General features: G+C 39.8%; 2 protein-coding genes across 2 annotated transcripts; both read left to right on the top strand.

Annotated features, from left to right (window-relative positions):
- The first annotated feature begins 27,822 nt into the window (after positions 1 to 27,822).
- Positions 27,823 to 61,094, top strand: LOC127102836 (uncharacterized). Its single transcript, XM_051040164.1, has 4 exons — positions 27,823 to 27,981; positions 28,342 to 29,460; positions 60,910 to 60,962; positions 61,076 to 61,094. The coding sequence occupies exons 1-4, from the start codon at positions 27,823 to 27,825 to the stop codon at positions 61,092 to 61,094; spliced, it is 1,350 nt and encodes a 449-aa protein (XP_050896121.1).
- A 9,921-nt stretch (positions 61,095 to 71,015) lies between these two features.
- LOC127102835 (uncharacterized) lies at positions 71,016 to 71,600 on the top strand. Its single transcript, XM_051040163.1, has one exon. The coding sequence runs from the start codon at positions 71,016 to 71,018 to the stop codon at positions 71,598 to 71,600; it is 585 nt and encodes a 194-aa protein (XP_050896120.1).
- The last annotated feature ends 489 nt before the right edge of the window (positions 71,601 to 72,089 follow it).

Below are 72,089 nucleotides of genomic sequence, written 5' to 3'. Positions count from 1 at the left end.
ATGGTCCAGATGCATCCACGCGTGGGGGATGGTGGTGTACACCACCGTCTTCTCCGGCGAGCAAGCCAGCTCCGGCCAGAGTTGCAGGTTTTGAAAGCTTCATAAAAATCCACGATCCTCATATCATTGGAAAGATGGGGTGATGTACATCACCCCTGTGCCATTGGTTTCTACTCTAGACTCTCATAGAAGGAGAAATCTGAGATAGAAATTCATGGTGTTCAAGCTGAATTTGATCAATTCATGAAATTAAATGCACAGATCAATTGCCTCTCACATGAGGACTTCAGAGGAACCAACAAACACAAGAAATGAGCAAGATCCAGGGAGTTTCGAATCAAAAAAGTTTGAACAACAACCTTTGAAGTGAAGCTCTACAAGGCACGATCTCCTCCAATTCTTTGGTGCAGTATGTTCTTGAGATGGCAAAGTAGCTAGGCTTAGGAATTGAAGCTCAATGATCAACCAAGGAAGTTGAAAATTGAACTGAAAAATTGAAGAAGAAAACTCAAAATTCCTTTTAATGGAGGTTAGGATTTCAATTCTGCAAAATGTTAGGCGCCTTGAGGTTGTGATTGAATGAAGAATGACACTTCTATTTATAGCCAAGCATGCTGCATTACATGAAGAAACCGTGTGCATGTGAAATGAGGGCCTCCATGCATGGGCCTGTACAGGCGCATGTGAGGCCCAAGTGCAATTGGAAATGCAAGCTAAACATCATCAAAATGAATTTGGACGTGCAGATTTGATTGGATTAGCTTGTGCATGGAGATTCAACATGTTATGCATAAATGAACATAAATCTTCATCTCTTCGAAAATGTACTTTGACAAATTGGAATATGGCATATGGGTAATGGTTGGAAAGGTCTTGATATGAGGAACAAATTTTATGTTAAACAAAAATCCATTTGGAGTTAGGAAATTTAGGAAAACTGATCATGAAGTTCAAGGTGCAAAACATGTGTATGTGAATTTTGCCAAAATGGACCAACTTCAAGCCCTTCGTTTTCAATGATACATGCCTCAAATGACAAAACCTCCAACATAAAAGTTGTAGATATTTTCAATAAAATAAATTTGGAATTAAATTTTGCATCATTTGGATTTTCGATGAGAAAGTTATGGGCACTTGAAGTTGGACTTTTTCACATTTCAATGGCTTTGGTCCAAAGTGACCTATAATGTTTTGTATTATCACATGTGTTTCTTTTAGGATTATGAAATTTTGTCCAACATAACAATTGAATTAGACATCTTAAAATTTCCAATTAATTTTATCCCACCTCAAAATCATAAAAAATGAAGGAGTTAGGTCCTTGGGAAGTTGACCCAAAATTAGGGTTTCAGTCAAAATGACCTATAATGTTTTGAAATGGATGATGACCTTACAAGCTTGAAATAAATTTTTGATGAACATAAAAGTTGTTCATATGGTTCTTAAGAACATATTTTCTCTTGGGGTCATCTTCATTTGACAAACACATCAAAAGTTAGGTCTCAGTGGATTTCAAAATAGTCAGATGAATTGACTGATCAACTTTTCAAGTCCAAACTTCAAATCTTGATGAATTGATGATTGAGGATACTCACATAAGCTCAAATATGCATGAAATGATGAATTAAAGAACTTCCCTTGATTGTATTTGATCATGGGTTGAGGTTGCTTCATGAGCAAGGCACATTCAATGCACAGTTGAATTAGGGTTTCCTTGGGAAACAATCCTTAAGCCCTTTGGTTTATCTTGATCAAATTGACAAATTGAGATACTTGGGAGGCACATATGATGATTAAGAGCTTTGTGAACCATTGTCATGCTTGCTTTCTGTCATACCCCGATTTTGTCCCGGTTTTATATTTTTCTCACGGATACCACGACATATTTGTGTTTTAACCATCAAACCTTGATTTCCACATCTCTTTGTAATGGACTTGGGTTAAGCCATATATAGGAATCTAGAATCCTTTAAGGTTCTATGAGGAACATGGTACAAAGATTTAGTTGCTTATGGGACATCCTCTCCTGTCATGTTGTAGCCTCACCACATATCGTCACACACTCTATTCACAAAATACCCAGGAGAATTTACGCATCGTTGAGTTCAAATGGTGCATCGGTCCATAAGTACGAGTTGTAAATTAATTTGTCGAGTGTTTTGTTTGGTGTGAGAGCATCATTTTTTGGTCCTTCACAAATCTCATGTAAATTTATTCTCATGTTTATTACGATCCCTCTACGTACAATGGTTTATAATGTGACAAAGTTATCAAGATCCAAATAACAAAACCAGTACAACTTCATTCAAATAAACCAATATCGTTACAATCCATCCATTCATATAAACTAAACTCCATTAACTACAAATCATCAATACACACCAAAATTATGGAGAATTGGAAAAGTTCTATACAGGTTGGCCAAGGTCAACAAAACAATTTCAACCATTTCCTAAAAATAACTTAAGTCCCAATTGCCCATCTTTTTTTTTTCATTTATCGAAGTCCCTAATCATTTGTGTTCATCTCGTTCTTAAAAAGGGGGGGACTTCGAATAAGCCCGTCATGAGATGTTGAACTTGCAAAAATGCCAAGGATAAAATCATGTACCGTTACCCCTACAATCCAAGACAAACTATGGTATTAGAAATGTATAACTAAGCAAACCATGTTACAATGTGTCATCAATTTAGAAATAACTAATGTCATGCTACAAATCAACTCATGATGCCCGTTTTCCTTTTGACGCGCTGATAACATCGTATGACATGGCACTGATGGACAATGATTTTCTTTCTAAAAAAAAACCATGACGATATGCAATCATTGATGAGGCTCAACGGCTAACAAAGGGAGTTTTCTTGCTCGACTTAATGATTCTTCAAAGGTTAAGGAAAGGCTTCAAATCCTAAAAAGGATATTGGCTGTTGTTTTGCTTTGATGAACCAAATAAAGGCTTATGGAGCATGGAAATTTAAATGTGGCCACCTTGTACTAGGACAACTCTGTTGGTCGCGTATTTGCCTGTAAAAAAGGTCCACATGTCAATACTAAAGAAAGAACTTCCAAGGCTAGTTGCATTATCCTATGGAATCTCGAAACGTCAATCATTACAAAATACTACTAGTGAAGTTCCTGATTTTCTTTGGTCCATTTCTGAAAATTTCTAGTTCTGATGGTAGGGTGTCTAAGATAGTCAAACATGCCCTCAAAATTGGAAATATTAAAATATTGGTGACGAAGAATATAGGCGCAGTCTGTGCATGAGAATACCTGTAACAAGGGAGCCAACATATGCATGCCACAACATGAACCTGCATCAGGACCTGTACACCCCAAAATTACCAGGGTGAATTGTAAGGCGTAAACCATGACAAGACAGGGACATATTCATTAAGACGTCACGGTGATCCATAGTGCATGATCTCAAAGCATGGCCGCTATATGCTTCATAAGACCACCCGTAATACCTACAACAAGAACGACATTTGTCAAGTCCAATTACTGCAGACCAAATACCAAGTACAGATGGAGCACGTCCAAATTAAGCCAAACAAACAACAGAATTCGAGTTGTAGATCCTGCAGCATAAGAGCAATAGCATCCTGTCATAAACATGACCAAAAGAAATACCTCGCAAGACCAAGCATAGCATCACGTTACAAGTGCAATTCAGATCAGTAATAATTTCATATCCTGCTAAGCCAAGTAAACTGCTATAAATTGGTGCCATAAATGAATTTTGAGACTTAGCTTAAAGTGCAAGATAGTTACCCAACAGTCTGTAACGTTTGAAAGGGAAGCTTTAAAGTTGGCTCAGCCTACTTTCTCGCCTTCTTTTGAAATCATGACAGAGTTGTCCACAAGTTCTATCAATCGCCCTGTACCAAGAAGAGTAAGTTGCAAAAAGTAGATAACATACGAAACCGGCAGTATCTCACACAGTTTGTTTTCAAAAGAGTTAAAACTATGAGAAATGACAAGTGACATTCTGAGCATCCATTCAACCCCAAAAATTGATCAACACAACAGCCTTAACTTTGAAGCATCTTGCAGAAACCTTAACTTTGGGACTCCACCCAACTGTCAACTCACAGACATTCCAAGTCGTTTCATCCTGCATACAAAACGAAACAGAGCTAAATGCAAAACATACCAAGTTAGTGAAGTAAGAAGCCAATCAACCTGTGGTTTGGAAAATAACTGTGGTAAATGAAAGTTTACACTAGATATACACAATTTTTGCAGGACCACAGAAAGCGAAAAAACGGTCTATCACTCACTACAGACAAAAGACGAAGTTTTTCTTATAACAAACCTGATTGGAAATTGGTCCCCACAAATCTAAGAAGAATTTCCTCTCCAACGGAATGATTCTTCACGATTCTTGACAGCTCATGATTCGTACTACACAACTCACTCTATATAAGAAATGTTCGACCATTGAAGGAGGATCCAAAAATTTTGGCACCGTTATTCTGCAAAAATATTTCCTCATCACCCAACCCTAAAGCTCATTTCCCTGATAACCTCTCAAATTCATCATCAAGGTTTGAGTAAGGTTGAGCTATAAACCCCAACCTAAAGCGTTTACGGAGAAGAAAGAGGAGAAGATCTCAGAAAGTCATAAAAGATCATTTACCTCACCTCGTCGGAGTTCGAACGTCGGACTAGCTCCGATTTGGTATTTAACACTTCCCTTGGCATGATTTGATGTTACGATATTGTTCATATCGCCTCATAGAACGCAAACCCCATAATTATTGCATAAAATTGTTGTTGCCATGGTTTTGATTTTAAGCTGAAAACTTAGGTTTCTGGTTGTGGTTGTTTTCCAAATTTGGCTCTTTGGATTTTGCTGTTTTGCAAAAGCTACTTGTTTAGATTCGGGTTTACGAATGTTTGTTTGGTTAAGAGTTTGATATGATTTCTGAGTATTCACGACAGCGTCGCCATGGCTATACAGAGGTGCCGTCGTGGATTTATGTTGTTCCCACCATGTTTGATTCAATGTTGATGTTGGTGTTAGAAAAGAGGAAAAGAAAAATGAAATAATAGAGAACGAGAAAGTGAAAGGCGGGTAGAGGGAGTGTGAAGATTATAAGATTCATTTGTTCTATTTTTCTTTATATTCCATTTATTATAATAAATTCTTGTGGTTTTCTATATTGGTAGGGGTACTAAAGGGACATGATTGTTAATATTTCTATGCATTAGCTGTTGAACCTAGGGAAGAAGCAACGTTCCATTTTCCATTTTTTATTGTTTTTATTTTAATAAAGGATGCTATCATGGTTGCTTAAATGTGTTTGTACTGACTTCCCATTGCCCTATGCATGCTTCTAACTACGCTGTATTTCTGCTAGTTTTTTTTATTATTTATTTTCTCTTTTGAACAAATTTATGTTATATTGGTTCCACTTCAGAGTTTTTAGGGCTTTGAGTTCACTTAGCTTGAAGGACTGTTTTGACATAAGCCCATTTCGGATTTAAATTTATTTCTAGTTTTTTTCCTCTCCAAACTTAGTTGTATTAATAAATAGATACCAATAGTGAAAACAATAAAAAATAATACAAACATAAATAATATTATTAAGAAGATAATTTGTATTTTATTATATTGTCATCTCAAAATTATTTAACTCGATAAAGTCTAATAAGTTCAAATTCAACATGTTTAATTAACATACTCTCCCAAATTATTTAAATTAATCTTTAAATGAAAAGGAGAATAGTAAGCCTCCGCTTCACTATCTCTCGACTATTCGAATAATTGACGTATGCCATATTGCTCGGATTTTCGTCATTCAATTAAAACCCTAAAAACTCTATAAAATTAAAATCACTCCCCCAATTAATAATAAATTCTAAAAGCTTTATTTTAATAATTAATCTTTGAATGAAAAGGAGAATAGTGAGCATTCGCTTCATTATCTCTCGATTATTCTAACAATTGGCGTACGCCATATTACTCGGATTTTCGTCATTCAATTAAAACCCTAATAATCATACAAAATACAAATCATCTTTCTAAATTAAGGTAATACTCAAAATATATCTTTTTTATAAACTTGGGATGAAAAAGATATAGGAAGCGTTCGCTTCACTATTTCTCAAGCACTTGAATAATTGGCGTACGCCATATTGCTCGAGTTCTTGTCACCCGATTAAACCTTAATCATACAATTTCAAATCACTTTTTCAAATCAAATATAAGTATTAAATTCAAATTATTTTAAGACCATGATTATACATATTCAAATCACATCTTCTAAATCAATTATAAATCCTAAGTCCTAAGTCCTAAATTCTAAATTTTAGATAATAAGAGGATGGGAGGCGTTCGCCTCGCCATCTTTCGATTATTCGAATAATTGGCGTACGCCTGTAGCACCTCAAATTTGCCCTCCTCATTCATGCATTCATTTTTTAGGTCATTTAACATTTCATATTGCATTTCATCATGTCAATAAGAATTAGCTCCAAGAGGATGTTATCCAAGTCACTTTGTGGGTTCTATCTGAAGGATCAAGCTTAATGGGCTCAATACAGTTCAAAATTCAACTATGAAGCCAAAAGTCAATTGTTGGTCAACTGAAGGTGAAATGGCCAGGGAATGACTTGAGTTACTTCCAACATGTTCAAATAGGGTCTATTCATCATTCAAAACGTTAATCTTGAAGGAGCAAAAGTTTGTTCATGAGCTGTCATGCTCGCTAGGCGAGCAGAATTGGTCGCCTAGCGAGTCCCAAGAAAAGCCACCAGAATCACCTGCGTTCAGAGGAATTTCCTGAACTGTCATGCTCGCTAGGCGAAGACCACGCGTTTTGAAAATAATAAAAAAAATATAACAGAAAAATCTTGGACTTGGACCTCTCTCATTTGAGCCCACAAAGCCACGAAAATCAGGTTATAAATTCTAAAAAAATTCAGTGGAAAAACCCTAGAGAGATTCTAACTAATTCAGAGCAACCTCCAGAGACTGAAGGGAACTCATCTGCAAAGAACCAATTCCCTCTCATATAAACCCTAAGATTGTTCTGCAAAGCCAACGGTGCAACTCAATTTCAATCGATCTCTCCAATCAGTAGGTATGTCATGTCTCGGTGTGTGGATCCTTGCCCCCGACTTTGAGTTTTGACACCCTTTTGATGCATTTGTTTGACAAGGGGTTTAGGCCTCCTGTCCTTGGTTGCTCTTTGTGAGCTTTTTTGTGAATTTTAATGGCATGATTCATGTGGTTATATTTTGATTCTGGTTTGGTGTAACTCTTGATTGCATCCCGTCTTGTTATTCTAACCTGTTTGTTGAGTTTTTTTATAAGGGCTCACATGACTCTTGAAGAGATAGCTTGCTTGGTATTCCACTTTATTTGTGGGATACCATTTGGAGATTTATTCTGATTGCTTTGCTGACTTGTTTTCTTTGATGGTGCTAGCCTGAGAGATCTCTGGGTTTCTTATTTCTTTAGTTGCTGTTACTTTTGATCTTTATCCGTGTGGTAGATCTCTTGATCCCTTTTACATCTTTCCCATATTTTACCGCTTTCTTAGCTGGAAGACCTCGATAGGAGGCAATGTTTTTGTGTGTTTACTTTTGTGCCCAAAGACCTCTAAGAAGAGGCACCAGTGCTAAAGACCTCCATGAAGAGGCAATTGACGGATAAAAGGGATTAGTAGTCAATCCCCCGTTATTCAGTGTGTCGTTCTTTATGCTCGCACTACGTGTCGATGCTTTAGAACAAAAGCCCAAGATCTTTTGTCCGGTCAGTCAGTGGAGAGGGTTCCACCTTTCTGAATCCCCACTTTTTGTCATGAGCTCACCCTGTCCAGGGTTAAGAGCTATGAGGTCTTATCCTCATTACCCGTTTGATCTACTCACCCTGACGTTAAATGTCAGTGGTTAAGAGCCCATTTGATTACCTTTCCATGGCTTGTTTGTCGAGGTTGATATGACCCCTCTTGACTAAAGCCCTACCCACGTATGTTTGAGCCCCCTTGTTGGCGTGTTTACTTTATGCATGTTTGTTTTGTATGGTGTGATTGTCTCCCCATAGGATTGCTAGGCTTCGTATAGTCTCTCGTTTGCATGTCAATTAAGGTAGCACGGTTCCTTCGTCTAGGACTTCCTTTTGCATGAGCATTCCTAAAACACAAACAAACTCATTGATTTTTCTTCTCCTAAGAACACGTTAACTCCTTCTACTACAGGCGAGTAAGTCTCCAAAGGTCGAGCATCCGGTAGATTGTGTAGTAACGTCGTTCATCTAAAAAACACAAAACAAACAAAAATAGGTTAGCCGAGCTACGGTGCTCTGATTCTCAATCCTTCTTGAGATACGTATGCAGCAGGGTAGGGCCTGTGCGAGCAATAACTCTTTCTTTTCCCTACTTTGATTTTCTCTCTTTCGCATCGCATATAGGACTTTTTATACACACACTTTAGACATAAATAGCAATCGTGGATCCTGTGGAGTACCACAGACGTGAAGGGGTGCGATAACCTTCCCTTCACGTAACCGGCCCCCTTACTCAGTTTTCTTTGGTTCGAGACTTTGTTTTATCCGTTCCCTCTTGGTTATGCAGTACTACCTTTCCCTCCTCTTGGGATAAAAGTACATAGCTGACGACTCTACTCTTTTTTCCTCGCCACTCTTTTCGCGTTTGTACTTGGATTCGGGAAATCCGGGGAGCGACAACTGGCAACTCTGCTGGGGACTTATTTTCCCTAATGGGCCTTTCCTAGCATTGTTTGTCTATTGTCTATTGTGTGTTATTTATTTATTGCTTTGCATACTTATCTGCTTGCATTGGATCCTATGTGCGCTTTACTGTTTCATGCATATTGTGCTGGCTGTGTATCTATTTCGTTGTTGGGTGGGAGTCACAAGAGGTAAAAGGCCCAATACACAGGCTATGAGTGAACTTTAGGACACCTAGGAATAGAGTGATTCATGGGAAGCGGGTGGTATGGCGCCACTTAGCAGAACATGGTATCACGAGCAGTTCAGATTCTGATGGGGTATTATCGCTGCATACACCTGGTGTGCATATGGTGATATTCTTGAAAGGATTGTTTATCCTGCGTTTCTCTTGACCTTACCCTAGCCTAGACTACACCCGTGAGTGGGGCGGGAATGAATCATTTACAGGTACTGATGGTGACTTGTTCTGTTGGTGACCGTGTCCTGTTGGTGACTTTTGTTTGGTTCTTGTTGGTGACCGTTGGTTCTGAAGTCTGGGTTCTAAGTTGATGACCATGTTTTATGGTTCCCGGTTTCGAATTCATGCTGAAGTTCTGATCCTTGAGATACACAACCAACCATCCATTGTTTCATCATTTTGCATCATAGCATGTTTACTTTCAAAAAAAAATAATGCATAAAAAAGAAAAAAAGTTAACCCGCATATGCATATCATTTTTTAGGTTTATTCAGGAGTCTGTTCACACCGAGAGATGGTTGCCATTCCAGAGTTGAAGAGGAAGACTTGCACCTACAGCTTCTACCGTGAGTCGTTGACATCTTTGGAAGAATTGGGTAATCTCGTTACCGACCGTAATCAGAAAGTTTTTGATGATCAGTATGGGGATATCTTGGCATTGTTGAAGATGGTGGTTGATCCGGTACCTCTGCAGACTCTCTTACAGTTCTATGATCCGGAGCTTCGTTGCTTTACTTTTCAAGACTACCAGTTAGCACCCACTCTTGAAGAGTATTCCATCCTTATGAATGTCCGAATCAAAAACCGAGTACCTTTCCTGGATGTGCCAAAGGAGGTGGATTTCAAAGTTGTCGCTAAGGCTCTTTATTTGAGCATCAAGGAAGTGAGTGATAATTGGAAACCCAGCGGTGATGTTGTGGGCTTATCCTTGAAGTTCTTGGTAAGAATGGCTAAGGAAGAAGCGAAGAAAGGAAATTGGGTAGCTTTCAACGCTCAGTTGGCTGTCATGATTTATGGAGTTATTTTGTTCCCTAGTATACCTAGTTTCATGGACCTGGCAGCAATCACTATTTTCATTGGAGGAAACCCGGTGCCTACCTTGTTAGTTGACACCTATTATGCGATACACAGCAGGCATGGTAAGTGTGGAGCTATCAGGTGTTGTCTCCCATTGCTACTCAAGTGGTTCTTGTCTTTTCTACCAACCAATGGACCGTTTGTGGATACTCAGAATACTCATAAATGGACTCAGAGGATCATGTCGCTTACATCTTATGATATCAAGTGGCAAGCTTATAGGATTAATGTGCGCAACGTCATTATGAGTTGTGGAGAGTTTCGCAATGTTCCACTCATAGGAACTAGGGGTTGCATCAACTACAACCCGGTTCTTTCTCTTCGTCAGTTGGGTTTTGTCATGAATGAAAGGCCGCAAGATGTCGAGATAGCTGAAAGTGTGTACTTTGAGAAACGGAGCGATCCAGCAAGATTGGAGCAAGTGGGAAAAGCTTGGGAGAATATTGGTATAAAATATGGATCTATTTTAGGGAGAAAGTTTGCAATTGCTATGCCTGCTTACACTGAGTGGGTCAAAGAAAGAGTTGGGACTTTGTTGCTACCATATGACCGGATGGAACCATTACAGGAGCAACCGCCTTTGATCCTTTCTGAGAATGTACCTACTGAGTATTACAAACAAACCTTAATGGAGAATCTCCAGTTGAAAGAAAATGAACAAGAGATCCAAATGGAGCTTTACAAAGCAAAAGCTGATAGGCTGAATTTGGCTCATAAACTCAAAGGAGTGCAAGGTGAAAGTGCTAGTAGATCAGGAAACAAAAAGAGGTCCTATGATGAGATAGAAACAATGTTGGATGAAGAACACCTTGAACGCTTGAGATTACAAAAAGCGGAAGCCAATTACAAAAAGAAGATACGAGACTTGGAAAAACAGCTTAAGGACAAAGATACTAAGTTGAAGAAAGAGGTAGATCTGAGGCATGCAGCAGAGAGCCAGCTCCGAGGAAGTGACATCCGTGCATCTCATTTCCTAGAGGAAGTTGTTGAACTCAGGGTGCAACTGAAAGAGAAGCTCACCCCTCTACCTGAGTGTTCAGAGTGTGACTGATTGATGGATCAGTGCCAGTATTTGAAGACTCTCATTCCTGAAGGACGACTTCCCTAGTTTGTCTTGTTGTTTATTTTGAAGATCACCTCCAAGATTGTTGGATGGGATTCCTTGTTCTACACTGATGAACTGAATCTTTGCTTGAACTATATTTGTATGAATCTTATTTCTTATGCCTATGGATGAGATTACTGATGTCTCACTTTTGCTTGCCGTCTAGTGTATGTTACTTCTTTGTTGTTTATGTTCCGCTTACGAGTACAGGTTGCCATTTTTCAAAGGTGGACGAGAATCTTGAATACCTGAGAAATGATAAAAACATAGCATACGCATCATACGCATCATACACATATCATTCTTGCATCATTACAGGTGTTCTGGAAGAGGATTTCTCATTCTGGTTCCCGTTTCAGGCAGGATTGTTGAGCATCGTCCGCACCGTTACGCAACAAGGCAGAATCAACAGAAGATCATGGATCAAGTTCAAGCAGAACTAGCAGAGATGAGGACCAACATGGCCCAATTCATGAATATGATGCAAGGGGTAGTGCAAGGGCAAGAGGAACTCCGAGCCTTGGCCCAGAGACAAGAAACTGTGATTCCCCCTGTCGGTCAGAATCCTCCAGAAGGAGCCCCTGTCGATGACGCTGCTGTTACCAACCCTGTCAACAACCATGCTACTGGTGATGACTTGCATGGTATTAGAATCAATGGACAACCCATCATTACAGAGGCTGCTAATGCTCGAGCGGCACGTACCCCAGTTCACCATCCCTCTCATTTGGTTGACAAGCAAGAAGATATGTTCACTATTCCCAGTGATGATGATGAATTTGGAAAGACGGAAGAGAGAGATAGAAAAGGTCGACGCCCTTGCTGAAAAGATTCGTGCCATGGAGTGCCAGAATTCTTTGGGTTTTGATGTTTCTAATATGGGTTTAGTTGATGGGTTGAGGATCCCGTACAAGTTCAAGGCGCCATCTTTCGACAAGTACAATGGCACTTCTTGTCCCCGAACTCATGTGCAAGCTTACTACCGGAAGATATCCCCTTATACTGATGATGAAAAAATGTGGATGTACTTTTTCCAAGACAACTTGTTTGGAGCATATTTGGATTGGTACATGGACTTGAGAAAAGAATCTATCAGAAGCTGGAGAGAGTTAGGTGAAGCTTTTCTGAGGCAGTACGAGCATAACATGGACATGGCTCCGAGCAGAACCCAGTTGCAGAGTTTGTTTCAAGAGACTGGTGAGAGTTTCAAGGAATACGCCCAGAGGTGGCGCGAGCTAGCTGCGAGAGTACAACCTCCGATGTTGGAGAGAGAATTGACAGATATGTTCATTGGAACCCTGCAAGGTGTATTCATGGATCGTATGGGAAGTTGCCCATTTGGTAGTTTTTCGGATGTTGTGATTTACGGAGAAAGAACTGAAAGTCTTATCAAAGCGGGAAAAATCCAAGACCCTGGTTCTTCAAGTTCTTCAAGTGCTACGAAACCATTTTCGGGGGCACCCAGAAGGAGAGAGGGTGAGACAAATGCTATATATAATCAGAGAAATGGAAACAGAGGACAACAATACCGTTAAGTTGCTGCTGTGACTATTCCAGCAACCCAACCTCAACAACAACAAAGAGGACAGCCACAACAACAACAACAACGCCCATTCCAACCAAGACAAAGAATGCCAGATCGTCATTTTGATCCGTTGCCAATGACTTATGCTTAATTACTCCCTGAACTGCTCAGGTTAAAGTTTGTTGAACTTCGCATTATGGCTCCATTAACAAGGATTCCCGCTGGTTATGATGCTAATGTCCGTTGTGATTTTCATTCTGGTGCGCCAAGGCACCACATCGAGAATTGTCGGGCTTTTCACCATAAAGTTCAGGATTTGATTGATGCCAAGATGATTAACTTTGCTCCTACTCCGAATGTGGTGAATAATCCTATGCCACAGCATGGAGGGCCCAAAGTAAATAGTGTGGAAGATGGGGAAAAGTTGAACTTGGTAGTCGATGTTAATAACGTTCAGACTTTGTTGTTTGTGGTGAAGGAACGTCTGCTTAGAGGGGGAGTATTCCCGGGATGTGACAAGAATTGTTCAGATTGTGGTAATCATGAAAACGGCTGTGTGAAATTGAAAGAAGGTATCCAGGAATTGATGAATGAAGATTGTTTACAGTTTGATCGAGTAGTGAAAGATCGTGAAGAGGTATCGACTGTTACCATTTACTTTACACCGTCAGAAGGTCCTGTACGTGCTCCAAGAACTACTAGTGCGCCTGTGACTATTGGTACTCCTGTGACCGTAGTTGCGCCTGTGACCATATCTACTCCGGTGACTGTTGGTGTTCCCGCGATTATTAATGCTCCAGTAACTATCAGTACTCCTATCACCATTGCTGCTTCTAGTGGAAGACTTTTTTAGAATAATAGAGCAATTCCGTGGCAATATGACAATGCTTCTTGCAGAAATAGAAGACCTGAGAATCAGACCAGATCAGTAAATCAGACTCCAGTAACAGTTGGTTCGGCAGTGGGTAATGTGGGAGGACCCGGAGGATTTACGAGGAGTGGTCGTTTGTTTGCACCACAGGTTTCGAAGGATAACAATGCTGAGGCTCTTGCTAGAACAAAAGGAAAACAAGTTGTGGTTGAAGAAGAACCAGTGCGAAAGGAAGTGCCCGAGAATTCTTTTGAGAAGGACGTGGAGGAATTTATGAGAATTATCAAGAAAAGTAATTACAAGATCGTGGATCAGCTGAACCAGACACCGTCAAAAATCTCTATTCTCTCTCTGTTAATGTGTTCCGAAGCACATCGTAACGCCCTGTTGAAAATGTTGAATATGGCTTATGTTCCTCAAGAGATTTCTGTTAACCAGCTCAAAGGTGTTATTGCAAATGTTAACACGAGACATGGTTTGGGATTCACGGATCTAGACTTGACACCTGAGGGTCGCAATCACAATAGAGCTCTGCATATCACGATGGAATGCAAAGGCGCGGTTTTGTCGCATGTTTTGGTTGATACCGGTTCTTCTTTGAATGTGTTGTCCAAAAAGGCTCTGAGTAAGCTTGATGTCGAAGGGGTTATTCTCATACCAAGTAATCTTGTTGTCCGTGCTTTTGATGGATCCAAGCGATCGGTTTGTGGTGAAGTCACGTTGCCTGTGAAGATCGGCCCGGAAGTGTTTAATATTGTCTTCTATGTGATGGATATTCAACCAACATATAGTTGTCTGTTGGGGCGTCCCTGGATACATGGAGCCGGAGCAGTTTCTTCGACTCTCCACCAAAAGCTTAAATATGTGTGGGATGGTCAAGTTGTGACCGTGTGTGGCGAAGAGGACATCTTTGTGAGCCATTTATCCTCCTTCAAATATGTGGAGATGGATGGCGAAATTCATGAAACTCTATGTCAAGCTTTTGAGACTGTCAGTATTGAGAAGGTGGCTTTTGTTGAACAGAAGAAACCAGGTACCTCAATTGTGTCCTATAAACAAGCTTTAGAGGTCATTCATTCAGGTAACGCGGAAGGCTGGGGCAAGGTGATTAATGTGCCCGTAAAAGAAGACTTATTTGGCATTGGTTATCATAGCAGGGTGTCCAGAACCAGAAAGGGCCGTGTACTTTCACTAGTGCTGGATTGATGAATCACAAAGATGTCTTTGCAACAAGCAATGAAGACGGTGACAGTGATTGTGATATGGATAATTGGGTGTGCCCGTGTGCTCCAGGGGAGAAGATCAACAACTGGACTGCTGAAGAAATAGTCCAAGTTACTCTTCAGACAGAGTAATTTTCTTTGGTTTTTCATTTTGCATGAAAGCCCTACGCTCTGCCCAAGGCGTAGTGGTTCATTGTAGGGCCACATCATGTTTTGAATTTTCAATGATTATCATCAATAAAGGACATTTTGCAATCAAATTTGTGCTCACTGTCTTTCTGTTTTTACTTTCATTTTCAAAATAATAAAAATGGCAATGTTTTTTTTGTTTTTTGTGACTTTCTTGAACTCTTTTCTAAAATAAAGCATGAAACATCGTTCGTGCAGAATTGATCTTGTGGATTCCATTAAAAACAGTTTTGTTATGGCTCAGTATGACTTTGATATTCCCATTTACCAAGCCGAAGAGGAGAGTGAAGAAGATTGTGAACTCCCCGAAGAATTGGCCAGACTATTGAAACAGGAGGAAAGGGTCATTCAACCTCATCAGGAAGAGTTGGAAGTCATTAACCTTGGTATTGAGGACGCAAAGAAAGAGATCAAGATAGGGGTTGCTTTAGAGGAAAAGGTCAAGAGAGGGCTGATTGAAATGCTGCGAGAATACGTCGATGTCTTTGCATGGTCGTATCAAGATATGTCTGGTTTGGATACAGATATTGTGGTGCACAGGCTACCTCTCAGAGAAGATTGTCCTTCGGTAAAGCAGAAGCTTCGCAGAACTAGTCCTGATATGGCTGTCAAGATCAAAGAGGAGGTTCAGAAACAATTGGATGCAGGTTTTCTAGCAGTTATCAATTATCCCCCTTGGGTGGCCAACATCGTACCCGTGCCGAAGAAGGATGGTAAAGTCAGGATGTGTGTCGATTACCGAGATTTAAACAAAGCCAGTCCGAAAGATGACTTCCCATTACCTCACATTGATGTATTGGTCGATAACACTGCTCAGTCCTCGGTTTTCTCTTTCATGGATGGATTTTCTAGCTATAATCAGATCAAGATGGCGCCAGAAGACATGGAGAAGACGACATTCATTACACCTTGGGGCACGTTCTGTTATAAGGTAATGCCATTTGGGTTGAAGAACACCGGTGCTACCTACCAAAGAGCTATGACGACTCTCTTTCATGACATGATGCACAAAGAAATTGAAGTGTACGTGGATGATATGATTGTGAAGTCTCAAACAGAAGAGGAGCACTTGGTAAACTTGCAAAAGTTGTTTGAAAGATTGAGAAAGTTCAAACTGAGGCTGAATCCAAACAAGTGTACGTTTGGAGTGAGATCTGGAAAGCTGTTAGGTTTCATTGTCAGTAAGAAAGGGATTGAGGTTGATCCAGCGAAAGTAAAAGATATTCAAGAAATGCCTGAACCAAGAACAGAAAAGCAGGTTCGTGGGTTTTTAGGGAGGCTGAACTACATTGCGCGGTTCATATCCCATCTAACAGCTACGTGCGAACCGATATTTAAATTGCTAAGAAAAGATCAAGCAATCAGGTGGAACGATGATTGTCAAAAAGCTTTTGATAAGATAAAAGAATATTTGCAGAAACCTCCAATTCTTATACCTCTAGTTCCTGGGAGGCCCCTGATAATGTACCTTTCAGTAACAGAGAATTCGATGGGGTGTGTATTGGGACAGCATGACGAGTCTGGTCGAAAAGAGCATGCAATATACTACCTTAGCAAAAAGTTTACCGACTGTGAAACAAGATATTCGCTGCTCGAGAAAACTTGTTGCGCTTTGGCATGGGCTGCTCGCCGACTAAGACAGTATATGTTGAACCATACTACCTTGTTGATTTCTAAGATGGACCCAGGAAAGTATATCTTTGAAAAGCCGGCTCTTACCGGACGAGTGGCTCGTTGGCAGATGATTTTGACAGATTATGATATCCAGTACACGTCGCAGAAGGCCATCAAGGGTAGTATTCTGTCTGATTACCTTGCCGAGCAACCAATTGATGACTATCAGCCGATGATGTTTGAATTCCTCGATGAAGATATCATGTACTTAAAGATGAAAGATTGTGAAGAGCCTCTTGTTGAGGAAGGACCGGATCCCGATGACAAGTGGACACTGATGTTTGATGGGGCGGTAAATGTGAATGGAAATGGTGTTGGGGCAGTACTCATTAATCCTAAAGGCGCACACATACCTTTTTCCGCCAGATTGACTTTTGAAGTAACCAACAACGAAGCTGAGTACGAGGCCTGTATCATGGGGATCGAGGAAGCCATCGATCTAAGGATCAAAACAATGGACATTTATGGAGATTCTGCTCTAGTGATTAACCAAGTCAATGGAGACTGGAATACTCATCAGCCGCATTTGATTCCTTATAGAGATTACACCAGAAGGATCCTGACTTTCTTCAAGGCAGTAAAGTTGTATCATGTACCCCGAGATGAAAATCAAATGGTTGATGCCTTAGCCACATTGTCTTTCATGATTAAGGTTCATTGGCAGAATCATGTGCCACACGTTGCTGTGAATCGACTCTAGAGGCCTGCGTATGTGTTCGCAGCCGAGTCTGTTATTGATGAGAAGACGTGGTTTTATGATATTAAGAATTTCCTCAAAAGCCAAGAGTATCCTGAAGGAGCGTCAAAGAATGACAAGAAGACACTGATAAGGCTAGATGGAAGCTTTTACTTGAACAAGGATGGTGTGTTGTACAAGAGGAACTTTGACATGGTTCTACTCAGATGTGTGGTTAGACACGAAGCAGACATGTTAATGCAGGAAGTACACGAGGGATCTTTCGGTACACATGCTGGTGGTTATGCAATGGCCAAGAAGTTGTTAAGAGCCGGTTATTACTGGATAACCATGGAATCTGATTGTTTCAAATACGCCCGGAAGTGCCACAAATGTCAAATCTATGCAGATAAAGTGCATGTACCACCAAACCATATGAATATTATGAATTCTCCTTGGCCATTCGCGATGTGGGGCATCGATATGATTGGAAAGATTGAACCTACTGCTTCTAATGGACATCGTTTCATCCTAGTCGCGATTGATTACTTTACCAAGTGGGTGGAAGCAGCTTCCTATGCCAATGTTACCAGACAAGTGGTTGCTCGATTCATTAAGAAAGAAATTATCTGTCGTTATGGGGTTCCTGAGAGAATCATCACTGATAATGGTTCGAACCTCAATAACAAGATGATGAAAGAGCTTTGCAAAGACTTTAAGATTGAGCACCACAATTCTTCTCCTTACAGACCAAAGATGAATGGTGCTGTAGAGGCGGCAAACAAGAACATTAAGAAGATTGTGCAAAAGATGGTTGTGACGTACAAGGATTGGCATGAGATGTTGCCTTTCGCTTTGCATGGGTATTGTACCTCAGTACATACGTCAACCGGGGCAACTCCATTTTCACTTGTGTATGGCATGGAGGCAGTCTTGCCAGTAGAAGTTGAAATCCCTTCTTTGAGGGTGATGATGGATGTAAAACTTGACGAGGCTGAGTGGGTTCAAGCCAGGTTTGATGAGTTAAATTTAATTGAGGAAAAGCGATTAGCAGCTGTGTGCTATGGACAACTATATCAGATAAGGATGAAGAAAGCCTTTGATCAGAAAGTGCGTCCTCGAAGCTATCAGATAGGTGATTTGGTTTTGAAGAGGATCCTTCCTCCCGGTACAGATAACAGGGGCAAGTGGACTCCGAATTATGAAGGTCCATATGTTGTTAAAAAGGTCTTTTCTGGTGGAGCCTTGATGCTTACAACTATGGATGGTGAAGATTTTCTGTCCCCTGTGAATTCAGATGTAGTCAAAAAATACTTCGCATAAACTGACCCGCTGGACAAAAAAAAAAGTCCAGGCAAAAAAGGGCATCCCGGCGAACCAAGAGAAAAAGAAAAGAAAAAGGTTCGGGTAAAAGTTAGGGATAAAGAATAAAAATAATATGTACACCCGGTAAGTCGAAAACCTGCAAAGGCGGCTTAGGCAAAAATGGGTATCCCGGTGGATTGAAAACCTGAAAAGGAGGTCCAGGCAAAAGAGGGATTAAAGCGAAGACTACAGTCTGAGTTATCTGTACTTCATCGTGTTTCAGTGTCTACCATCTAGAAGGATATGATCGGTCCAATCACTCTTCTCAGAAAGCAAGGAATTTGGGGAAAAGTGAAGATCTATGAGTCATAACAAAATTGGAAAATAGTGGAATGCCGTGTTCATATTGCTAATAGGATAGTTTATTTTCTCTTTTGGCGCAATTACCTCTTCCTAGGAATTGCTTCCTGATGTATTTGCCTTTATAGGCCATTTTCAATCAATAAAAGTCGTTATTCAGTCAAATTGCTCTCTTATTTTTTATTTTTACTGTTTTGTTTGCAAAAAACGTCCTAATTTTGGATAAACATTGCATCTAAAAACATGAAGGCTAGACAATGACGTGCGGAAAGATAAAACATCTGAAAATCATTTTGAATGTTGAGTACACTTGAGTATATTTTGTCCATACGATCCCCTGGGGCATGTATGTACTGCCGTTTTGCAGGTTACTATCTTTGATTGATGGCTACAGCAGATGAGCCAAAGTTTGTTCGAAGGAAGACCTTGTCGTTTCAACATTGTCCAGTCGTGTAAGAAGTTAGGTCGTCTAAGTCGAGTTCGAAATTTGTTTCCCCAGCATGGTCGAGAGGTTGGTGTTTTCCCAACAAGTGACTCCCCAGTTGAGTTGGTTTCTCTACCGTTCCGAGAATGTTATCCTCAGCAGAATTATTGTATGTCCCTACAGAGTTGGAAGATCGTATCAGAAATTGTGTGCTCAGTAAAGTGATCATTTGCTTTCCCAGCAAGAGTTTTCCTCCCTTTGCATCCTGCATATAGTAATCATCATTTGCATTTGCATTCTCAAACCGCGTAGCATTTCCATTCAGTGTGGAGCATTACGCCATAGAAAACTCAAACATATGCATACATGTATTAAACCAGATTGGATCATATCTCTAGAAGAGACGGATCATTTTTCAACATCAGTGTAGCACATTTGCAGCAATTGCTCTTGGCAACATTCAGAATCGATGATCCCAGTGAGATTTATTTTCTCACCAGTCCGTGAAAGGAAAGTTTGGTTCTCTTCCGATCTAGTCACCAGTAAGTGTCTGCCTTACTTTGACATATGTAAATATCATCCTTGCGATACCGGTAAGTGTCGTGTTGATCCCCGTAAATGTCTGTGCTTTACTTTGATGTCGGTAAACGTCGAATTCCAATCGTTGGCCATCAGTAAATGGCATGTCTCTCACGGTGTCTACAAAAAATCGTTCTGTCAACACTCGTGTGTGTCGTTTCCCTTTTTGGTGTCGGTAAACATCATTGATTCGATGTCAGTAAACATCAGCCGCTTGTTAACCATCGGTAAATGGTTTGGTCGTTTAAGATTCCCCAGCAGATTCGCTATCCGTAAATATCGAGTGTTTCATTTTCGCCATTGGTAAATGGTTTCGTTTCATAAGTGTATTCTTTCTTTGACATCGGTAAATGTCTGGTCTTTTTTCACTTATAAACATCCTTGTTCGATATCGGTAAACATCGAGTTCCATCCCAGTCATCGGTAAATGTCTGGTCTTGTTTCACTTATAAACATCCTTGTTCGATGTCGGTAAACATCGAGTTCCATCCCAGTCATCGGTAAATGTCTGGTCTTGTTTCACTTATAAACATCCTTGTTCGATGTCGGTAAACATCGAGTTCCATCCCAGTCATCGGTAAATGTCTGGTCTTGTTTCACTTGCTCCTCCCCAGTGAAGCCACCATCGGTAAATGGCCTCGCTTTCTTTGATATCGGTAAATATCAAATTTTGTTTTGAAGCCGCCATTGGTAAATGTCCTCGCTTTCCTTGATATCGGTAAATATCAAATTTTGTTTTGAAGCCGCCATCAGTAAATGGCCTCGCTTTCCTTGATATCGGTAAATATCAAATTTTGTTTTGAAGCCGCCATCGGTAAATGGCCTCACTTTCCTCGCTTCGTCACCTACAGAGTGCAAATTCTCCGGTTCTTTTGGTATTCAATCCCTGTTTACCTTGAAAGTCTGATAGTCGCTGCTTTCATCCGTTCAGGTTCACAGTTGATTGAATAGGGGCAGCTGTAGCACCTCAAATTTGCCCTCCTCATTCATGCATTCATTTTTTAGGTCATTTAACATTTCATATTGCATTTCATCATGTCAATCAGAATTAGCTCCAAGAGGATGTCATCCAAGTCACTTTGTGGGTTCTATCTGAAGGATCAAGCTTAATGGGCTCAGTACAGTTCAAAATTCAACTATGAATCCAAAAGTCAATTGTTGGTCAACTGAAGGTGAAATGGCCAGGAAATGACTTGAGTTACTTGCAACATGTTCAAATAGGGTCTATTCATCATTCAAAACGTTAATCTTGAAGGAGAAAAAGTTTGTTCATGAGCTGTCATGCTCGCTAGGCGAGCAGAATGGGTCGCCTAGCGAGTCCCAAGAAAAGCCACTAGAATCACCTGCGCTCAGAGGAATTTCCTGAACTGTCATGCTCGCTAGGCGAAGCCCACGCGTTTTGAATATATATATATATATATATATATATATATATATATTATATATATATATATATATATATATATATATATATATATATATATATATATATATATATATATAATATATATATATATATATATATATATATATATAATATATATATATATATATATATATATATATATATATATATATAAAATAAAAAAAATAAAAATAAAAATAAAAAAAATATAACAGAAAAATCTTGGACTTGGACCTCTCTCATTTAAGCCCACAAAGCCACGAAAATCAGGTTATAAATTCTAAAAAAATTCAGTGGAAAAACCCTAGAGAGATTCTAACTAATTCAGAGCAACCTCCAGAGACTGAAGGGAACTCATCTGCAAAGAACCAATTCCCTCTCATATAAACCCTAAGATTGTTCTGCAAAGCCAACGGTGCAATTCAATTTCAATCGATCTCTCCAATCAGTAGGTATGTCATATCTCGATGTGTGGATCCTTGCCCCTGACTTTGAGTTTTGATACCCTTTTGATGCATTTGTTTGACAAGGGGTTTAGGCCTCATGTCCTTGGTTGCTCTTTGTGAGTTTTTTTGTGAATTTTAATGGCATGATTCATATGGTTATATTTTGATTCTGGTTTGGTGTAACTCTTGATTGCACCCCGTCTTGTTATTCTAACCTGTTTGTTGAGTTTTTTTGTGAGGGCTCACATGACTCTTGAAGAGATAGCTTGCTTGGTATTCCACTTTATTTGTGGGATACCATTTGGAGATTTATTCTGATTGCTTTGCTGACTTGTTTTCTTTGATGGTGCTAGCCTGAGAGATCTCTGGGTTTCTTATTTCGTGTGGTAGATCTCTTGATCCCTTTTACATCTTTTCCGTATTTTACCGCTTTCTTAGCTGGAAGACCTCGATAAGAGGCAATGTTTTTGTGTGTTTACTTTTGTGCCCAAAGACCTCCAAGAAGAGGCACCAGTGCTAAAGACCTCCATGAAGAGGCAATTGACGGATAAAAGGGATTAGTAGTCAATCCCCCGTTATTCAGTGTGTCGTTCTTTATGCTCGCACTACGTGTCGATGCTTCAGAACAAAAGCCCAAGATCTTTTGTCCGGTCAGTCAGTGGAGAGGGTTCCACCTTTCTGAATCCCCACTTTTTGTCATGAGCTCACCCTGTCCAGGGTTAAGAGCTATGAGGTCTTATCCTCATTACCCGTTTGATCTACTCACCCTGACGTTAAATGTCAGTGGTTAAGAGCCCATTTGATTACCTTTCCATGGCTTGTTTGTCGAGGTTGATATGACCCCTCTTGACTAAAGCCCTACCCACGTATGTTTGAGCCCCCTTGTTGGCGTGTTTACTTTATGCATGTTTGTTTTGTATGGTGTGATCGTCTCCCCATAGGATTGCTAGGATTCGTATAGTCTCTCGTTTGCATGTCAATTAAGGTAGCACGGTTCCTTCGTCTAGGACTTCCTTTTGCATGAGCATTCCTAAAACACAAACAAACTCATTGATTTTTCTTCTCCTAAGAACACGTTAACTCCTTCTACTACAGGCGAGTAAGTCTCCAAAGGTCGAGCATCCGGTAGATTGCGTAGTAACGTCGTTCATCTAAAAAACATAAAACAAACAAAAATAGGTTAGCCGAGCTACGGTGCTCTGATTCTCAATCCTTCTTGAGATACGTATGCAGCAGGGTAGGGCCTGTGCGAGCAATAACTCTTTCTTTTCCCTACTTTGATTTTCTCTCTTTCGCATCGCATATAGGACTTTTTATACACACACTTTAGACATAAATAGAAATCGTGGATCCTATGGAGTACCACAGACGTGAAGGGGTGCGATAACCTTCCCTTCACGTAACCGGCCCCCTTACTCAGTTTTCTTTGGTTCGAGACTTTGTTTTATCCGTTCCCTCTTGGTTATGGAGTACTACCTTTCCCTCCTCTTGGGATAAAAGTACATAGCTGGCGACTCTACTCTTTTTTCCTCGCCACTCTTTTCGCGTTTGTACTTGGATTCGGGAAATCCGGGGAGCGACAACGCCACATTGCTCGAGTTTTCGTCATCTAATCAAAACCACAATCGAATAAATTCAAATCATCTTTTATATTAAATACGATATCTAAAAACATATCTTTTATAAATTAAACTTCGGATGATAAAAGATGGAAGGCGTTCGCCTCACCATCACTCGATTGTTTGAATAATTGGCGCTCGCCATATTTCACGAATCATCGACTTCCGATTAATACATTTTAAATAAACTTGGATAAAGGAATAAGTGGCGTACGCCTCATTATTCTCTGAATAAGCAAGTAGGCGGCGTACGCCTCACTACCGTGCATATTCAACATCCACAAACAAAACTTTCAAAATAATCGAACGAAAAAGGAGTATAAGGCGTTCGCCTTATTATTCCTCGAAAGAATTGGACGATTGGTGTGCACCACATTGCTCAATCTTTCGTCGTTCTTCAAAATACCGAACATATTAAACTTAATTCCTTGCCCCCGTGCGACCAACAACTTAAAAAATTCTTTTCAAAAGAACACTGTTAATTCTTTCTAATGCGCCCCACAAACCAATGCTTAAGCCTCCGCCGAGAGTAGACAGGCCAGTGTTTAGCCTTTAGAACGCGATCTACACAGTCGTTCATTAAAAGACACCCACAAAAACCGTAGTACCCCGAACTACGAATGCTCTGATTTCCTTATTGCACCATAAGGATACGTAGGTACGAGATTACGAGATCTTGGCAAGCACACTAATAAAAAACCTCCCTTTTCCCTCCTGAGGTCTTCATCCATATCTACCATCAATTCTAATTACTCGAAGCAAGCAAATAACAGTTAACTAACATTCAAATAGCAAATTAGACTAAAAGGTTCCCGTTGAGTACAACGGACGTGAGGGGTGCTAATACCTTCCCCTCGCGTAATCGACTCCCGAACCCGAATATGGTTGCGACGACCATTATTCCATTTTTTAAAAGGTTTTATCGATATTTTCCTATTCCTTCGTTGGGATAAATAAAGTTCGGTGGCGACTTTGTTCGAACATTAAATTTTTCCGCGACTATCACGAGGAATCGTATTTTTCGAGATGCGACAGATGGCGACTCTGCTAGGGACAACAATTGCTCCAAGCAAGAGAGAGTCAAGCCTAACTTAGTCAATTTGCTATAGACGTTAAAATACCGCTTTTATTTGCGTCTGTATATCTTGATGTATTATTTATGCTATGTAATTTATTTTGTTATTGTGTTGGGTGATCTATGGTGTTTGGCATATGTTGTGAGATAGGCTCTGTACCCGAGCTTCGAGAAGAACTTAGAACCCAGAGTTGTGTAGTATTGAACCGAGGGGTGTACACCTCATTGGGACAATACGAGAACTCCACCTAGAGTAGATCTGTTCAGAATTTCCATCCTAATATGGCTAGCCCATTATTATGAGGAAACGTTGAACGTGGTCCATGACTCTGGGAACCTCATCTTAAACTGAAGTCCATCTTCATGATTGGCGATCGTGTAGTATTGAACCGAAGGGTCTACACCCTGTTCGAACAATACGAGGATCCCACTTAGAGTAGACTGATTCAGAACTTCCATGTCAATGTGGCTAGCCCATTATTGCGATGGAAGACTGAACTTGGTCCATGACTCTAAGTTCTTATCATGAAAATGGATAACCTTAGGAGCAATCCTTGATGTGTGGGGTAAAAGACATAGAACTGCTGTTAAGTTGAACCTTGTGATATATGTGAAACCTGGATCCCTGTCATTGCATAAACATCATGTTGCATTCATTATGAGCATAGCAAAATCATTTACACACTTTTTATTTTCAAGGAATTTCAAAATTTTCAGTTAATTAAGCATTCAAGAACAAATGGAGTCAGAAAAGAAAAAAACATTCCAAATCAAAGCTAAGGTGCCATGTGTGAAGGGGTTCATTGCATTCAGAGATGGGTTGACTAATATCCGTCGAGACGCATTCACACTCAAATATGGGAAGATTCTACACTTGTTGTCTGTACCGGTATAGAAGGATGTTATTACCGCATTAGCCCAGTTTTATGATCCACCACTCAGAAGTTTCCTCTTTAGAGATTTCCAGTTGGCCCCGACTTTGGAAGAATTTGGAAGAATATTGGACTCTCCTAAGCAGAAGAAGGGACCATACAAGGGGTTAGGTCAAATCCCTAAACCCGAAGAGTTGGCAGAAGTATTAGGCATCCCAGTCAAAGATCTAACCCCTAACATCAAAATTTGGGGGAAGGTACAAGGAATTCCACAAGAGTACCTGGAGAAAACTGCTCAAAGTTTTGCTGAAGCCCAGAAGTGGGAAGCCCATGATACTATTATGGCTTTACTTATTTTTGGATTGGTGTTATTCCCTAATATGGAGAAGTTAATTGATGCAGCAGCTATCAGCGTGTTTTGGGCCGTCAAGGTTAAGAATGAAGATCCAGTGCCCGCACTCCTAGCAGATGTTTATCACACCTTGCACTTACGCTTTGAGAAGAAGGGAGGACTGATGTTATGTTGCATACCACTCCTTTACCAATGGTTTGTCTCTCATGTGTTCAAAGAGGTTGATGCAATTGAAAGTATGGATGGATATGAGTGGTCTCAAAAGCTAGTAGGACTCACTGAAAATACCATTATTTGGTATCCCCATGGTTTGAATGTGGAAGATATAATTACTAGTTGTGGAGAATTTCCGAATGTACCATTAATAGGGTCAAAAGGGTGCATTACCTACAACCCTATTTTAGCAATGAGGCAGTTGGGTTATCCTATCACATACAAGTCGGATGACCAGTTGTTAGAAGGTTTTGTGTTCCATGATATGGAGGATCTCGTTATGCTGAGAAGGGTTATCCGAGCCTGGGCAAAAGTTTGCTTCAGAGGACAAGACAAAGGAAAGGGTGTCATAGGGGATAGAGAACCCTATTATCAATGGGTCACCAGAAGAAGTCAAGAGATCAAGCTGCCATTCATCCTCGATCCTCCAACTCAACCTCCACCACCAGAACCCATCCCTGTCTCCATGGAAGAAGTGGAAGCGTTGAGAGCTACTATAGCAAGACTTGGACGAGAAAATGAAGAGCTACAGACCAGCTTCCAGCAAGTTTCAAATGAAAGAAATGAAATAAAGTGGGAACTAGAGAGGAAGAAGGCTCAGTTAGAAGCGACTGAGGAAAAGGTCGACAAGGAAGAACATAAGAGAAAGAAAGTGAAGGTAGGCATGGAACAAGCTGATCACTGCCTAGAAACCATTAAAGAGCAGTTGAGACAAGTTGAGAAAGAATTCCAAAATAATAAGCGATGGTGGCTACGAGCTATAGAAGAGAAAAAAGAAGTTAGAGAGATATTGGAGGCTAAGATACACGATCTCACTATCTCCCTCCATAATGCTGAGACTCAAGCCGAGCACGAGCGCCGACTTAAGGAAAGAGCCCTTGAAGCTTCTCGAGTCACACCTATGACTTGGGCCGAGAAATGTCAAGAAGCAAAAGATGCTAGAGAAGTTGCTCAACATTGGAAAGATAAATTCGAGGCATTCCACCAAGACAGTGTGATATGGTTAAGGGAAAGAGAGCAAGTCATTGAGGATTACGATACCTTTAGGAGAACTATCAATTTCATGCAAGCGGACAAAGATGGGTACCGTACAAAGCTCAATAGTTTGGTATAATTCTGCAACTGGACGACCCAAGAAATGTCTTGGAGGTTGAGAGAGGCAGTGGAAGGATTGGACCAAGATGACACGCATCCCGCTGTAATCCGTTTTGTTATGATGTGTGAGAGGATGGTGAAGAGGTTCAAGTTTGAATTAGAAGAACTCATAACTCGAAAGACTACTGTGTGATTCTTTTGTTTTTCTTATATTCAGTTTAGTATTTTAGCTGTATCGATTTGGGCGGTTATGCCTTTGTACTTCGTACTTTAAACATTTGAATAGAGGAGGATGATCCTCATTTTTATTTCCTGACTTTATGTTTTCTTCAAATGCTTAATATAACTACAACCGTAATGAAAATTCCCTGAAAATAAAATATGCATAACATTCGCATCCTCATTATGCATCATGCTTCATAAAAACTCAAAAACTTACCCAACTTTTTGACCTCTATCCAGTAACGCTGACTAATCAACACCAATACGAGACGCGAAGAAACTACAAGATGACGTTAGAGCAAGTGGAGGCTAACCAAGTTACCATGAGGTCAGACATCAATACGATCCAAGAGAAGATGGATCAACTGTTGGAAACAATGCTCGCCATCGCCCAGAGAGAGAGTTACGGATGCAGAAGCTGGGGCTAGGAGGAATGATAGCACATCGGGTTTGGTCCACCAAGACGAGAGCTTCGTCCATGCCAAGAAGAGTTTGGTTCATATACCAGTAGGAAGCAAAGGAGATGGGGATCGTGCAGAGCCTTCTGAGGCGCCTGCTCATTATGGGTCCGAAATGGGAGATGACCCTTACGACGCTTTCTATATTCCTGATCAACCGAAGCCTAAGATACTTCCAGACCCTGCTGCAGATAGGCTTCGTGCCTTAGAAAAGAAGATTAAAGCTATCGAAGGGAATAATATCTTCGGCGCCTCTGCCATGAACATGCGCTTGGTATCAAATTTGGTCATCCCGGCTAAATTTAAAACTCCTGATTTGGAGAAATACAAAGGCCAGACTTGCCCAAGAAGTCACCTAGTGATGTACTTCAGGAAAATGGCTGCTCATACCGAAAATGACAAACTGCTTATACACTGTTTCCAAGACAGTTTGAGTGGGGCGTCTCTAAGATGGTACATGAGTTTATAGCAAGGGAGGATTCAAAACTGGGAAGATTTGGCTGACACGTTTCTCCGTCAATACAAATATAATCTGGATATGGCACCTGACCGAATGCAATTGCAAGGGATGACAATGAAAGAAAAGGAGTCCTTTAAAGAATACGCCCAACGGTGGAGAGAGTTGGCTGCTCAGGTAGAGCCACAATTGTCTGAGAAGGAAATGACTGGAATATTTGTGGACACGCTGAAGGACCCATTCTTTGATAGATTGGTGAGTAGTGCAGCATCCGATTTTGCGCATCTAGTCACAATCGGAGATCGCATAGAAAAGGGTTTGAGGGATGGAAAGATTTCAGGAGCCGTGGTAACCCCTAGCGCATCGAAAAAGTATTCTGGAGGCTTCCAGAAGAAAAGAGAAGGTGAAACGAACGCTGTATCTAGAGGCTATAAGGGGAAGCAACAGGCTTCATATGGCCAAGTTGCCGCCGTGGTACCCATACCTTATCAACAACCCATACAACAACAACCAATGTATCAACCACAGCATCAACAACATCGTCAACAGCAAAACACCGCACCACCAAGACAATTCAGGCCAAGGCCTCCAAGAAGGCAACTTGACCCTCTACCAGTACCTTATAGCCAAATATTCCCATATTTGCAAAAGGAGGGCCTTCTGACATTAAGGGAGCTAAAATCGGCTGTCTTTCCATATCCACCAGGATATGATGCTAACACCCATTGTGAATTTCACATGGGAGCGCCCGACCATACCCTGGAGAATTGTTTTGCATTTCAGAATAGGGTACAAGACCTGATTGAAACAAAGGCTGTCACCTTCACTCCAAGACGCCCGAACGTGAACACTAATCCCATGCCAACACATGGAGATGCTTCCGTCAGTGCCATTGAGGAGAGTGATCAGGGAGAACTGATTCTTAAGGTTGAAGAGATTCAAACCCCTATCGCCAGGATAGGGGCACAGTTGCTAAAAAGTGGTCTAGTCCCGGAGGAGCTGGTCAATGATGAGAATGATAAAGGGTTGATGAATTTTATACAACAAAAGTTGGATCAAGGCGAGTTACAGATAAATCGTCGTGTCAAGATCAAGGGAGAGGAAGAGATAGCCGTGTTGGAAATCCTTTATGATGAAGTTAATGTGGACATCCCGTATGACGAGGTCAAGGTGGAAATCCCTATAAACCCATTGGTGATAGAGTTTCCAACACCGTTCGCGTATAAAGATGAGAAGGCGGTACCGTGGATATATCAGCCCAGAGCTTTTAAGCAAGGGCAGGAAGACCGACCTGTGGTAATCAATGAACCAAACGTCACCTCAATTGTGGGGCCATGTCATACCCCAAAATTTGCCCATTAATATTTCAAGACATTTTTTCAGGGCACTCCGACTCATTTTTATGACACTGATCTCAAAGGAACAAAGGCCCAGCTCACGAATGGCCCAATCCAGAAAATGGCCCAAACTGGCCTGTTCGCTACGCGTTCGCTACACGCTCGCCTAGCGAACGTTCGCTACACGCTCGCCTAGCGAACGTTCGCTACACGCTCGCCTAGCGAAGCTGACAGACAACAGAAAATTTCGGGCTTCATTCTGAGCCCATTAGGTCATGAAAAAGAGCATTATAAATACCACTTTAGTAATGAAAAGAGGAGAACGAAAAAGGACGAAAGGAGAACCCTAGCAAGCAAACCCTCGCGCTCACAGACGGAAAACCCTGGAGGCTAACCCTGAGAATTCCGAGAAACCCTGAAGGAAAAGCGGGCGGCAGCAAGGTCACTTCCGCTCAATTCGATCCGGTCGGCCAATTCAAGGTTACAATTGCTATTACTACCTTATGTTCTTAATTTGCGTATGGCATTATGATTAAATTTATGAAAATATCTTAAGTTTGTCATGTGAATTGTAGTGTGCACTTGAATACCTTAAATGATTAACCATATAATTGCTGTAATGAAAGCCATAAGGCATAAAATTGGTTGAAATTGTACTGATATCAAAACCAGAATCCGCAGTCGCTCGCTAGCACGTCGCTAAGCGAGCATGAAGCGAGTATTCGCTAAGCCTTCGCTAGGCGAGGCAGGCGCGAACCTGACAGTAGCCGACTTTTCTATTCTGATTTTTCACTCATGTTTTATCATAGCCAGGCATTGTTTATCTGATCATATTACTGTTGTGATTTCTTTTGCGGTGTAATCCTCGATTGCACCCTGATTTGGTATTCTAACCCGTTTGCTGAATGTTGCAAAGGTTCACACACCCCAGGAAAAGATTGTTGTTTAGGTCTTCCACTTTATTTGTGGGATACCCTTGTGAAGAGCTGCCCTAAATTGCTTAATTAATTTTAATGTATTAATTTTAATGTATTATTTTTAATGTATTGATTTTAATGTGGAGATTCACCCTAATTACCTAATTAACTTTAAAACATGGCCTCTAAATATGTGATCTTGGACCTCTCTTTTGCCCTACGGTATTACGGTATAACGGTCATGTCCCGCGAATGTAGGGATACACTTAGCAACGGCCCTTCGGTTAAATCATCATAAAATAAATCATAGTCCCTCGAATGTTGCCTTTGTCCCTCGATGACCCTTCGGTGTAGCCTACGGTTAAATGATGATCGTCCCTTCGAATGCTAAGGTATCCTTACAACTGTTGCCTTCAATGACCTATCGATGACCCTACGATGACCCTTAAACATCCAAAGGGTAAAATTACTTACTTCTCAATAGTAAGGACAGTTTTACCCTCATAAGGATAGGAAACGTTCATAACGACCTTAGGAAGGTATAACTCTCAATTGCTGGATCATAACCTAAAACATTTCCCACCCCTCACACTTTGCAAAATCCTAGAAAATCACCATTTGGTATACATTCATACTAGAATCATTACCAAGTTACACTTTTCTAAACCGTTTTCAAAATCAAACGAGATAAATACTTTGTATACATTCATACGAGAATCATTATAAAGTTAAACTCTCTTTTCGAAACATTTTTTAAACAATTCACGAACACTTTTCAGACAAAAATATAAGTGATCCAGCAATTAAGAGCCCATGGATAACCATGGATACAAAGGGTGCTAATACCTTCCCTTTGTATAATGTACCTCCCGAACCCAAAATCTATTGAGGTCTTTCCTGTTCTTTTCCACCTTTCCTTATTGGATAAAAGAAAAGTCGGTGGCGACTCTTGCTATCCGCGACATTGCGATAAAAAGCAAAATACCCCAAGTCAGTTCACCGTATGACAGAACTGGCGACTCTACTGGGGACTATTACAAGAGAGGTTACCTTAAAAAACAAGATCACTTATTTAAAATTGTCTGATTTACTTTTAAGGGATTGCTTGGGTATTCTTGAGTGAAAGATCCTACACCCGGATCTAGTGTACCTTAGGTAAGTAGCAATAGATCATCGCGACTATCCGACGTATACTGGAATGGTTAAAATGATGGCTACGGTTAATGTGACACTTTGGATGTCCTGATGTTCCTCATGTTTACTTGAGGAAAAATTTGGCATCTGCGTGGTGTCATTAAAGCATTAACCAGACTTTTAGAACCCTAATTGACTCATCCTGGCCATTAGAAAGTAGTGAGATAACTGACTTCGGTTCCGACTGGGGTTGGTTGAGACTCGATACTACACTCCTTGAGATTGGACTTTAGGGAAGCTTCGGTCAACCACTTGGTGTTGCACTGAAGTGGACTTGAGGGAAGGTCAATGATTGGAGATCCTTTTAGAACCGGTTACTATTCTAGGACAGGTTGAACCAACTAAACTTCAGTGGGGAGGGTACTTACCTATGGAACTCATGCAAGCCTTAAAACCTAGGAATGATGGTTGTGTGACTTGCTTGCGCTTGTTATTTATTTAACCTCATAACATCATAACATCATAACATCATGACATCATAACATTGTACTAACCATTTCAAGGACTTAGGGATTTAACTTTGCTCTGTTTTGTAAAGCTATGGCTCCCAGGAAGACCATCCGGATTAATCTTGTAGCAATCTCTCCTCAACTCAAGAACTTAGTGTCAGAACTTTCCGATCATGCCCAGTTCATCAAGAAACACGGTTCTCTCCTCAATTTGGTTACCACTGGTTTCAAAGAAGATATGATGAGAGTTTTATTCCAGTTCTTCGACCCTAAACATCATTGCTTCACATTCCCAGATTATCAGTTGGTACCTACACTGGAAGAATTCTCCAGACTGCTTGGGATACCTATCCTTGATCAAATACCTTTCAGTGGTTTAGAAAAGGTTCCGAAGGCTGAAGAAGTTGCCGCAGCTTTACACATGACGAAGTCCGACATTGAAGCTAATTGGGTAACAAGGAGTGGAGTTAAGGGTTTACTTGCCAAATTCCTGACAAATAAGGCCCGAGAATTCTTAAAAGTTATGAATGTCCGTGCTTTCGAAGACATCCTGGCATTGCTAATCTATGGCTTGGTGTTATTCCCTAATCCAGACCAATTCATAGACATGAATGCTATTAAGATATTTCTCACTCATAACCCTGTACCTACCTTGCTGGGAGACATTTTGCATTCCCTCCACACTCGTACCATGAAGAAGCAAGGGACTCTCATGTGCTGCATACCTTTGTTGTCTAGGTGGTTTATTTCGCACCTTCCTCAATCAGTCTTGAAGAACGAGCAGAATTTGAAATGGTCTCAAAGGATAATGTCGCTCTCCCACCCAGACATCTGTTGGTGTCCTCAGTTCAAGGAAAATGTTACCATCATTGACCGTTGTGGCGAGTTCCCTAATGTACCACTCCTAGGAATAAGAGGAGGTATTACTTATAATCCTGCTTTAGCTCTGCGACAGTTTGGTTGTGCTCGAAGAGATGGTCCACATGAAATGATCATCGAAGGCATTGTGTTCGACTATGACAACGATTCCCAAGGCCTCCGTCAAAGATTTGTACGAGCTTGGGGCATGGTGAAGAGAGGTACGTTAGGACAGAAAATTTTTATTCCTATGGAACCTTATCTCAGATGGGTACGCGCCAGAGCTCGTGAACTTGTCATGCCATATCTTGCAATCGGACCTCAGATTGTCGAACCTGAAGCTGAAGGAGGTGCTCCTCAGATCATTCCTTATCCAGATATGCCTACCAATGTTGAGGAACTAAAGAGATCCTGGATCCAGTTGAGAGAAGAAAGGGATACTTTCGAGACTCAGTTCGTCGCAGAAAGGAAGAAAGTGTTAGAACTTACCAGTCAGCTTAATGAGGAACGAAGACTCAATGCGTATCTTCGCCCAAAAAGAAGTCGCCCCTGGGAGACTTGAGCTTTCATTGTATTTTTATTATTATTCCTTTTGTAATGAACATTGATCAAAGAAATTAGCAATAAACATTTCTCTCTCGTTGGTGATTTACGCAAAGTTAAATTCCAAAAGTCCTTGAAAACATTTCATGCATTGCATAACATAACATAACACTGCATAACAGGTATTTACAAGTTCAATGTTCTCACAATTCGATTACAAACAGAAAAATGGATCTCGAACAAACTGTCAAAGATCTCCAGACTCAGAATGCTCAATTCAAGGAGATGATGCTAAGCTTATCCAAGGGGCAGGAGGAACTGAAGGCTCTTTTGCTCGAAAAGAAGAAAGACAAGAAAGCTGTGAGTTTCATTAACCCGGGAAGAAGGCGTAAAGGACAGGCCGCAGGAGTCAAGTTTGGAATCCCGAATGGTCCAGAAGAGGGGGCGGAGAATGATTCAGAGGAAGAGAATGCTGATTTCTCCAACCCTGAGGATGACGATGAAGATTATGAAAATGAACAGTACTCTCCAAGAGATGATAAGTACAAGTTGCTGGAAGAACGTATGCTAGCTATGGAGGGTCAGAAGGCGCCCGGTCTGGATTTCGAAAGTTTGGGTCTGGTCTCCGATGTGACCATTCCTCGCAAATTCAAAATCCCCACTTTCACTAAGTACGATGGTGCGTCTTGTCCTCAGATGCATCTGAGAGCTTATGTGAGAAAGATTCAGCCGCATACCACTGACAGGAAGCTATGGATCCATTTCTTCCAAGAGAGCCTGTCTGGCACACAGTTGGAATGGTATTATCAGCTCGAGAGCTCTGACATCCGCACCTGGACTGATTTAGCAACAGCTTTCTATAAACAGTACCAGTATAACTCTGAACTAGCACCTACCCGGCTACAGTTGCAGAATATGACTATGGGATCTAAAGAAAGCTTTAAAGAATATGCTCAAAAGTGGAGAGATTTGGCTGGCAGAGTCAAACCCCCTATGACTGACAGAGAATTGGTGGACATGTTCATGGGCACACTGACCGGCCCATTCTACAGCCATCTACTGGGAAGTTCTTCATCAGGTTTCACTGAACTTATATTAACAGGTGAACGTGTTGAAAGCGGCATCCGAAGTGGAAAGATACAGGCGGCTACCTCTGCAAGCACCAAAGGTCCTATCAGGGGAGGAACGAATCAAATGCTGTGTACGGTCAAAAGGGTCGTAACAAGAAAAACCGTGACCACGACATTGGAGCAGTTACGATTGCAGCACCACCATCTCAAAACTTCCAGCCCAAACAAGACAGGCCAAGAAGGCAGTTTACCAGGATCAATATGACCTTGGCACAGGCACTGCAGGGAATGCTAAAGGCAAATTTGATCACCCTCAGAGATCCTCCTACGAATCCCAACACTACTCTCTTCTCGTTATAACCTAATGCCAGGTGTGCATATCACTCCGATAGCCCCGGCATGATACAAACGATTGCTGGTCATTGAAGAATAAGATTCAGGATATGATCGAAGCTGGAGAAATTGAGTTTGAGCCTCCGGAGACCCTAATGTCATCACTGCCCTATGCCTAATCATGACAAGACGGTTAATGCCGTGGATGATGACGATCACGTTTCCAATGTGGCGGACTTAACATCTCCTCTCCCGATCATAAAGAGGAATTATTGCAAGCTGGTTTATTTCCAGGTTGTGCTGAAGATTGCAATCTCTGCATACTCCGGCCCGAGGACTGTTTGAAATTGAAGAATGGTATTCAACGGCTGATGGACGATCGTACAGTTCTCTTCGAAAGGATTCCTAAGGCGGAAAACCCTATTGAAGAAATATCTGTGATTGCTAGGTCCAAAGTTCCAGTGAAGATTACCGCTACCAGGGCGCCTGTGAAGATTACTGCTGAGCCCAGGGTTGCTCCCCTAATCATCACTGCACCTGGCCCGATCCCGTATTCCTCAAGCAAAGCTATTCCGTGGAATTATGGCGGTGATGTTTACGTCCATGGCGTGAAGCAAGTGGATAATGCTGCTAATACTAGTGGCATTGTTGGGACTAGTAAAATTACTCGAAGCGGAAGGATCTTCTCTCCAGAAATCTCACCTCCTGTCCTTGAAACTCGAGGAAAGGAACCAGTCAATCCTTCTCAGTCAGAGACACCGGTCGAAGTTACTCCCGAAGATGTTGCCAAACAAGAAATGGAAGAAGTGCTGAAAATCATTCGCAAGAGTGATTTTGATGTTGTAGAACAGTTGGGGCATACCCCGTCTAAGATCTCAATGTTATCCTTGCTGTTATCTTCTGAATCTCATGCCAATGCATTGGTAAAATTCTTGAAGACTGCTCACGTGCCTCAGGAAACATCTGTCGATCAGTTCGAAAATTATGTTGCTCACTTGGCTGTTGACAATGGCCTAGGCTTTTCCGATGCTGATCTGACACCAGCAGGAAAGAATCACAATAAAGCCCTGCATATCTCCATTGAGTGTAGGGGAATCACTTTGTCTCATGTGTTGATCGATAATGGCTCTTCCTTGAATGTGCTGCCGACAGCTGTGCTGGATAAGCTGGATTGTAAAAGCATTGAACTGAAACCTAGTGACATTGTGGTACGTGCTTACGATGGTGCGAAGAGTGTTGTCCATGGAGAAGTAGTCCTTCCTATCAAGATAGGACCTCAAGTCTTCAACACTACCTTCCATGTAATGAACATTCGTCCTGCCTATTCCTGCTTACTGGGACGCCCTTGGATTCATGGGGCAGGCGCTGTAGCCTCGTCTCTCCATCAAAAGTTGAGGTATCCCACAAAGGGCAAAATTGTCACCGTGTGTGGAGAAGAAGAGTACATTGTCAGTAGTGTGCATACCTTCAGATACGTCGAGATGGATGGTGAATTCATTGAGACTCCTTGTCAGTCATTTGAAGTAGTTCCTCCGACCAATCCTGTCCTTAAGCCAACTTCCTGTGTACCCAAGGTTATTCGTGCTCCTCCTGCTATGATTTCTCTGAAGGACGCTCAAGCCGTGGTTGAAGATGGTGGTCGTACTGGCTGGGGTCAATTGATCGACGTACCGTACAAGTCTGACAAATTTGGCCTGGGGTTCAGCTCTGACAAGAGTCAAATTAATGCTGTAAAAGATGCTGACAGCGATTGCGACCTGGATAGCTGGATTTTCCCAACAATTGGTGACGGACTCAATAATTGGAAGGCTGAAGACACTATCCCGATTTCCTTTAGTCAGGAGTAATTGTTATTGTCTATTTTAGTGTTGCAAATTTTTGTTTTTTTTACAATTGAACTTCTCCAAGCGTTGTGTCTATGCCCGGGGCACAATAGCTAATTTGTTAAGGGTTTTGTCATCTTCATAAGCATATTCATATTCAATAAATCAATGGACTTTTTGCATTCAAATATTGCGCTCTTTATCTTTTCTGTCATCTTCCAAACGAGCTATGTTTTCTTACACACACTCACGTAACGAATTGCAGATCCATACCCACTCTGGATCCTGTTGACAATAGTTCTACTACTGTTCATTATGACTTTGAAAATCCGATCTACCAAGCCGAGGATGGAAGTGAGGAAGATTGTGAAGTACCTGGAGAACTTGCCAGACTGTTACTGCAGGAAGAAAGGACTATACAGCCACACGAGGAGTCAGTTGAGACTGTAAATCTGGGCACTGAAGTAAACAAGAAAGAAGTCAAAATAGGAGCAGGCTTGGAAAACAGTGTCAAGAGAAGGTTGATTCAGATGTTGCATGACTATGTAGAGATTTTTGCTTGGTCTTATGAAGACATGCCAGGACTGGATACCGATATAGTAGTGCATCGACTGCCAACGAGGGAAGAATGTCGTCCTGTTAAGCAAAAGGTTCGTCGCATGCGTCCTGAAATGTCTGAGAAAATCAAAGCCGAGGTGATGAAACAATTTGATGCAGATTTTATGGCTGTTACTTCTTATCCTCAATGGGTTGCTAATGTGGTACCAGTGCCAAAGAAGGATGGTAAGGTGCGAATGTGTGTAGATTACCGAGACCTGAATAAAGCGAGTCCCAAGGATGACTTTCCACTCCCGCACATTGATGTTCTGGTAGATAACACCGCTCAACACAAGGTGTTCTCATTCATGGATGGATTCTCAGGTTACAACCAGATTAAGATGGCGCCTGAGGACATGGAGAAAACTACGTTTGTGACGCAATGGGGCACGTTCTGTTATAAAGTAATGCCATTTGGTTTAAAGAATGCAGGGGCAACGTACCAGCGTGCTATGGTGGTTTTGTTCCATGATATGATCCATCATGAAATAGAAGTATATGTGGATGACATGATAGCCAGATCTCATACTGAGGAGGAACATCTCGATCATTTATACAAACTGTTCGAGAGGTTGAAGAAATACAAGTTGAGGTTGAACCCGAACAAATGCACCTTTGGGGTAAGGTCCGGCAAACTCCTGGGCTTTATTGTCAGTGGTAAAGGGATTGAGGTTGACCCGGCCAAGGTGAGAGCTATTCAAGAAATGCCAGTTCCAGTACAGATAAAGAAGTCAGAGGTTTCTTGGGACGCTTGAATTACATTGCCCGATTTATCTCCCATTTGACCGCCACCTGCAAACCCATCTTCAAACTACTGAGGAAGAATCAAGAGATGATATGGAATGACGAATGTCAAGAAGCTTTTGACAAAATCAAGAATATCTCCAGGAACCTCCAATTCTGATGCCACCAGTTGAAGGAAGACCTTTAATCATGTATTTGACCGTGTTAGAAAATTCAATGGGGTGTGTGTTGGGACAACATGACGAGTCTGGCCGAAAAGAGCATGCCATATACTACCTTAGCAAAAAGTTTACCGACTGTGAAACAAGATACTCACTGCTCGAGAAAACTTGTTGTGCTTTGGCCTGGGCTGCTCGCCGACTAAGACAATACATGTTGAATCATACCACTTTATTGATTTCTAAGATGGATCCTATCAAATACATATTTGAGAAACCCGCTCTCTCCGGAAGAATAGCAAGATGGCAGATGATCTTAACAGAGTATGACATCCAGTATACTACTCAGAAAGCAATCAAAGGAAGCGTGATAGCTGATCATTTGGCTCATCAAGCGGTGGATGATTACCAATCTATGAATTTTGAGTTTCCAGATGAAGATGTCATGTTTGTTACCAATCATGAAGAACATGGACCGGATGAAGGACCCGCACTAGGATCCCGATGGACTATGGTTTTCGATGGGTCTTCTAATGCATTGGGCAATGGGGTTGGTGTGGTAATCATTTCTCCCGAGGGTTACCATACGCCTTTCACTGCTAGACTATGTTTTCATTGTACCAATAATATGGCTGAGTATGAAGCATGTATTTTGGGACTCAAGGCTGCTATAGACCGGCGGGTCAAGTTTTTGAGTGTGTACGGAGACTCAGCATTAGTAATCAGTCAGATCAAAGGAGAATGAGACACTAAGCATCCGAATCTCATCCCTTACCGAGAACGGGTGATGACATTAATCCCATACTTTGAAGAGATAACATTCGAACATATCCCACGAGAAGAGAATCAGTTGGCAGACGCATTAGCTACCATGTCATCTATGTTCAGAGTCAGATGGGACAATGAAGCTCCCAGGATCACCATTGAGCGACTAGATGAACCGGCATACTGTTATGAACTTAACACCGAGGGAGTACGGGAAAAACCTTGGTTCCACGAAGTAAAAAGATATTTAGAAACTCAGGAGTACCCTGAGGGGGCATCTATCAATGATAGAAAATTCCTGAGGAAGTTCTCTGCTAAATTCTTTTTGAGTAATGGAGTATTATACAAACGTAATCATGACTCAACTTTGCTTCGCTGTGTGGATAAAAAGGAAGCAGAAGAGATTATGGAAGATATGCACGACGGTATTTTCGGGACTCATTCTAGTGGACATACGATGGCCAAGAAGATTCTGAGATCAGGGTATTATTGGTCTACCATGGAAGCTGATTCCCATCATCACTCCAGAACTTGTCACAAGTGCCAGATATATGCGGATAAAGTACACGCACCTCCTGCTCCATTGAACGTGTTGACCACACCTTGGCCCTTTGCAATGTGGGGCATTGATATGATTGGGGAGATTAAACCTACTGCTTCTAATGGACATCGCTTCATCCTTGTTGCTATTGATTACTTTACAAAGTGGGTAGAGGCCGCCTCATTTGCTTCTGTCACCAAGAATGTGGTGGCACGATTCATCAGGAATAATCTCATTTGTCGGTATGGCATCCCTGAAAGAATTATCACTGACAATGGTACTAATTTGAACAATAAGATGATTACTGAACTCTGCACGCAGTTCAAAATAAAACACCATAACTCTTCTCCGTACCGGCCAAAGATGAACGGTGCCGTAGAGGCTGCTAATAAGAATATCAAGAAGATCATACAAAAGATGACGGTGACGTACAAAGACTGGCATGAGATGTTACCGTTTGCTCTTCACGGTTATCGCACTTCAGTACGCACTTCGACAGGAGCAACTCCTTTCTCTTTAGTCTACGGAATGGAAGTCGTTTTACCAGTGGAAGTCCAGATTCCCTCTCTAAGAATCATGAAAGAGGCGGGCTTAGATGAAGATGAATGGATTCAGACTCGACTCGATCAGATAAACTTGATTGATGAGAAGAGACTTGCGGCTGTTTGTCATGGACAGATATATCAGAAGCGCATGACCCAGGCATTTAACAAAAGAGTCAAGAGACAGGTGTATCAAATTGGCGACTTGGTGGTAAAGCGCATCACTCTACCACAAGGTGATCCCAGAGGCAAATGGATTCCCACGTACGAAGGGCCGTTTGTAGTTAAGAAGGTATTCTCTGGTGGAGCCATGATACTAGCCACAATGGACGGCGAAGACTTCCCACATCCCGTGAACGCAGACATAGTCAAAAAATACTACGCATAAAAGAGACCTGCTAGGTCGACGTACCTAGGCAAAAGTAAGGGCATCCCGGCGAACCAAAAGGTTCGGGCAAAAATTAGGGATAAACATAAAAAATGTGCACCCGACAAGTCGAAAACCTGAAAAGGCGGCTTGGGCAAAAAGGGGTATCCTGGTGGATTGAAAACCTGAAAAGGCGGTCCAGGCAAAAATTAGGGATTAAAGCGTATGACTATGTCCCGTTCTCAGACAGCTTCATCCAAGTTCAAAGGACTGAACAAGCTAATCACTTCTATCCGACAGCAGGAGATGAGAGGCTTGAAGACATAATGGCAGTAGTGGAATTAAAGTCAATAGGACGTTTTCGGCATAGCTTTCTCTTTGTTTTCTTGACAATTTCCTCTTACTAGGATTTTTGTCTCCTTGTACACAAATTGCCTGTTTATAGGCCCTCTTTCGAAATCAATATAATTTTAGTTTCAAAAAAAAATGCTCTTGTTTTACTTTCTCTGTTTTGTTTGCATAAACGTCCATTGATTTAATTCGAATTAATATATGCATTTGGATATGATCGATGTTTACCAAAAATGTGAAATAGCGATTACTACTAGGCTTCAGGATCGAGGAGAAGGTCTAACCATGCTTTCCAATGAATCCGTTGCTAATTCTATTCCCCAGCAAAGCCAGTTATTCCCCAAAAGCAATTGGCATTACTAGACAAATTGGTCATCTCTTCCACCCCCAGCCAGGCTTCTGTTAAATATTTCTACCCTCAGACAGAATCAAGTATCCCCAGCTAAGAAAGGATCACCGATACCAGTATCTCCAACCAGAAGATTGAGATTTGTTTTCCCCAGTAGAGTCCTCTGGAAGAACTTTTCAGATGCATAATTCATTCATTACATCATTTCACAGCATACGCATGCATACAGCGTTTGCAGTTATTTTCGAAAGCATAAAGCATCTCATGCATCATGACATGGCATGAAGCTGACTTTATTTTTCAGGTTAATTATCTTCCTGATACAGTCAAAATAGAGAGTCATTCAGACGGACATCTTCATCGATTACGTTCAGATTCAAATACATCTTTCAGATACACTCCATGACAACATTCATCCTGACGTCCTCCTAGTGACGACATCTATAAGCCCATCCCAGACATTTATTGCAAATACAACGTATACAAATACTATCAGATATAGCCTAGCGTACGGTTCATTCTGATTCAGCTCAACATATGACTCTTTCAACTCAGATGCGATCTAACGTACGATCCATTCCGACCTTCAACAACTCCAATACGGTCCAGCATACGACCCATTTGGACCTTCAAGGCCTCGGATGCTACCTAGCGTACGGTGCATTCTGAAGTGTAGTCTGGCGTATGACTACCCCTTTATTATCAGATGCAGCCTAACGGACGGCTCGTTCTACTACTCAGAGACGGTCTAGCTTACGACCCGCTTGGATGTTCATCCCCTCAAATTCTACCTAGCGTACGGTACATTCTGAAGTGTAGTCTGGCGTATGACTACCCCCTTCATCACCAGGTACAGCCTAACGGACGGCTCAGTCTACAACTCAGATACGATCTAGCATACGATCCATTCTGATCCTTCACCCCCAGTAACGATACAGCCTAACGGACGGCTCGTTCCGCAACTCAGATACGATCTAGCGTACGATCCATTCTGATCCTTTATCCCCAGCAGTGTATGACTCATTCGGATTCTTATCTCATCCTGATTCGGCACAGCATACGACTCCTCCAACAAGTCCGATACGGTCTAGCATACGACCCATTTGGATGTTCTTTCCTCAGATACTACCTAGCATACGGTACATTCCGAGGTGTAGTCTAGCGTACGACTACTTTTCGTCAGATGCAGCCTAACGGACGGCCCATTCTAAATCCCCAGGGAAGTCGACGGCCTAATGAATGACCCACTATACGGTCTAGCGTATGACCCAGTGACACCCATGACTTCAGATATCTTCTAACGTACGACGTACTCTGAAGCTCTCATCATCAAACTTCCTAGATGGCATCTTTAAGCCCATCTCCATCAAGACTAATTGACAAGCGCAAATTTTCGGGGCATTCTAGTGTTCAATAATCTTCCACCTCCAGACCACGAATGGTGCACATACCATTCTACTCTCTCGGTTCAAGAATATTGAACAGGGGCAGCTGTCATACCCCAAAATTTGCCCATTAATATTTCAAGACATTTTTTCAGGGCACTCCGACTCATTTTTATGACACTGATCTCAAAGGAACAAAGGCCCAGCTCACGAATGGCCCAATCCAGAAAATGGCCCAAACTGGCCTGTTCGCTACGCGTTCGCTACACGCTCGCCTAGCGAACGTTCGCTACACGTTCGCTACACGCTCGCCTAGCGAACGTTCGCTACACGTTCGCTACACGCTCGCCTAGCGAAGCTGACAGACAACAGAAAATTTCGGGCTTCATTCTGAGCCCATTAGGTCATGAAAAAGAGCATTATAAATACCACTTCAGTAATGAAAAGAGGAGAACGAAAAAGGACGAAAGGAGAACCCTAGCAAGCAAACCCTCGCGCTCACAGACGGAAAACCCTGGAGGCTAACCCTGAGAATTCCGAGAAACCCTGAAGGAAAAGCCGGCGGCAGCAAGGTCACTTCCGCTCAATTCGATCCGGTCGGCCAATTCAAGGTTACAATTGCTATTACTACCTTATGTTCTTAATTTGCATATGGCATTATGATTAAATTTATGAAAATATCTTAAGTTTGTCATGTGAATTGTAGTGTGCACTTGAATACCTTAAATGATTAACCATATAATTGCTGTAATGAAAGCCATAAGGCATAAAATTGGTTGAAATTGTACTGATATCAAAACCAGAATCCGCAGTCGCTCGCTAGCACGTCGCTAAGCGAGCATGAAGCGAGTATTCGCTAAGCCTTCGCTAGGCGAGGCAGGCGCGAACCTGACAGTAGCCGACTTTTCTATTCTGATTTTTCACTCATGTTTTATCATAGCCAGGCATTGTTTATCTGATCATATTACTGTTGTGATTTCTTTTGCGGTGTAATCCTCGATTGCACCCTGATTTGGTATTCTAACCCGTTTGCTGAATGTTGCAAAGGTTCACACACCCCAGGAAAAGATTGTTGTTTAGGTCTTCCACTTTATTTGTGGGATACCCTTGTGAAGAGCTGCCCTAAATTGCTTAATTAATTTTAATGTATTAATTTTAATGTATTATTTTTAATGTATTGATTTTAATGTGGAGATTCACCCTAATTACCTAATTAACTTTAAAACATGGCCTCTAAATATGTGATCTTGGACCTCTCTTTTGCCCTACGGTATTACGGTATAACGGTCATGTCCCGCGAATGTAGGGATACACTTAGCAACGGCCCTTCGGTTAAATCATCATAAAATAAATCATAGTCCCTCGAATGTTGCCTTTGTCCCTCGATGACCCTTCGGTGTAGCCTACGGTTAAATGATGATCGTCCCTTCGAATGCTAAGGTATCCTTACAACTGTTGCCTTCAATGACCTATCGATGACCCTACGATGACCCTTAAACATCCAAAGGGTAAAATTACTTACTTCTCAATAGTAAGGACAGTTTTACCCTCATAAGGATAGGAAACGTTCATAACGACCTTAGGAAGGTATAACTCTCAATTGCTGGATCATAACCTAAAACATTTCCCACCCCTCACACTTTGCAAAATCCTAGAAAATCACCATTTGGTATACATTCATACTAGAATCATTACCAAGTTACACTTTTCTAAACCGTTTTCAAAATCAAACGAGATAAATACTTTGTATACATTCATACGAGAATCATTATAAAGTTAAACTCTCTTTTCGAAACATTTTTTAAACAATTCACGAACACTTTTCAGACAAAAATATAAGTGATCCAGCAATTAAGAGCCCATGGATAACCATGGATACAAAGGGTGCTAATACCTTCCCTTTGTATAATGTACCTCCCGAACCCAAAATCTATTGAGGTCTTTCTTGTTCTTTTCCACCTTTCCTTATTGGATAAAAGAAAAGTCGGTGGCGACTCTTGCTATCCGCGACATTGCGATAAAAAGCAAAATACCCCAAGTCAGTTCACCGTATGACAGGCCAGCTAGAATGACGCACAGTGGCCGAGTGTTCGCGCCAAGGGCCGTTGATGCTTCTACAAAAGCCAAAGGGAAAGAAGTTGCTACTCCTGTCCAAATCCCTGTCCCTAGTCGAGAAATGCAAGAAATGCATTTGTCTCCTAAAGTTGCAGTCACTCGTGAGGAGGCCGAGAAATTTCTAAGGATAATCAAGAAAAGTGATTATAAAGTGGTGGACCAATTGAATCAAACACCTTCAAAAATCTCCATGTTATCTCTGTTGCTCAACTCAGAAGCACACAGGAATTCATTATTGAAAGTGTTAAGCGCATCACATATCACGAAAGACATAACGATAGAACAGTTTGACGATATGATAGCTTGCGTAACCACTGGAAATTTTTTGGGGTTTAACGATGATGAACTGCCAGTTGAGGGAAAGAACCATAACAAGGCCCTACATATCTCCTTGAAATGCATAGACACTATACTATCAAGGGTATTAGTAGACACAGGTTCCTCACTAAATGTCATGCCAAAAACCACTTTGATAAAGTTGTCGATGGAGGGGATGAATATGAAGCCCAATACCCTAATTGTAAAAGCATTCGATGGCTCAAGACGAGCAGTGATAGGAGAGGTTGACCTACCAATCAAAATAGGCCCAACTTTCTTCAATATCACATTCCAGGTTATGGACATACATCCCGGTTATAGTTGCCTACTTGGAAGACCATGGATCCACTCTGCAGGCGTCGTCACCTCCACTTTACACCAAAAGCTAAAATTCATTACAAATGACAAGATGATTGTGATTGGAGGGGAGGAGGATATCTTGGTTAGCCACTTAACATCTTTCCAATATATCGAGGTGGATGGCGAGATAACCGAGACACCATTCCAGTCTTTGGAAGTGGTAAATATGATGGTTTTCCAACAGACATTGGAGACTCCGAAGTCAGGACCATCCATGGCCTCGTGGCAAGAAGCTAAGGCTGTGATGGAAAGTGAAAATGCTCAAGACTGGGGCAAGGTGGTGGAAGTGAGAGAGAAGCGAGACAAGTTTGGGTTAGGGTACGACCCATCGTTATTTGAAACCGGTAACCAACACGATAGAGAGCAGATTCCTCCTGTAGAAGAAACGTTCACCAGCGCTGGCCATATTTTTGGAAACCATGTGGCAATGATCAATGTTGAAGATCCTAAGGAGGGGGTGTCTAGTTGGATACGACAAGTCGTGCCTAATGAAGAACTGACAAACTGGAAGGCTGTGGAAGTCCCTCAATTTTTTCAAAAGTAATTTTATTATTTTAGACAAAACCCTGTGCTCTGCCCAAGGCACAGTGGCATGTTGTAGGGCCTCCTTTATCTTTTTTAAGAGTTTTTATATCAATAATAAATGGAGATTTGCATTCAAATTTTTGTTCCTTTCCTTTCGTTTTTCTATTACAAAAAATGGCATCAATTTTTATGCACGTACTTTCTAAATAAACTGCATAAATCATAACATGCAGAGACACCACCGAGACCATTGATAACGACACTGCTAGGGTTTGGCATGACTTTGATTGTCCAATCTACCAAGCTGAAGATGAAGTGGGGGAAGATTGCGAACTCCCTGAAGAGCTGGCCAGATTACTCAGACAAGAAGAGAAGGTCATTCAAGCACACCAGGAGGACGTCGACGTTATCAACCTGGGATCAGAAGAAGACAAAATAGAAGTAAGGGTAGGCGCCGCGCTTTAAGATGCAGTGAAGACTAGATTAATAGAACTCCTCCACGAATATAACGATGTGTTTGCATGGTCGGACCAAGATATGCCCGGATTAGACACTGATATCGTGACCCACAAGCTTCCCATTAAAGAAGAATGCTCTGCTGTCAAACAAAAGCTAAGAAGAACTCGACCGGATATGGCTCTCAAGATCAGAGAAGAGGTGAGAAAGCAGTTTGACGCTGGTTTCCTGGAAGTCGCTAAGTACCCACAATGGGTTGCCAACATTGTACCGGTACCAAAGAAAGATAGAAAGGTTCGCATGTGCGTAGATTACCGAGACTTAAATAGAGCTAGTCCCAAAGACGATTTCCCATTACATCACATTGATGTATTGGTAGACAATATAACCCAGTTCTCTGTATTTTCCTTTATGGATGGTTTCTCTGGATACAACCAAATTAAAATGGATCCCGAGGACATGGAGAAGACCACGTTCATTACCCCTTGGGGCACCTTTTGTTACAAGGTAATGCCGTTTGGATTAAAGAACGTTGGGGCAACATATCAACGCGCTATGGTGACTCTCTTTCATGACATGATTCATAAAGAGATCGAGGTGTACGTTGACGACATGATTGCCAAATCCCAGACAGAAGAGGAACATATCACTAATCTGGAGAAACTGTTTGCTCATTTGAGGAAGTTTAGGTTGAGACTTAATCCTAACAAATGCACATTTGGGGTTCGATCTGGGAAGATTTTAGGCTTTATTGTAAGTCAAAAGGGAATCGAGGTAGATCCCGACAAGGTTCGAGCCATTCAGAACATGCCTGCACCAAGGACTGAGAAGGAAGTCCGTGGTTTCTTGGGAAGACTGAATTACATCGCTCGGTTTATCTCTCATCTCACTGCCACGTGTAAACCAATATTCAAGCTTCTAAGGAAGAATCAAGGCGTGGAGTGGAATGATGACTGCCAAATATCCTTCGACAAAATCAAAGAATACTTATAAGAGCCTCCGATTCTGATGCCCCCTGCAGAAGGGAGACCCCTCATCATGTACTTAATAGTGCTCAACGAGTCCATGGGTTGTGTATTGGGACAACAAGATGAGACTGGTAGAAAAGAGCATGCCATATATTATCTGAGCAAGAAGTTTAATGATTGCGAGACCAGATATTCCTTACTCGAGAAGACTTGTTGTGCACTCGCATGGGCCGCTAAGCGTCTCAGGCAGTACATGCTAACTAATACGACTTGGTTGGTATCTAAAATGGATCCCATCAAGTACATATTCGAGAAACCAGCTCTTACCGGTAGGATTGCCCGATGGCAGATGTTGTTATCAGAGTACGATATTTAATATGTTGCACAAAAGGCAATCAAAGGAAGCGTACTAGCAGACCATCTTGCCCACCAACCGTTAGAGGATTACCAACCTTTGAAGTTTGACTTCCCATATGAGGACATCATGGTTGTCAAGGATGTTGAAGACTCCGAACAAGAGGAGAATCTCGAGCCAAAAGCAGGCTGGACTCTCATGTTCGACGGTGCCTCAAATGCAATAGGCCATGGAATTGGGGCAGTACTGATGTCTCCCAAGAATTTCCATCTACCGTTCACTGCAAAGCTCTGTTTCACCTGCACAAATAACATGGCTGAGTATGAAGCTTGCATACTAGGGTTGGAAGAGGCTATTAAGTTGAAGATCAAGGTGCTGGAAGTATTCGGGGATTCCGCCCTAGTGATACATCAGATTAGACGTGATTGGGAAACAAGACATGCCAACCTAATTCCATATCGGGATTACGTGCTGAAGTTACTCCCAAAATTCGACAAAATCACTTTTTCTCATATTCCTCGAGAAGAGAATCAGATGGCAGATGCTTTAGCAACCTTGGCTTCCATGTACAAGTTGATATGGCCCAACCATCAGCCTCACATTGAAATTAGGCGTTTTGATGAACCCGCGCATTGCCTGACGACAGCAGAAGAGCCAGATGGTAAACCCTGGTTCTTTGACATCAAACGGTATCTAGAGAAGCAGGAATACCCGACAGATGCCTCTAGCCTTGACAAAAGGACCCTCCGGAGGCTGGCGTCGAAGTTCCTCTTGAATGGAGAGGTATTGTACAAGCAGAATTATGACATGGTTTTGTTGAGGTGTGTGGACGAACACGAAGCTAATCAACTTATGAAGGACATACACGAAGGGTCTTTCGGCACACATGCAAATGGGCACTCCATGGCGAAGAAAATCCTGAGGGTAGGTTACTACTGGTTAACGATGGAAGCCGACTGTTATCATTACACCAGAGCCTGCCACAAATGCCAGATCTATGCTGACAAAATACATGTACCGCCTACCCCGCTGAATGTTATAGCATCACCTTGGCCTTTCTCTATGTGGGGCATCGAAATGATCGGGATGATAGAACCCAAAGCATCTAATGGGCATAGATTTATCTTGGTGGCCATAGACTACTTTACTAAATGGGTGTAAGCCGCATCTTATGCGAATGTCACAAAGCACGTGGTCATCCGTTTCTTAAAAAACAACATCATATGTCAATATGGGATTCCCAACAAAATCATCACTGATAACGGGTCCAATCTCAATAACAAGACCATGGAGGAGTTATGCACAACATTCAAGATCGAGCATCACAACTCGTCACCATATCGACCTAAGATGAATGGGGCTGTTGAAGCTGCAAACAAAAATATCAAGAAGATCATCCAGAAGATGGTAGTCACGTATAAGGATTGGCATGAGATGCTACCTTTTGCATTACATGGTTATCATACGTCAGTACGAACTTCAACAGGGGCAACCCTGTACTCCTTAGTATACGGCATGGAAGCAGTTCTCCCCATAGAAGTGGAGATTCCCTCGATGAGAGTCTTGATGGAGGCTAAGTTAGACGAGGCAGAATGGGTTCAATCAAGGTACGACGAGCTCAACCTTATTGAGGAGAAACGCTTGAAAGCATTAGGTCACGGTCAACTATATCAGAGGCGCCTTAAAAAGGCTTTCGACAAGAAAGTTCGTCCCAGGGTGTTTCAAGAGGGTGATTTGGTGCTGAAGAAAATCTTGCCCATTCACAAGGACTCTAGGGGGAAGTGGACACCAAATTATGAAGGTCCATTTGTGGTGGTTAGAGCCTTTTCCGGAGGCGCTCTAATCCTGGAAACTATGGATGGTGATGAATTGCCACTTCCTACCAATGCTGATGCTGTTAAAAAGTACTTTTCCTAGAAAAGTGGAATGATAAAAGCCGCTAAATCGAAAACCTGAAAAGGCGATTTAGGCAAAAATGGCTATCCCGGTGGATCGAAAACCCGAAAGGGCGATCCAGGCAAAAATTAGGGATAAAAATAAATAAAAATTGACCCGCTGAGTTGAAAACCCGAAAGGGCGGCTCAGGCAAAAATGGGTATCCCGGTGGATCGAAAACCCGAAAGGGCGATCCAGGCAAAAGTTAGGGATTAATTCCAAGGCAAAGAACTGTACTTTCAGGCATCTAGCATATCCCTCGAAGACAAAGAATCAATCTACCTGACTTTTCCAAAGGCGAGGTGCTTGGATTATCAAAGACATAAGGATCATAGCAGTGTGGAGACTCAATTTTATTGCCGCTTTGTTTCTACACACAACAATTACCTCATTAAGGAATTGCATCTTATTGTACAATCACCCATTCAAGGGTCAAATCAATAAAAGAGAAATTTTCTCGACAAAAGTTGTGCCCAAATTATTTTGTATTTTATCTGTTTGTTTGCAAAGCACCTTTATTTTTGATAAACATCACTCTTAAAGATTTTGGAGAAAATAAAAACACATTTGAATGAAGTAATAAAATTGCTTTTGACATAGTAAAAGGATAAACCTCTTAGTCTCCAAGTTTGCTCTTGTTTTTCATAGAGGTGTAGGACTGTGTGCAGACACCTATGTTCATTCCAATTGCTAATCAGCACGTCTCATAGATATACTCATGGTGTAGCCAAATCGGGGCAAGTCTCTAATGCATTTCCAGCAGAAACATTAAATCATAGTTGGAGTATCGCGTGTTGAGAAGTCTGAACCCTTCAGTGGCTTGGAGCACCCCAAATATATTCCCAAAATCACCCAGTGGGGCATCAAATTTTGATCTCCATCATAACAAAAGTCCACACCGTTGGCATCATAACCCAAAGCAAAAAACGCCCTAACCAGGGCATATCCCAATTACCCATTTGCATACCCGCATACATCATGTTCGCCATGTGCATCAATTACATACATAATTTTCCTACCAAATAGGAAAATTCACCAAGAAGTAATCATACCAATCATTGGCATACATATGCATAGCCTTATACGATTCGCATCCCTATATGCACATCTTAAATATCCCCAGCAAATGCATAATGCATACACCTCAGGCATCCTCCCATGCATGGCATTTCCACCCAAAGTGGAACATCGTACAAAAAATCGAGCATACAATATAAGGATCTAAGGTCATTCATGTCTATCTTAGACATTCCTCATTTCCCAAATAAAGTTATTACCCTACGTGCGCTCAAGGAATTATTTTCTGGCCAATCATTTCTCTCAACTTCGTGGTTGATAGTGACATTCCCAGCATTTTCTTTGCTACCATTGCTACCCAAGCAGAGGTTACCATAAAAGTCTCTTGTGAGCTTCTTTCCTGCAGAGCTTCTTCAGCAGATTTCCTCCAAAAGGAATCTTTTCTAAAAATATCCCCCAACAGACATTCACTCTTTGAGATATTACTTCATTTATCTGGAGAATCTCATTTTCTTTACTGTTTGAGACGCTGCTTCATCAATATGAAGAGTCTCATTCCAGTTTTTCTTTTGAGATACTGCTCTAGTATCCTCGACGAGTCTTAGATTCAATTAAGGTATCATTCCCTTGTTCGGAATATCTTAATTCTATCAAATAAGATGCTGCTTCGACTCGATACAGAGAATCTCATTTTTGCTGTTTGAGATGCTGCTTCATCAATATGAAGAGTCTCATTCTAGTTTTTCCTTTTGAGATACTGCTCTAGTATCCTCTAAGAGTCTTAGATTTAATTAAGGTATCATTCCATTGTTTGGAATATCTTAATTCTATCAGATAAGATGTTGCTTCGACTCGATACAGAGAATCTCATTTTTGCTGTTTGAGATGCTGCTTCATCAATATGAAGAGTCTCATTCTAGTTTTTTTCTTCTTTTGAGATACTGCTCTAGTATCCTCGAAGAGTCTTAGATTCAATTAAGGTATCATTCTCTTGTTCGGAATATCTTAATTCTATCAAATAAGATGCTGCTTCGACTCGATACAGAGAATCTCATTTTTGCTATTTGAGATGCTGCTTCATCAATATGAAGAGTCTCATTCCAGTTTTTCTTTTGAGATATTTCTCCAGTATCCTCGAAGAGTCTTAGATTCAATTAAGGTATCATTCCCTCGTTCAGAATATCTTAATTATATCAGATAAGATGCTGCTTCGACTCGATACAGAGAATCTCATTTTCTTTACTGTTTGAGATGCTGCTTCATCAATATGAAGAGTCTCATTCCAGTTTTTCTTTTGAGATACCGCTCTGGTATCCTCGAAGAGTCTTAGATTCAATTAAGGTATCATTCCCTTGCTTGGAATATCTTAATTATATCAGATAAGATGTTGCTTCGACTCGATACAGAGAATCTCATTTTCTTTACTGTTTGAGATGCTGCTTCATCAATATGAAGAGTCTCATTCCAGTTTTTCTTTTGAGATACCTCTCTGGTATCCTAGAAGAGTCTTAGATTCAATTAAGGTATCATTCCCTCGCTTTGAATGTCTTAATTCTATCGTATAAGATGCTGCTTCGACTCGATACAGAGAATCTCGTTTTGCTGTTTGGGATATTGCTTCATCGATATGAAGTCTCATTCATATTTAGAAACATTGTTCTGCTCATTACCAGACAGTCTTGGGTACAGTTGGGATATCATTCCTTTAATGGGATACCTCGATTGTGATTATCCAAGATATTGTGCTGACGATTCCTCCTCATACTGTATTTCTCACTACATTTTCTCTTTGTGAATTTATTTCTTCCATTTCAAAGGACAAAACGCGGGTCTTCTTGTATTTAATTACCTTTCACTATGAACGCATAAAGACTACTGTTTTTTTGCTTTCAAGTTCACGATAATTAAATAGGGGCAGCTGTCATACCCCGATTTTGTCCCGGTTTTATATTTTTCTCACGGATACCACGACATATTTTTTTTTAACCATCAAACCTTGATTTCCACATCTCTTTGTAATGGACTTGGGCCAAGCCATATATAGGAATTTAGAATCCTTTAAGGTTCTATGAGGAACATGGCACAAAGATTTAGTTGCTTATGGGACATCCTCTCCTGTCATGTTGTAGCCTCACCACATATCGTCACACACTCTATTCACAAAATACCCAGGAGAATTTACGCATCGTTGAGTTCAAATGGTGCATCGGTCCATAAGTACGAGTTGTAAATTAATTTGTCGGGTGTTTTGTTTGGTGTGAGCGCATCATTTTTTGGTCCTTCACAAATCTCATGTCAATCCATTCTCATGTTTATTACGATCCCTCTACGTACAATGGTTTATAATGTGACAAAGTTATCAAGATCCAAATAACAAAATCAGTAGAACTTCATTCAAATAAACCAATATCGTTACAATCCATCCATTCATATAAACTAAACTCCATTAACTACAAATCATCAATACACACCAAAATTATGGAGAATTGGAAAAGTTCTATACAGGTTGGCCAAGGTCAACAAAACAATTTCAACCATTTCCTAAAAATAACTTAAGTCCCAATTGCCCATCTTTTTTTTTCATTTATCGAAGTCCCTAATCATTTGTGTTCATCTCGTTCTTAAAAAAGGGGGGGGACTTCGAATAAGCCCGTCATGAGATGTTGAACTTGCAAAAATGCCAAGGATAAAATCATGTACCGTTACCCCTACAATCCAAGACAAACTATGGTATTAGAAATGTATAACTAAGCAAACCATGTTACAATGTGTCATCAATTTACAAATAACCAATGTCATGCTACAAATCAACTCATGATGCCCGTTTTCCTTTTGACGCACTGATAACATCGTATGACATGGCACTGATGGACAATGATTTTCTTTCTCAAAAAAAAACCATGACGGTATGCAATCATTGATGAGGCTCAACGGCTAACAAAGGAAGATTTCTTGCTCGACTTAATGATTCTTCAAAGGTTAAGGAAAGGCTTCAAATCCTAAAAAGGATATTGGCTGCTGTTTTGCTTTGATGAACCAAATCAAGGCTTATGGAGCATGGAAATTTAAATGTGGCCACCTTGTACTAGGACAACTCTGTTGGTCGCGTATTTGCCTGCAAAAAAGGTCCACATGTCAATACTAAAGAAAGAACTTCCAAGGCTAGTTGCATTATCCTATGGAATCTCGAAACGTCAATCATTACAAAATACTGCTAGTGAAGTTCCTGATTTTCTTTGGTCCATTTCTGAAAATTTCTAGTTCTGATGGTAGGGTGTCTAAGATAGTCAAACATGCCCTCAAAATTGGAAATATTAAAATATTGGTGACGAAGAATATAGGCGCAGTTTGTGCATGAGAATACCTGTAACAAGGGAGCCAACATATTCATGCCACAACATGAACCTGCATCAGGACCTGTACACCCCAAAATTACCAGGGTGAATCGTAAGGCGTAACAAGACAGGGACATATTCATTAAGACGTCACGGTGATCCATAGTGCATGATCTCAAAGCATGGCCGATATACGCTTCATAAGACCACCCGTAATACCTGCAACAAGAACGACATTTGTCAAGTCCAATTACTGCAGACCAAATACCAAGTACAGATGGAGCACGTCCAAATTAAGCCAAACAAACAACAGAATTCGAGTTGTAGATCCTGCAGCACAAGAGCAATAGCATCCTGTCACAAACATGACCAAAAGAAATACCTCGCAAGACCAAGCATAGCATCACGTTACAAGTGCAATTCAGATCAACAATAATTTCATATCGTGCTAAGCCAAGTAAACTGCTATAAATTGGTGCCATAAATGCATTTTGAGACTTAGCTTAAAGTGCAAGATAGTTACCCAACAGTCTGTAACATTTGAAAGGGAAGCTTTAAAGTTGGCTCAGCCTACTTTCTCGCCTTCTTTTGAAATCATGACAGAGTTGTCCACAAGTTCTGTCAATCGCCCTGTACCAAGAAGAGCAAGTTGCAAAAAGTATATAACATACGAAACCGGCGGTATGTCACACAGTTTGTTTTCAGAAGAGTTAAAACTATGAGAAATGACAAGTGACATTCTGAGCATCCATTCAACCCCAAAAATTGATCAACACAACAGCCTTAACTTTGAAGCATCTTGCAGAAACCTTAACTTTGGGACTCCACCCAACTGTCAACTCACAGACATTCCAAGTCGTTTCATCCTGCATACAAAATGAAATAGAGCTAAATGTAAAACATACCAAGTTAGTGCAGTAAGAAGCCAATCAACCTGTGGTTTGGAAAACAACTGTGGTAAATGAAAGTTTACACTAAATATACACAATTTTTGCAGGACCACAGAAAGCGAAAAAACGGTCTATCACTCACTACAGACAAAAGACGAAGTTTTTCTCATAACAAACCTGATTGGAAATTGGTCCCCACAAATCTAAGAAGAATTTCCTCTCCAACGGAATGATTCTTCACGATTCTTGACAACTCATGATTCGTACTACACAACTCACTCTATATAAGAAATGCTCGACCATTGAAGGAGGATCCAAAAAATTTGGCACCGTTATTCTGCAAAAATATTTCCTCATCACCCAACCCTAAAGCTCATTTCCCTGATAACCTCTCAAACTCATCATCAAGGTTTGAGTAAGGTTGAGCTATAAACCCCAACCTAAAGCGTTTACGGAGAAGAAAGAGGAGAAGATCTCAGAAAGTCATAAAAGATCATTTACCTCACCTCGCCAGAGTTCGAACGTCGGACTAGCTCCGATTTGGTATTTAACACTTCCCTTGGCATGACTTGATGTTACCATCTTGTTCATATCGCCTCATAGAACACAAACCCCATGATTATTGCATAAAATTGTTGTTGCCATGGTTTTGATTTTAAGCTGAAAACTTAGGATTCTGGTTGTGGTTGTTTTCCGAATTTGGCTCTTTGGATTTTGCTGTTTTGCAAAAGCTACTCGTTTAGATTCGGGTTTACGAATGTTTGTTTGGTTAAGAGTTTGATATGATTTCTGAGTATTCACGACGGCGTCGCCATGGCTATACAGAGGTGCCGTCGTGGATTTATGTTGTTCCCACCATGTTTGATTCAATGTTGATGTTGGTGTTAGAAAAGAGGAAAAGAAAAATGAAATAACAGAGAACGAGAAAGTGAAAGGCGGGTAGAGGGAGTGTGAAGATTATAAGATTCATTTGTTCTATTTTTCTTTATATTCCATTTATTATAATAAATTCTTGTGGTTTTCTATATTGGTAGGGGTACTAAAGGGACATGATTGTTAATATTTCTATGCATTAGTTGTTGAACCTAGGGAAGAAGCAACGTTCCATTTTCCATTTTTTATTGTTTTTATTTTAATAAAGGATGCTATCATGGTTGCTTAAATGTGTTTGTACTGACTTCCCATTTCCCTATGCATGCTTCTAACTACGCTGTATTTCTGCTAGTTTTTTTTATTATTTATTTTCTCTTTTGAACAAATTTATGTTATATTGGTTCCACTTCAGAGTTTTTAGGGCTTTGAGTTCACTTAGCTTGAAGGACTGTTTTGACATAAGCCCATTTCGGATTTAAATTTATTTCTAGTTTTTTTCCTCCCCAAACTTAGTTGTATTAATAAATAGATACCAATAGTGAAAACAATAAAAAATAATACAAACATAAATAATATTATTAAGAAGATAATTTGTATTTTATTATATTGTCATCTCAAAATTGATTAGCTCGATAAAGTCTAATAAGTTCAAATTCAACATGTTTAATTAACATACTCTCCCAAATTATTTAAATTAATCTTTAAATGAAAAGGAGAATAGTAAGCCTCCGCTTCACTATCTCTCGACTATTCGAATAATTGGCGTACGCCATATTGCTCGGATTTTCGTCATTCAATTAAAACCCTAAAAACTCTAAAAGATTAAAATCACTCCCCCAATTAATAATAAATTCTAAAAGCTTTATTTTAATAATTAATCTTTGAATGAAAAGGAGAATAGTGAGTATCCGCTTCATTATCTCTCGATTATTCGAACAATTGGCGTACGCCATATTGCTCGGATTTTCGTCATTCAATTAAAACCCTAATAATCATACAAAATACAAATCATCTTTCTAAATTAAGGTAATACTCAAAATATATCTTTTTGATAAACTTGGGATGAAAAAGATATAGGAAGCGTTCGCTTCACTATTTCTCAAGCACTTGAATAATTGGCGTACGCCATATTGCTCGAGTTCTTGTCACCCGATTAAACCTTAATCATACAATTTCAAATCACTTTTTCAAATCAAATATAAGTATTAAATTCAAATTATTTTAAGACCATGATTATACACATTCAAATCACATCTTCTAAATCAACTATAAATCCTAAGTCCTAAATTCAAAATTTTAGATAATAAGAGGATGGGAGGCGTTCGCCTCGCCATCTTTCGATTATTCGAATAATTGGCGTACGCCACATTGCTCGAGTTTTCGTCATCCAATCAAAACCACAATCGAATAAATTCAAATCATCTTTTATATCAAATACGATATCTAAAAACATATCTTTTATAAATTAAACTTCGGATGATAAAAGATGGGAGGCGTTCGCCTCACCATCTCTCAATTGTTTGAATAATTGGGCTCACCATATTGCACGAATCATCGACTTCCGATTAATACATTTTAAATAAACTTGGATAAAGGAATAAGTGGCGTACACCTCATTATTCTCTGAATAAGCAAGTAGGAGGCGTACGCCTCACTACCGTGCATATTCAACATCCACAAACAAAACTTTCAAATTAATCGAACGAAAAAGGAGTAGAAGGCGTTCGCCTTATTATTCCTCGAAAGAATTGGACGATTGGTGTGCACCACATTGCTCAATCTTTCGTCGTTCTTCAAAATACCGAACATATTAAACTTAATTCCTTGCCCCCGTGCGACCAACAACTTAAAAAATTCTTTTCAAAAGAACACTATTAATCCTTTCTAATGCGCACCACAAACCAATGCTTAAGCCTCCGCCGAGAGTAGACAAGCCAGCGTTTAGCCTTTAGAACGCGATCTACACAGTCGTTCATTAAAAGACACCCACAAAAACCGTAGTACCCCGAACTACGAATGCTCTGATTTCCTTATTGCACCATAAGGATACGTAGGCACGAGATTGCGAGATCTTGGCGAGCACACTAATAAAAAACCTCCCTTTTCCCTCCTGAGGTCTTCATCCATATCTACCATCAATTCTAATTACTCGAAGCAAGCAAATAACAGTCAACTAACATTCAAATAGAAAATTAGACTAAAAGGTTCCCGTTGAGTACAACGGACGTGAGGGGTGCTAATACCTTCCCCTCGCGTAATCGACTCCCGAACCCGAATATGGTTGCGACGACCATTATTCCATTTTTTAAAAGGTTTTATCGATATTTTCCTATTCCTTCATTGGGATAAATAAAGTTCGGTGGTGACTCTGTTCGAACATTAAATTTTTCCGCGACTATCGCGAGGAGTCGTATTTTTCGAGATGCGACACTTTCAACTTCATCTGGCCACATCAATGAGCATAGGGATCTCCTAGGAGTCTTGGATCACATGATTGCTCAAGCTACAAAACAAACAAGTTAGTGACATATTTTTGTGCTTTTGGTTAGTCAACAAAATAAGAAAAGCAATAATGTACAATTCAAGCATGCTTGGTGGTCTCAAACCAACTCACATAAGTCCCAAACCAAAGGTTAAGAAGCCAAGATGCTATAATCCTTTAGGCAAATGCAATGTGCAATGATATGATGCCATGAGGGATCTTAGGGTCAAAATTAGGGTCTTACACATACTCAACCTCATCATTAGCCCAAACAACTTCCATCCATAATGTGTCTATCGTCTTTTGCATGTCATTCACCACATATTGCTTACATTTTGCACCAATGTTTTTGTTAATGTGAAATCTACATAGCAAATTAATCGACCTGGGAAAATCAATATCTGTCAAAATCACTTGTGGACATAAATAGTTCTTCACAAACAATTCTTTAAGTTTCTTCAATACCCAACAAAATTTATATGTCTGCTCAGACTCCATATACGCAAATGCGACAGCAAAAGTCAACTTAGTTGATGTCATGCCAACAATTTCAAACAAAGGTTGTCTATATTTGTTTGTCTTGTAAGTGTTATCCATAACTAACATAATACGATAATTATTCAACAACTTAACTGAATCGGGATGGGCCCAAAATATATCTCTCACAACTTCCGAGTCATCCCTTTTTCTACTCTAATACACATAGCCTGCATCCTCAATAAGCTTAAACAAATATTGTATCTCACTTCTAGGAACTCTTATCTCTTTTTCTATCATACTCTTATGTTTGTATATTTGCATAATCTGAGTGACATTCTCTGGATCTCGGTCATGCAAGGAAAGCAATATGTGTCTAGGTGGTACATGTCTCTTTGTCAAATCAGCGACATGTTGCTTCTCATCTGTGGTCAACCTATCAACAAAGAAATGACCTTCTAATCTATCAGGTAAACCATGATTATGGACCCCATATTTTACATTAATCTTCCAACCAGACCCATCTTTCGTCGGAATCGACCTGATTTTAAATGGGCATCCATATTTTTTGGACGCACTTTGGGTTCCACTATTAGTATCCTTGTATTTCACATCTTTATCACAACCAAATATTAATTTGTTACTTCTCCCTCTCTTGCATGTTTCAGTATTTGAACAAGTGATAATAACAGTTATTTTATTATGGATTCCAACCTCTTTACTCCATCTGATCACCTCTTCTCATGTACCAAATCTTTGAGTGGTTAAAAACGCATTAGAAATATCTACACATATTTGAGGAAGGATTTCCATACCTGCATAAAAAAAAGTAAAAAAAAAATTAAAAAATGCAAACCGAAAGTCTTCAAGGAAGAGTTCCGGATCACAGAAATAAAACACCGAAAGTCTTTGGAAAAGACTTCCGGTATGTGTTACTTTGTTCACCAAAACACATATGATAAGTGTTCCGGAACGTTCTTTTTTCAAAAATTTAACCGGGACTCTTCAAGTAACTTTTTCGGTATATGTTATGTAGTAATCCGGATGTCTTTCACGAAGTCTTCCGGTTTGAAAAAAAACATACCGGAAGTCTTTTTCAATGAGTTCCGGTACGAGGGTGAATAGTGCAATTTTCGGAAGTCTCAATTGAATGGTTAAAAGTGAAATGGTAAATTGGTTAAAAACAAATAAGGGTAAAATTGATATTTTTAAAAAAATGTAGGGGTATTGATATAAGTGCAGTGGTATGAAGTAAAAATTTCCAACGATCAATAGTAACTCATTGAATCAATATCACTCTCAAATGAACTCATTCACACTCAACACATTTCAATTTCACATTTCACTATGTTAGGGTTTTATTTCTTCAATCTCTCTTTACTAGGGGTGTTCGCTGTGCAGTTTGGATATGTTTTGAAGTAAAAACTCATTTGATGCAAAGATAAATTTACTCACGGTTCAGTTCGGTTTCGTATGACTGATAAAAAATCCGATCCAATTTCATCCGATTTAATTTGGATCGGTTTTTGAATATACAAATTATAAATTATATTTTTTATTAAGATTATAAAAAAATAATAAATAATATATTTGATATAATATATATAGTATATTAAAAATTAATATTACAAAATAAGAATGATTATAATGACTGAAACAAATAAAATAATAAAATAAAATAGATTAAACTAAATTAATAAATAATCTTAAAAAATATGTATATCGAATAATAAATTAACACAACATGTCAAAATGACACCAAAGTGTCAAACTTAGTAATATGATACCTCCGTTTATTCTTCACCACACATCCGTATAAAAAAATTCACCGTTGGATTGAAAGCTATTATTATATAGATCATCTCTATAAAATTTAATATCAATCGAAAATCATTTGATATGCCAACGAGATGCATAAAAATTAATGTCTTACAAAACTTTAACAAAACCGTTTATTTTAATCATTCTCTTTAGAATATCAAATGATTTTCGATTGATGTTAGATTTTATATAGATGATCTATATGAGCATACCTTTCAATCCAACGGTGGATTTTATTATACGGATATACGGTAATGAGTTATCGTAGGTATCATATTACTAAGTTTGACACCTTGGTGTCATTTGATCCTGACCCATATATATATATATATATATATATATATATATATATATATATATATATATATATATATATATGCAATTCGGTTTGGATTGATTTTGAAAAATCAATTTTAAATTCGATCTGAACCGAGCAGTTTTTACAAAATAACATCCAAACACATCTAATAATATTCAATTTTTTGCGGTTTTTAGTTTTTCTTTTTTTGGATTGAAACAAGACGCAACCACGAACCACCACCGATCATGTAAGTGTTATAACAAGATTTGGTTATGCATCTATACCTTTGAGTTTTTATGATAACAATGCAATATTTGTGTGAGAACAAGTTTGGTACTCTAATGGTTTGTTATTGTGTAGCTTTAACAATCAGTTATGATTCTGAGTTTATGACGTGCTACGTCATCAGTTTCTGAACTTTTGTTTTGAATTCCGCTTTTGCACTGATTCACTCATGAGAAGTTCTGAAAGACGTTATGTTGTTGCTACAATATTCTTTTTGCTTCTGCGTTGATTCACTCATGAGAAGTTCTGAAAGACGCTATGTTGATGATGCAATGTTCTTTCTGCTTCTGTGCTAATTCACTTTTGAGAAGTTCTGGAAAGACGTTATGTTACTACTGCAATGTTCTCTCTACTTCTGTTTTTTGACATGACTCTAATCATCAAACTTCTAAAGAATTTCAAGCTTCTGAAGTCTTTTTACTTAGCTGAAGACTTTGAAGATCTCAAGTCAGACGCTGACGCTGTCAAGGTTCTGACTGAAGATTCTGGTGTTTTGTTACTTAGTTGAAGACTCTGAAGATCTCAAGTCATATGATGACACTGTCAAGGTTTTGACTGAAGATTCTGAAGATTCTAATTTTAGCTGTGTGTTTCTTCTTTTCATGCTTCATCAACTTTTTATCAGAAGCAAATGAATTTGAAGATAAGATCAAGTGGATACGTGATCAAATAGTACATGATACAAATAAAAAAAATTCCTTCCACTCCTGAAAACATGGGCGAAGGACAATACTATTCTTCACACATGTTACTAATCTGTTAGTGGGCAATTGCTTTTTGATATCCTGGATTTACCCTCCAATGGTCCCTTTATTATGCTATATAAGTAGTACCTGGAGACTTGAAGAAAGCTAATGCAAGAATTTACAAGACTGTGTCTATGTGAAAATCTCTTAACTTTGTGCATACTTTTCTTTAAGTAATTGTATTTCATTTGTGTAAAATATGCTTGTATAGAAGCAACTTGTAACATAAAATATATATTTCAAACTTGTTTGTGTTGATTTCCTTAAGGAGACTAACTTATAGTCGGGTCCTTGAGAAGACAAAGAAAATTGTTCTTTGGGATTTCCTTAACGAGACTAAGTTATAGTCGAATTATTGAGAATACAAAGAAAGTTGTTCTTTGTGATTTCCTTAAGGAGACTACGTTGTAGTCGAATCCTTGAGAAGACAAAGAAAGTTGCTCTTTTTTATTTCTGTAATCTGTTTGATTATAGTGGATTAAGTCCTTGTGTATAAGGAGAAATCACCTTGGCGGGTGGACTGGAGTAGCTTTGATTTCAAGTGAATCAGGATAAAAATCCTTGTGTCTTTCTCTCTTTATTCTTTTGATTATATGGAGTTTTTGAGTTGGTAAAAAGCTTTTGTTTTTAAAACCCAATTCACCCCCCTCCCCATATTTCTTGTGTTTTTCACACCTTCAATTGGCATCAGAGCTCCGATTCTAATTATGATATAGGTTTATTAACACTTTACCGTGTTCAGTACTGATCCAGTTTGTGTGAGAAACAATGGCCGCTGCTAACAACAACGAGAAAGATCACTACGGCGCTAGACCATCAGTCTTTGATGGTGAAAAGTTTGATTACTGGAAAGACATAAGCAAAACTTTCTTTCTGGGATATGATGTTGATCTTTGGGATCTTGTAGTCGATGGCTATGTTCACCCAGTAAATGCTGAAGGAAACAATATAGCAAGAAGTGCTATGACAGATCAACAAAAGAAGGATTTCAAGAATCATCATAAGGCTAGAATGATATTGCTTAATGTTATCTCTTATACTGAGTATGAGAAAATAACAAAAATATATTATGCTAAGTCTATCTTTGCTTCTTTGAGGATGACTCTTGAAGGGAATGCTTAAGTTAAGGAGACAAAGGTTGCCTCCTTAGTCCAGAAATATGAGGCATTTGGAATGGAAGACGGTGAAACTGTTGAGACTGTGTTTTCAAAGTTTCAGATGCTTGTCGCAGGACTCGAGGTTCTAGAAAAAGGGTATTCTACAGCTGACCATGTCAAGAAAATCATCAGAAGTCACCCCAAAAAATGAAGACCTATGGTAACTTCCTTGAAGTTGGCAAAGGACCTGAACAGTATAAGTCTTGAAGAACTTGTTTGTTCTTTAAGAAGCCATGAGATAAAACTCGAGGAAGATGAACCTCAGAAGTGAGGTAAATCTGTTGCCTTGAAGTCCAAGCCTGAGAAGACAATGGCTTATCAAGCTGAGGAAGAATCACAAGATTATTATGAGGAAATGGCCAATGTTGCATTGATGGCAACTACAACTGATCCTGAAGGTTCTGAAGAACCAGAAGACAAAGTGTTATCAGAGTTAGAATCAGACTCCGATTTTGAAGAGGTATTTTCTAAATTATCTCGTTCTGATTTAGAGTCATGTCTTTCTGAAATACTGGAAAAGTACCAAAGTCTTCAGAGTAGGTACAAGGACCTTAAACAAGTCCAAGTAGTTGCTTCTGAAACTCGTAGTGAGCTTGAGAAGGATATTTCTTCCGTAAACGAAAAAAATATTTTCTTTAGAAAGTAACACATCTGCTTTGAAAAATAAATTTTCAAAACTAGAGGAAGAAATAATCTCAGAATCTTCTGGTACTGATTGTGTCATCAGACATGACAGATCATTCCAGTACTGATTGTGTCATCAGACATGACAGATCATTCCAGTACTTTCTGGATAAAAGCATAGATAGAATAAAAATGACTTCAATGATCTATGGAGTTAGAAGAAATGGTAAGAAAGGTATATGTTGTACAGAAACTGGAAAACCTGACGAAAGACAAAATGTAAAATCGAAACCTCTCTATGAGCATTTCGTGCTTGCTGGCACTTAGCTTGACTGTTCTACACAGACATAGAAACCTTCACAAACACGAAAGAAGAACTCAGTTCTGAAATGTAACTATCATACACAAATTCCCCTTGATTATCCTGCTACACAAAAACCCAAGGTTGTAAAAAACTCTGGGAGAACTAACAAAAGAGGACCCAAAAAGTGGGTACCTAAAGATAAGATCATTTATGTTGTAGACATCCTTAGCAACCCAGTTGAGACACCCGTCATGGTATCTAGACAGTGGATGCTCACGACACATGACAGGCAGAAGGCATATGTTCCAAGATTTGGAACTTAAGCCTAGAGGCTTCGTTGGTTTCGGAGGAAACCATAAAGGGAAGATCATTGGCTCTGGAACTATTGGTATTGGTAATCTCCCTTCTATTACCAACATTCTTTTGGCTGATGGTTTGATGCATAACTTATTGTACATCGGTCAACTTAGTGACAATGATTATGATATCATTTTTAATCAAAAGTCATGTAAGGCTGTCAGTAAAAAAGATGGCACAATTCTTTTTAACGGAAAGAGGAAGAATAACATTTATAAAATCAGACTATCTGATCTTAAGGATCAAAACGTAAAATTCTTAATGTCTGGTAATGAGGAGTAATGAGTATGTCATAGACGTTTAAACCATGTTAGCATGAGAAAGATTTCTCAGCTAAATAAGCGTGATTTAATCAGAGGCTTTCGCAACCTGAAGTTCGCTTCAAATTCTCTTTGTGAAGCATGTTAGAAAGGTGACTTTTCTAAAACTTCTTTCAAAGCGAAAACTTTTGTTTCTACCTCTAGACCGTTAGATCTTTTACACATTAATTTGTTTGGGCCAGTGAAAACTGCCTCTATCAGTGGTAAGAAGTGTGGATTGGTCATCATTGATGACTATAGTCGTTGGACATGGGTAAAGTTCTTGAAACATGCGGATAAGTCACATTCTCTGTTCTCTACCTTCTGCTTACAAGTGCAAACAAGGATGGATTGCAAAATAGTCAGAGTCAAAAGTGATCGCAGTGGCGAACTTAAAAATAAGAACTTTAAAAATATTTTTGATATAAATGGAATTTCCCATGATTTCTAATGTCCTAGAACTCCACAGCAAAATGGGGTTGTAGAAAGGAAGAATAGGATTCTGCAAGAAATGGCTCGCACCATGATCCAAGAAACTGATATGGCTAGGCATTTCTAGGCAGAGGCAGTTAACACAGCATGTTATATTCATAATAGGACTTCTATTTAGACCTATTCTGGGTAAGACTCCTATGAATTGTGGAAGAATAGAAAGCCCAACATCTCTTATTTCCATCCTTTTGGATGTGACTGCTTTATGTTGAACACTAAAAAGAGTCTTGTCAACTTTGATTCTAAGGCACTTGCACATAAGTTCTTATTATTAGGATATTATGAACACTCAAAAGGCTACATAATCTTTAACACTAAGACATGAATTGTTGAAGAATAAATTCATGTTAGATTCAATGATAAGCTTGACCCTAAAAAGTCAAAGCTAGTTGAGAAAATTGTAGATATGAAGATCAAATTTTCAGAATCCAAGGATAAAGATTCTAGATATAAAGACTCAAAAGGAAAAGCTAAGGATGTTAAAGAAAAGACTCAGAAGAAACTCAACCAGAAGTTATGGTTGGTCTAACTCATCAGGAGAAGAGTAGACCAAGAACTTCTCATTCTAAAGAATTGATTATGGGAGATAAAGATGTACCTGTCAGAACTTTATCTTCGTTCAAACCTTCTGAAGAAACTCTTATGGGTTTGGTATCTTTGATAGATCCTACATCTATTGATGAATCTCTTCTAGATAATGAGTGGATTCTGGTTATGCAAGAGGAACTGAATCAATTCACTAGAAATGACGTTTGGGATCTTGTTCAGAAACCAAAAGGTGTCCATGTTATTGGAACCAAATGGATGTTCATAAACAAGCTCAATAAGAAAGGTGAAATCATCAGAAACACAACTCTACTGGTAGCACAAGGTTATAGTCAACAAGAAGGTATAGACTATACATAAACCTTTGCGCTAGTTTCCAGGTTAGAGTCTAGTCGTCTTTTAGTTTCGTTTGCAATAAATCATAACATCATTATGTATCAGCTGGATGTTAAGAGTGCATTCTTGAATTGGTACATTTATGAAGAAGTGTATGTGCACCAACCCCCTAGTTTTGAAAGTTCTCAAAACCCTGATTTTGTTTACAAACTTAAAAATTCGTTATATGGTCTAAAAGAAGCTCACAGAGCTTGGTATGAAAGACTAAGTAACTTACTTTTGGAAAACGATTTTACCAGAGGGAATATGGACACAACACTCTTTTGTAAAACCTTTAAGAATTATATTCTGGTTGTGCAAATTTATGTGGATGATATTATATTTGGTACTTCTAATGCTTCATCGTCCAAGGATTTTGTTGAGTTTATGCAGGCTGAATTTGAAATGAGTATGATGGGAGAACTTATATTCTTTCTTGGGATTCAAATTGATCAATGTTCAGAAGGAACACACATCCACCAAAGTAAGTATACAAGAAAACTTCTGAAGAAATTTAACTTTTCAGAATGCAAGCAAGCAAAAACTCCATCGCATCCTACATGCATTCTGGAGAAGGAAGAGGTAAGTAATAAGGTAAATCAGAAGCTATTCATAGGTATGGTAGGCTTTATCCTTTATCTAACTACTTCTAAACCTGATATTTTATTCAGTGTTTGTTTGTATGCTTGCTTCCAATCATACCCTAGACTTAACTGTTGTTAAGAGAATATTTAGGTATCTGAAAGGTACTACTAATCTTGGTTTGTTTTATAGAAAATTAAGTGAATACAAGTTAGTAGGTTATTATGACGTTGACTATGCTGGAGACAGAATAGAGAGGAAAATTACTTCTGGAAGTTGTCAATTTCTGGTAGACAATCTAATCCCGTGGTCTAGCAAGAAGCATTCAACAATTGCGCTTTCAACAGCCGAAGTTGAGTAAATCGCAACGTCTAGATGCAACACTTGGATACTCTGGATGAAGAGTCAACTGGAAGATTATCATATTTTTGAGATTAGCATTCCTATTCTCTATGATAATACTTCTGCTATTTGTTTGTCCAAGAATCATATCTTGCATTCTAGGGCTAAACACATTGAGATTAAACATCATTTTTTACGTGACTATGTTCAGAAGGGTATTTTCCATTTAAAATTTATTGATACACACCATCAATGGGTTGATATATTTATAAATCCCCTTCCAGAACTCTTGATTAGGTTCTGAGAACTTAGTGTTACTTGATTCTGAGACATGAGCTTTCTGAAATGAGGAAGTTTCATGAATCAGAAAGGTTCTGATCATAAGCAATCTTATCGATTGGTCTTCTTGATTCTGAACAATCATTCCATTTAATGGTTGTCATTTTGTTTGATATCATGTGGTTCTTAGTGGTGACATATGTCCCATTTTCTGAGCATGCATGATGATGGTGTGACACATTGGGTTTCTCCTTCTTGGAACTAGGTTAAAACATTTACGTTTCCCCCTATGAAGGTGTAATACTTATTTTTATCATTACTAAAATATTTATATAAACCCACTTCACTCACATCCATACTACACTCACAATACTCTCACACTTTTTCTCTTTCAAACAAACAACCTCTCTCTCTGCAACTGTTCATCTCCTCCAACTGTTCATCTTCTACAATGGATGAAAATCAATAACAACAACACCAATCTAATTTGAATTATATTCAAAAAGTTGTCTTCATAGTGCTATATGGATTAGTGTTCTATCCACTAATCCAGCAGAGAGTGATGTTGCTTGGGAAGCCTACCAGAGATGGGTTAATTCCAAGATTTCAAAGCTGAAGAACTTTGGATACAAAGTCTATGAAAGAAATTTTTGTTCAAGATTTGAACCTACCATGGACGCCTTACAGTTATAACATGCTCAATTATGTCTTCCTGCTCCTGAAATTGAGGAAGAAGCAAAGGAGACTGAGGAAGCTTTTGGACATCCAGAGGTAGTTATGGAAGATGTTTCTGCTCAGCTTGACATAAGAAAGCAAGTTGCTTCTGAAGATCAATAGCAAGCTCAAGACAGTGAGCAAGAACAACAAATTGTTGTTTCTGAGAATTAAAATGCTGCTGGAACTTCTTCTTGGATAACTTTTGAAGCAATTCTGAAGACTCTTGCTGGTATTAAGGAAGAAAGTGCTCTTGTTAGACAACACTTGGATATGAAAGATCTTCTGTTCAAAATGATGCTCTCCATATTTCCTCTTCCTCCTCCGCCACAGAACCCTTAGTTTTCAAAATAATTTATGCACTTTTGTATTATTTTGTCTAAGTGTTTTTGTATCTGTTTTGCAAACTTTTGTATTATTGTGCCTTCTGCCATTTTGGTATTAACAAAATCTTGTTGTTTCCTTATTTTATTTTGTCTATATATTTTTGATCAATGATAAAGGGGGAGAGACGTAATTGATTTTGATATACCTATGTTCTTGAATCAAAACCCTGACATTTTCAAATGTTTCTTCTAATAACTACTTCGAAGAATATTTTGTTAGTTATTTTTCAGGGAAAGTAAAGAAGATAAGAAGCTCTTGAAGTTTTTCAGATCAGAACTTAAGTTACCAGTTTCTGAAAAAATGGTTTACTCTCTGAGTCTGGAGTTTTAACTTCACTGTTTGAGAAATACTTCCAACCAGGCATAACCAATCATCAAGTTCTGAGGAATTATGAATTCCATGTTAACCAAAATTCATTTATCCAGGTTTTAAGGTTTTAACTAGATTCTAAAGCTCTTTAAAAAGGGTTTGTAACCAGGATTTGAATCTCTTTCAAAAAAGAACCAGACTCTGAAGCTCTTTCAAAAAGATTTCAACCAAGCTTCTGAAGTGAAGTTCATCAGAGTGTTGACTTTGACAACCAGTGTTATGGATAAGTCAAGCAACTTCTGAAGACAAGCTATATTTTGATAGAAGATCAGTCTAGTTATGCAAAAAGGTTAATTAGGAAAGTGTTCTTTCATTCTAATTTTATATTTTTAGGATTGTACATCTCAGGGGAAGCTTTGTGCTTCTTTGTGATGTGTCCTTTTATGATTACTCTGTACAAAATTATTCATCAAAATACATGGTTTTGTCATCATAAAAAAGGGGGAGATTGTTAGAATAAGATTTAGTTATGCATATATACCTTTGAGTTTTGATGATAACAATGCAGTATTTATGTGAGAACAATTTTGGTACGCTAATGGTTTATTATTGTGTAGTTTTAACATCCAGTTTTGGTTCTGAGTTTATGATGTGCTACGTCATGAGTTTCTGAACTTTTGTTCCGAATTTCGCTTTTGTGCTGATTCACTCTGTTGTACCCCAAATTTTGCCCTCCCTTTTCGTTTCTCATCTGACTTATGGCTTCAGACTTATTCATATTTCATTCATATGAATCGTTCATTCATGATTAACACTTGCTAACAGGTATCCTAGATTTAAGGTTTGTGGCTAATGAAAATCAGGGTTTTGGCTTGAGGATTATGGTATTGCTCATCATGTCGAGAGAAACCCTAATTTATGGATTCTTTGGGACCTTGACTCTTGTGGCCTACATCTTGACATTCATTTGTACATCCCAACCCTAATTATTGACTTTGTGTTTGACCTTTTGTGTAATTAACCTGACTTCTGAACCCTAATTGTGGGTCCATGGTATGAGGTGTTGCCTATGGAGCTTTGGGCTTTGTTTGAAACCCTAATCAGGGATAATTGGTATTCAGGTGCTTTGCTGGTTCGACTTGTTGATCTATGGTTCATCAAACCCCTAGTCATTTGCTTTGATGTTTATGAACCATATGGTTTGCATTAAGAAGAACTCGACCGTACATGGCGATCAAAATCAAAGAGGAAGTGCAAAAGCAGATTGATGCAGGTTTCCTTGTCACATCAGAATATCCATAGTGGTTGGCCAACATTGTCCCAGTTCCCAAGAAGGATGGAAAGGTTCGCATGTGCGTTGAGTATAGAGATCTAAATAAAGCCAGTCCTAAGGATGACTTTCCTCTGCCACACATTGACATGTTGGTCGACATCACCACCAAGTTCAAGGTCTTCTCTTTCATGGATGGATTTTCCGGTTACAATCAAATCAAAATGGCGCCCGAAGATATGGAAAAAACAGCTTTTATTACACCTTGGGGCACATTTTGCTACAAAGTAATGCCTTTCGGCTTGAAGAATGTTGGTGCCACCTATCAACGAGCTATGACTACTCTTTTTCATGACATGATGCATAAAGAGATTGAAGTCCATGTAGATGATATGATAGCAAAATCAAAGACTGAGGAAGATCATGTTGAGTATCTTTCGAAACTATTTTAGCGTTTGAGGAAATACAAACTCCGCTTAAACCCAAACAAATGCACCTTTGGGGTTCGATCAGGAAAGCTCTTAGGCTTCATTGTCAGTCAAAAGGGTATTGAAGTTGACCTCGACAAGGTTAAAGCCATTCAGGAAATGCCAACACCTCAAACAGAAAAGCAGGTGAGGGGATTCCTTTGATGTTTGAACTACATTTCAAGGTTCATATCTCATATGATTGCTACTTGTGCTCCCATTTTTAAGCTCCTCCGAAAGGATCAGGGTTGTGTTTGGACGGATGATTGTCAAAAAGCCTTCGACAGTATCAAAGAGTATTTGCTAGAACCTCTTATCTTGTCCCCGCCAGTTGAGGGAAGACCATTGATTATGTATCTGACTGTACTAGAAGAATCTATGGGTTGTGTCTTGGGTCAACAGGATGAAATAGGAAGAAAAGAGTATGCCATCTATTATCTGAGCAAGAAATTCACTGACTGCGAGTCCCGATATTCCATGCTAGAGAAAACTTGTTGTGCTCTGGCTTGGGATGCCAAGCGTCTCCGTCAATATATGATGAATCACACAACTTGGTCGATATCCAAGATGGATCTGATTAAGTATATCTTTGAAAAACCTGCATTGACCAGAAGAATTGCTCGTTGGCAGATGCTCTTGTCCGAATATGACATTGAGTATCACACCCTGAAAGCTATCAAAGGAAGTGTCTTGGCCGATCATTTAGCGCATCAGCCAATCGACGATTATGAGTCTATAAATTTTGAAATTCCAAATGAAGATGTGATGTACTTAAAAGCCAAAGATTGCAATGAACCACTGCCAAATGAAAGGCCAGAGCCAGGTTCTCAATGGGGTTTAATATTTGATGGAGCAGTTAATGCTTATGGTAATGGTATTGGTGCAGTAATCATCACTCGTCATGGCTCACATATCCCTTTTACTGCAAGATTAACATTCAAGTGCACAAACAACATGGCGGAATACGAAGCCTGCATCATGGGTCTAGAAGAAGCCATTGATCTTAGAATAAAAAATCTCGATGTTTATGGAGACTCAGCTCTAGTTGTCAATCAAATTAAAGGAGAATGGGAAACTCGTCAACCCGGCCTAATCCCATACAAAGACTATGCAAGGAGGTTATCTACTTTCTTCAACAATATTGAATTTCATCATATCCCTTGTGAGGAAAATCATATGGCAGATGCCTTGGCAACTTTGGCTTCCATGATCATTGTGAATCATTGGAATGATGTGCCTAAGATCGATGTTATGCATCTTGATAGACCTGCTCATGTATTTGCAATGGAAGAAGTCTCTGATGACAAGCCATGGTACCATGACATCAAGTGTTATCTCCAGAGTCAATAATACCCACCTGGGGCATCAAACAAAGATAAGAAGACCTTGAGAAGACTGGCTAATAACTTATTTCTGAACGAAGACGTGTTATACAAGAGAAACTTTGACATGGTTCTGCTCAGATGCGTGGATAGACACGAAGCAGGCCTATTGATGCAAGAAGTTCATGAAGGTTCCTTTGTTACTCATTCCAACAGACATGCAATGGCTAAAAAAATGTTAAGAGCGGGTTACTATTGGATGACAATGGAAGTTGACTGTTGCAAGTATGTGAAGAAGTATCATAAATGTCAGATTTATGCTGACAAGATACATGTACCTCCGACTCTCCTCAACGTTCTCTCTTCTCCATGGCCTTTCTCTATATGGGGTATCGACATGATTGGTATGATTGATCCCAAAGCTTCCAACGAACATCGTTTCATTCAGGTGGCTATTGATTATTTCACAAAGTGGGTTGAAGCGGCCTCATACGCCAATGTGACCAAGCAGGTGGTA

This window comes from Lathyrus oleraceus, chromosome 7, assembly GCF_024323335.1.
Source record: "Lathyrus oleraceus cultivar Zhongwan6 chromosome 7, CAAS_Psat_ZW6_1.0, whole genome shotgun sequence".
Taxonomy (NCBI): Eukaryota; Viridiplantae; Streptophyta; class Magnoliopsida; order Fabales; family Fabaceae; genus Lathyrus; species Lathyrus oleraceus.
This window is presented reverse-complemented; position numbering and strand designations above follow the sequence as displayed.

Coding starts and splice junctions, on each gene's coding strand:
- LOC127102836 (XM_051040164.1), top strand. CDS start 27,823: ATGGGAGATGACCCTTACGACGCTTTCTATATTCCTGATCAACCGAAG. Junction 27,982..28,341: donor CTGCCATGAACATGCGCTTG/GTATCAAATTTG, acceptor TTGGCTGCTCAG/GTAGAGCCACAATTGTCTGA. Junction 29,461..60,909: donor GGCAGGAAGACCGACCTGTG/GTAATCAATGAA, acceptor TGCGGTTTTTAG/TTTTTCTTTTTTTGGATTGA.
- LOC127102835 (XM_051040163.1), top strand. CDS start 71,016: ATGTACTTAAAAGCCAAAGATTGCAATGAACCACTGCCAAATGAAAGG.